A 72,089-nucleotide genomic window follows, 5' to 3' on the forward strand; every position below is an offset into this window, starting at 1 on the left:
CAAAGTAGTGGGCACCCGAGGCAGACAGCAGGGGTCTATATACGATTGAATACATAACCTGTTTCAATCCAGCATCATCTTAATGGCTAGCCTCTCAACCATTACTTCTAGCAAAATGCCAGGGGCCATTCCAACTGGGCTGTGGCTCTCAACAGTGTGGCATGTATTAGGATGCATGGGTATGGTGGTGGGCCCTGTGTAGTCCACTGCCTTTATTTGTGTGTGTGGTGGGTACCCAGGATTGAATGGGGGTGGTGGTGGAGTGGGGGGCTTAACCACTGAGCAACATTCCCAGTCGTTTTTTATATTTTATTTAGAGACAGGGTCTCACTGAGTCAATTAGGACCTTGCTAAACTGCTGAGGCTGGCGTTAAACTCGAAATCCGGGGGTTTCTTCAAGTCTTTGTGTATTCACCATTGAACTTCAGCATTCTCCCAGTCACCCACCTTGACTAAACTTTGTGGAGAAGTATGTGAGTGCTGGGTGTGGTGGTGCATGCCTGTAATCCCAGACTCAGGAAGGTGAGGCAGGAGGATCACAAGCTCAAGGTCAACCTCAACAACTCACTGAGGTCCTAAGTAGTTTAGGGAGGTCCTATTAAAAAAAAAAAAAAGTTTGAGGATTTAGCTTGTAGTAAGGTGGGCTTGGGTTTAGTACTGTCTGGTACTAAAAAAATGTGTTAGTGCTGGTACTCTCTGGTACTAAAAAAATGTGTTAGTTCTGGGTGCCTCTAAATCTGCTTTTTTAAATTTTCTTAAAATTTTTTTAGTTGTTGATAGACCTTATTTATTTATATGTGGTGCTGAGAATCGAACCCAGTGCCTCACACATGCCAGGCAAGTGCACTACCGCTGAGCCACAGCCACAGCCCCTGAATCTACTATCTTTTAAACCTCAAGCCTAAGTGATGTCTTAAATAATAGCAGTAATGTTTGAGTTTTTTTTTTTTTTTGTTTTGTTTTGTTTTTTGTTAAAATCTTACATTAAATAAAAAATTGCTTTGTTGGGCTGGGGATATTGTTCAGTGGAAAGCAAGCACTTGCCTAGCATAAACAAGGCCTGGGTTCAACTCCCAGTACTGCATAAACAAACAAAAATTGCTTTCTACAGAAGAGTAACACTTGACCAAAATAACACTTAGACTTCTAGTCAAGTAAAGCAATGAGCCAAAATATAACCAGACTCTGATGCCTGAGAATAACTGAGTCACTGGAGGAAAAAACCCAATGAGATAAAAAAAAAAAAAAAAAAAGCTCTTGCCTCTCATGATGTATCTTTGTGAGGGAGAGACTGGTGAGAAATTACTCCATTTTGATGGACAGTTGTGTTGGCAAAGCACTTTAATCAGCTGCACCAGGAGGGCATAAGTTATAGAACTTGTCTCATGAGGGTCATTAAGAAAATTAAATGAGTGAATGTTTTTAAAGAATTCAGAACAGTTTCTGGCATGCAGCATTTTATGAATATTTATTTGTCAAGTAAAAATAATGGGTAGAATTACAAGCATATCCTGAGAAATGTGGAAATGCACAATGCTGAGCTATGGTTTATAAAAGAGCCATTAACATTTTATCTAGAGGTGTAGAATGTTCTGTCTTCAGATCTGTGGTGGAAACTGAGATACAGGGAGGTCTCACTCCCTCTTTTCTTCATTATCACCCAAAATAGATTTAATTTCCTTTTTAAAAGATCTGGTGTTGTTTGGTATATTTATTAGGGAAGATTCAAATAAGTTGCTCAGGAAACACTAGCAACCTACCATACTTTATTGAATTCACAGTTCATGAGGAAATAGACATTTTAGCATTCAAATAACTCATAAGAATAGGCATAACTATTTGGCATTTGACTTCTTCAGGACAAGGACTGTATCTAGGTCATTTCTGGTACCTGCACAGAGAATGTTCAATCAAGGATGAATAGTATAGAATGCCACTTCAAATTACTGCACCTTCAGGTTTCCCAGGATGTAGGGACTTTGTTGCTTGTAATGCAGTCCTCTCTTCCTGGAAGTACTCCCATTTTTACTTAATCCTGAATCCACTGTTAAATATGTATTTATTGACTATGTGGTATCTTACCATCACTATAATGTTCAAGGAGTGTCAAAGAGATTAGGAAGTTGGCTTCTACAGTGAGTAAGTGATTAGACTAGTTGATTAGTCTCCTCTTTCTCTCAATATCTGATTTCCTTTTTGAAAACAGGGACACTCTAGATACTTTTTTTGGAGACAGGATCTCGGTAAGTTGCTTATGGCTTTGCTAAATTGCCAAGGCTGGCCTCGAATTTTCAATTCTCCCACTTCAGCCTCCTGAGTTGGATGCTCCACCATACCTGGCCCAAAATCTGTGTTTTAAAGAATGCAATCTGCAAGTTAACAGTCCTACAAGCATGTATTAAGTCATAACTTCAGGCAAGCTGTGGAAACAAAGATGAAAAAGACTCACTTCCCAGCCCTAACATTTCTTACATATCTTCTAGTTTAAAAGGGAAGACAGAAACATACATTGGAGAAGATAGCGTTTTCAACAAACGGTGCTGGGAAAACTGAAAATCCATATGTAGAACAATGAAACTAAATCCCTCTCTCACCCTGTACCAAAATCAATTCAAAGTGGATCAAAGACCTAGGAAACACTGCAACTGCTAGAAGAAGCAGAGTCAACACTCCACTAGTGCAGGCACCAACTTCCTTAATACTCCCTAAAGCGCAAGAACTTAAACCCAGAATCAATAGAAGGTTTATTAAAAAGCTTCTGCACAGCAATGGAAACAATTAAGAGCATGAAAAGAGAGCATACAGAATACAAGAAAGTCTTTCCAGCAACTACTATTCCAACAAGGGGTTGATATCCAGAATATACAAAGAACTAAAAAACAAAAAACCAAACCAAAACAAACAAAAAAACCCCCACACAACAAAAAACCAAAACAAAACCCAAATAACCCAATCGAAATAGGAAAATACACTAAACATACATTTCACAAAAGAAGAAATGCAAATGACCAACAAATATATGAAAAAATGTTCAACATACTTAGCAATCAGGGTAGTACAAATCAAAGCTACAGTGAAATTTCATCTCATTCCAGTTATAATGGCAATCATTATGAATACAAATATCAAATGCTGGTGAGGATGTGGGAAGAAACACACATTCATGCATTGTTTGTGGGGCTGCAAATTAGTACAACCACTCTGTAAAGCAGTATGGAGATTCCTCAAAAGACTAGGAATGGAGTCACCACATGACCCAGCTATCTACTCCTTGGTATTTACCTGAAAGAACTAAAATCAGCATACTAAAGTGATACATGCATATCAATGTTTACAGCAGTACAATTCACAATAGCTAAGTTATGGAACCAGCCTAGGTGTCTGTCAACACCTGAATGGATAAAAAAAAGTTTGTATATACATAATGGAGTTTTACTCAGCCAAAAAGAAGAACAGAATTATGTCATTAGCTGGTAAATGGATGGAATCAGAGAATATTATTGCTAGGTGAAATAAGGCAGACTCAGAAAGTCAAGGGTTGAATGTTTTCTCTCACACATGGAAGCAAGAAAAAAATAAGGATTTTTAAAGAAAGGGTGTGTCATGAAAATAGATGGGAGAAGAATGGCATAGAGAAAGGGGGAAGTAGGGGGATGTGAAAGGAGAGTGACTATGGAATGAAACTGACAAAATTATGCTATGTGCATGTATGAATACATTAATTCTACTTTTATGTATAAATATAATACATCAATAAAAAAATAAGTAAATAAATTAAAGACCAATAGAGTAGAGTAAGGGGACTGGGGAAGGGAGAAGATGAGAGAAGGGGTAAACACTGGAGACTGAAATGAAGCAAACAGTGTTATATGCACTTATGAATATGTCAAAATGAACTTTACTATTATGTGTAAGTCTCATGCACTAACACAAACATTTTTTAAAAAACAGCATTATAAGGGCACATAGACCAAAACTGTATTAAATCAGCATTTCTAATGATCTCTGTAACAGGCAGGGTAATGACATTATGGAAGTCATTCTGTTTTCTACTCAAGAGTTATCCAGAACCACTAGAAATTCCGTAGCAACAAAGGACAGGAAAGACTACACCAAGGCTGCTGGTAATCATCAGAAGCAATGTAATTCCCTTAGGAATGTGTCTCCAAGCAGTGAAAGTGCAAAGAACCTCACAGGGAATCTTCCAATCAGCTTCCATGGAAGCTACTTTGAATATTATACATACAAAATGAGTGACTGATGGTAACTTTCCAGGGAGCTGTTGTGAACTGAAGGTCTGCCATATGCCCATGCTGCTGGCTGGCTGCATACAGAGAACAATGACCTCATCTTCTTTATTGCCTTCCAAATTTTACATGAAGGTATGTCATAGGTACATTCCAACCTGGAACCATACGTAGAAGGACATTTTGGAAATACAATTCTTATTCTTATTCCTAGGAAGGGGTGAGAGGGATGCTGAGTTGACAACATGTACTTATACAGCTTGCACAGAGGAAACTGTTGTTTTTTTCCTCTCCATTGGTTTCTCTAATTGTATATACAGTCCTTCTAATATCTTCTTTTTTTTTCTAATATCTTCTTGAATGAATAAATAACAGAATAAACTAGGAAAAAATGAATGCAACTCAGTATTGTATTCAATTTATTGTGGAATAGCCAGCTCTTTAACTGAGGGTGAATACTCAAACTTCACCCAAATTACTCATTTCTTAAAATTAGAATTTTTTTCTTAATTAAATCTGCTTATCTAAAGAAAACCTTCACACCAATCTATGTAAGACGGAAGACAGCCACAAATTTGGCATTCTCAAAGTAGCACATATGAGTACTAAAGGTAATACTGCAAACTAACTTATTTCTTTTAACTCTTCATTAAGTAATTCCAAGCAGTACAGCAAAACATTAAAATTCCCAGTGCTCATTCTAAGAATTAGGCATTCTTCTTTGATTTTTTCTTCTCTGCTTCTTCCTTTTCCTTTTCTATTTCAGTTACTTGTAACTCAATTTCTTTAGCACTAAACATCTGAAAAGAGAAAAAAAAAATAACAGCAAATTTCAATTATGCCAATGTCTAAATATTTACAACATGAAGCAATCCCATTTTCATAATCTTATATTTTGCTTATAATTTTGCATTTTATACCTTCAAGTGTACAACAAAATGGTTCAAAAGGTTTAAAAGCCACATATGTGTAATAATTATTGTAAAGATATTAAGATAAATTTAATTATCTTAATAATAAAAAAAAGAGAATCTGGAATTTGAAAAAAAAAATAAGCAACCTAATGAGAAGAAATATTGTCAAAGATGTTAAGAAAACAAAGTGATTTTAGCAATTAATTTGCCACCAGATTTTGCAATATAAGGAAGTTTAAATTCATAAAGTTTATTTATCTGGTCAAAAATTGAAGAGGGTTTAAAAATCAGGTCTCCATGACTCTGATTTCAATTCCAGAATTCTTTTTATTTCACAATAAGATATGTGGCAGAAAGTCTATATTTGTCAATAATCTGTAAAACATATTACCTGGACATATTATATTTTATATATTTTAAATGTAATTTTCCATGATTTGAGTGCCTTTGTACTCTCAGCTAGAGAGTTCGCTGGCAAACTAGACTGAACAGAGTTTACCTAATGAACCCTATTCCAAATGCTATTTTAGCCAATAAGTCTTCTATCAAAATACTCTGAACAGTTTATTTTGTGGCTCAATGGTTTTAATCCATAATGGCTGGAAAAGGCATATAGATAATGTCAGATTTGCCACAAAAGATGTATGGAAATATTATTATGCTAGGGACTAAAATGTAAGCCTGACAGAGGTTCAAGGAGCTCCAGGTGAAATGTAGAAAAATAGATCAAAACCAGCAGACAGAGGCTGAGGACACAGCTCAGTGGTACAGCCTGTGCTTAGTGCACACAAGGCTCTGGGTGCAATCCCCAGCATGGCAAAAACACGAAACCGAAACAAACCCCCAAACCAACCCCCAAACCAGTACACAATCAGAAGAGGGTAGGAGTTTCCTTGATATAAGGAAGGATAACATTTATGTTGGAAACCTGGAGCGCCAACAATTATATAAAAGTAGTAGCTGAATGACACTGATACATTCAGGAGATCTAAAAGACAGGAAGAGTAACTGCTTTCTTTCTTTTTTTTTTTTTTTAATTTTTTTTTAAAGAGAGAGTGTTTGAGAGAGAGAGAGAGAGAGAGAAATTTTTAATATTTATTTTTTGTTTTCGGCAGACACAACAGCTTTGTTTGTATGTGGTGCTGAGGATCAAACCCGGGCCGCATGCATGCCAGGTGAGCGCACTACCGCTTGAGCCACATCCCCAGCCCCTAGTAACTGCTTTCTTAAGCAATGAATTTACAGAGGGTACATGTTCTCTAATGGCTAGGGGGCTGGCTCAGTAAGCCTTCCTTACAGAAACACAGTAAATGGTGGAGGTAGAGATCAAGTACCTCTAAGTCTTCAAAAAGAGCCCGGGACTCATAACTGCTTGCAATGAGTATGTATAAATTAGTGCATTAGTTTACAGAAGCTAATACTATACAAAACAGAAGTCATCATGGTGTCAAAGGGTATGAAAGGATATCTGACACAATGAAGATTCATAGTTTCAACATTTTTAACTTCTCAAACTACTGATATTTTTTCTTCTTTGGTTAATAACATACCTTCAAAGGTTGATTTCTTCTTATTATAGCCAGTTCAATGTTTTTTCCACCAGACTGGACAACCTAATGTAGAACAAGTATATATCAGAACTACTTCAGCTGGCTCGGGGTCTAGTTCAATGGTACAATTGTGTGCCTAACATGGGCAAGTCTCTGAGCTTGATCCCCAGCACTAAAACACACACACACACACACACATAATCATTCAGTAAATGTGTTTAGTAAATTAAAATGGATGAGGAAAAGTAGCTAGTTTCTGAATGTGATCACTTACTTCTAGCAAAGCTCTTATTGCTAATTTAATAGCTTCGTTGTCATTTGCTATTGCATCTTCTGTGTAATTCTTTTCTAGAAATTCTCGGACAGTTTTAGCACTTCGGCCTATTGCATTTGCCTTTAAAAATAAAAAAAATAATAATTAATATCATTACAATATAAATGAATTTACGATTTTGAAGTTAGGATTTTGAAGTTTTTTATTTCTTAGTAAAAATTATGGTCTTGATAACTTAGTAAACATCTCACAAACTCATTTGGTTATTATATGAATAATCCATAATGGTGACATTACTTTTATTTGCAAATATACCAATGTTTTGTCCTGATAAATGCTTTATATTAGTTCAATGGCTCCTAAGTCCTTCATAAAATCTTTTTCAGTCATTAGAAAACACTGAAAAAGTTGGAACTCCAAAAGGTATGAAGAAAGGAGGTATAACTTTTCAATAGGATGCAAAAGGAAGAGAGAAAAAAGACATCAATGTCAATGTGAAAAAGAAAACTATTAACATGAATAGAACCAAACAGCATTTTCTTAGGCTAAATATGTACTTTGAATAAGGTGTACTGGTCACTTACTCTTTATTTCTTTGACTCTATAAGCAAGAAGGGCTTCTATCCCATTCCCTATTCTTTAGAAATTTCCCTCAGATGAAGGAAAGAGGTAAACTGATTTCCCTAGTTGCATGGCTATCGGTAGCAAATAGTGTGTTCTTTTAATTCAGATTAAATACCCAGATCAGTATGGATGAGGATGATGATAATTCATATTAACAGAGCACTTAAGAGCTAGAAATCATGCTGTTTTAAGTGGATTGTCTCATCATAAAAATGATTATGAACTCCAATTCTTGGATGACAAAAATGGAGGCTTGGAAAGGCTAAAATAGATTTCTGAGCCTCAGCACTATTAGTATTTTGGCCAGATAATTTGTTGTGGGCTGTCCTGTGAGTTGTAGGATATTTAGCAGTCTTTACTAATTGGATGCCAGAGGCACTCTGTTATATATATGCAATGTCTCCCAACGTATCATATGTCCCCAATGCAGTAATGTCCAGAGGTGGGGATTTTGGGAAGTGACTGGATCACAAGGGCTCTAACCCCATCAGTGGATGAATCTATTGATGGCTGGATGGTAGGTGGGATTTGGTTGAAGTAAGCAGGTCATAGTGGGGGGTGGGGGATGGAAGGATTATCTTTTCCCAGTTTCTTCCTTTCTCTGCTTTCTGGCTGCCATGAGTTGAGCAGCATCCTCTGCCATGATATTTGTCTTACCTTAAACCCAGAGCAATGCAACTAGCCAACCTCTTCTAAGTTTGTTTGTTTTTTTTTTTTGGTACCAACACAACATTCGATCCTAAGGGCACTTAACCACTGAGCCATATCCCCAGCCCTTTAAAAAAAATTTTTATTTTTTTTGAGACAGGTTTTGCTAAATTACTCTGGCCTCACTAAATTGCTGAAGCTGGCTTGAACTTGTGGTCCTCCTGCCTCAGCCTCCTGAGCTGCTGGGATTATAGGTATGCACCACAGTGCCCAGATCTTAGTTTTTCTTATCAGATATTTTGGTCAGAGGTGAAAAACTGACTCATTCACTCCCCCACACCCCATAGAAGTTGTGACAAGCAAATGTCTTGGGACATTCTCAAATCTCTTTTTTATTTTGCTTCTAGGGATTGAACCAGGTGTTTACCACTGAGCTATGTCCCCAGTGTTTTTTATTTTTTGAGACAGGGTCTTGCTAAATTTCTGAGGCTGGCCTCAAACTTGAGGTCCTCATGCTTCAGCTTCCTGAGTAGCTGGGATTTTAGGTGTATGTCACCTCACCTGGCTCAAGTAGCTTTTAAACAATCCCTGTTAACTATTGGCTCCAGTAATCTTGCCCTAAATCACATAGAACTGGGTTTTGAAACCAAGTGGTCTGAATCAACAAGTCAAGCATTTACCTCTATACATGTCTTGCCTTACGCCCCTTTGTTATGATGATCTATAGTGGGGAAAGAATCAGCAGAAAGCCCCATCATTTTACTGGTGTTAAATGGGGGAATGTCTCAGTATAATTCTTACAACAGCTCTACTGTGATCACAGGAAAGGAATCTCAAAGCAGATTTTAGGAAGTGGTCATGAAAATATATCTTTTTACTACATGAGATTACACTGCTCTGGCTAGTAGAAGATTTTTCTAGTTCACTTTTTTCTACATTATTATATTTCAGAGGATTAAAATAAGCAGCTGTAAATTTTTACATAAAATTTTGCAGCCCTGAAACTTTTCTAAGCTCACAGAGAAAGCCTGTGATTTTGGATTGTACTTGCTTCTAGGTCTTTCTATTTATTTTTGATTCTTGCAGTTCTGAGGCTTGAACCCAGGGGTGCTCTACCACTCATATATGACCCCAGTCCTTTTCATTTTGTATTTTGAGACAGGGTATTTCTAGTTTGTGATTCTCCTGCCTCAGCACTGAGTCGCTGCTGATGCAGCTGTGTGCTCTGCACCCAGGTGCTTATAGTATTTTGTTGTTTTGTTTTTTTTGCAGCTGGTTGCTGCCCAGCAAGGAGGCACTTTAATAGTGGTTTATCCAAAAATATCACTGGGGGCTGGGGATGTGGCTCAGCGGTAGAGCGCTCGCCTAACACATGTGAGGTGCTGGGTTCAATCCTCAGCACCACATAAAAATAAAGGCATTGTGTCCAACTACAACCAAAAATATATATACATTTTTAAAAAATCACTGGGTCCTTAAGGTCACCCTGTAATTCCTGGTGGCTTTTTTGTCTACCTTCTCCAAATGCTGATGTTAAAATTCTTTAACACTTAACAGGGCAGAGAAGCTTACATCTATAATCTAAACTACTTAGGAGGCTGAGATAAGAAGACTGCAAGTTGATGGCCAGCCTGGGTAACTTAGTGAGATTTGGCCTCAAAATAAAATATAAAAAATACTAGGGATGTATCTCAGTGGTAGATGCTTCTGGGTTCAATCCCTAGTACTACGTAACAACAATAACAAAACGAACTTTAACTCTTACCTTCCAGACTGGTTTCCTAAGATCTAGCCTGTTTCTAACACTCATATCCTCTGCCCCCATCACCTACTCTAGACTATTTCAACAAAGGCTCTGATAGTTTTGCAACGTTTTTCCTTCCTATCTGCATAGCACATGATTTTTTTAATCAAATACTAACAGTGTCAAAAAAATTTTTTTTTGAGAAGAGAGAGAGAGAGAGAGAGAGAGAGAATTTTTGATATTTATTTTTCAGTTTTTGGCGGACACAACATCTTTGTTTGAATGTGGTGCTGAGGATCAAACCCGGGCCGCACGCATGCCAGGCGAGCATGCTACCACTTGAGCCACATCCCCAGCCCAACAGTGTCAAATTTAATATTCATTTTTCCTTTGTGACAGACCTCTAGATAATGTGACTGCAGAAAAATGTCATTGTCTAGTATGTGCTAATGAATAGGTAAAAAGTACAAGTATAATGGAGCTTCTGGAAATCTTTGCTGGTTGGAATTCAGACAGGTTGGCTGGAGGTCTAGCAGCCACACTGAGGGCATGGGGAAAAGAGTCAAAAAAAAAAAAAAAATGAGCAAATGCCAGCATCTTCAAACATTCTTATTATGTGAGAAAAATCAAATCCTTATGTGTTAAGTGTTGTCAGGTCTTTGTTGTTAGTTAATACCTCATTAGGGGCTGGGGTTGTGGCCCAGCGGTAGAGCACTTGCTTAGCATGTGCGAGGCCCTGGGTTCAATCCTCAACACCACATAAAAATAAATAAAAAAAAGGGTATGGTGTCCAACTACAACTAAAAAATAAATATTAGAAAAATTTTTTAAAAATAAATACCTCATTAATAACCCACTGAGCCTGATCCTGTGATATACTACCTCAAACTCCTTCAGAAATAAAAACGTTTTTCTTCTTCTTCTTCTTCTTTTTTTTTTTTTTTGTACTGGGGATTGAACTCAGAGGCACTCAACAACTGAGCCACATCCCCAGCCCTGCTTTTGTTGAGGCTGGCTTTGAACTCATGATCCTCCTGCCTCAGCCTCTCAAGCCACTGGGATTACAGGCATGTGCCACCACACCCTGTAATTTTATTCTTGCAGCTACTGAAAACACCACCAGAAGCTCACAGCCCTTAACCCTATTTGGAAAGTTCCTAGATTAACATGAGCTGCCTTGTGTAAGGTTATGGCTCTTTCAGAGGCAGCCCTAACCAACGACTCCAACCTGGAACAACTCTGAAGAGCCACCACAGATCCAGAGCTTTCAATGGGGTCATTTGAAGTCTGTACTGAGACTGTGCCATAGGTGGCCCAACTCTTCCTTCAACCCTTCAACAGATGCTCATCCCAACAGTGCTGCAGTCTGGCTGGGCACAAAATAACCGAGCCACCACCAAAGCCTTGTAGATTCAAACAGCAACTCTTTATTCCCGAACTCTCACCGGCACTCTACACGCACGTTCTGGGAAAATACACTCCCTCCACCAGGCTCTGCGTACCAATACTCTCAGAACCCCAGTACCAATACTCTCAGAACCCCAGGAGAACTCAACGGGAACTCAAGGAGCAGGCGCCTGAGGCAACAGGATCCAGCAGGATCCACCCTAAACCCGGAGCCACCCTAATCCCTGAGCAGGGTCACCTTTCAAACCAAAATGCCATGCGTCATTCCTACTTGGCTATGGCTCTCAGCATCTCCCCCCTTCTGATTAATTAAACAACAAGCAATGTGGCTTAGGGACCCTGCCTGTTAGGTTGTCCAATTCAACATATGGTCCTTACCCATTCATCGGATGAGCTGACCTCGAGGCGAGAGCCTCCTGTCTTAGGTTGGTACCATTGCAATTGGATCATACCCGTCACTGACTACCGGTCCAGCATACAGCCATACTTGTGGATAGGCCTATGCACCAGTGGGAGGGTGAGGTTCTTTGCCTCACCTCTGTTGGCCCCCAAATTTGGCCTTTGCACCAGTGGGGGGGTGAGGTTCTTTACCTCACCTCTGTTGGCCCCCAAATTTTAGACCATCACTAGCAGAAGGGAGGAGGATACAGAAATGCCACGACACCAAGCCAATTGACGGCTCCTATGGAAAAATTGTATCACAGGTGACACCATCAGCAAAGATACGCCAGCACTACCACAATTCGCTGCACCAACAGATAGTTCACAATGCATACAAGTGATACATAGTCCAGGCAAGTTCTGCAAGCAGCTCAAAGTGGAGGAATCTATCAATATGTACATTTCCTCCCAAAGTAAATCAACTCCTTGATTGAGCATTACTTGTTGAGTTATTATTCACTGATGCATCAGTTTATACAGTTTACTGTGATAGCTATCATAGAAGCTGTAGTTTGGTTTTATCTTTGTCTTCACCGGCACTGGGATGAAGATAGGAATTCTGGCAATGATGCTAAAAATAAATTATGTAACATTTCAACAGGTACTAAGAAAACAACTTTCTGAACAATTTACATTATCCTGAACAGAATTATTAAATATAATGAAAAGGAAAGGTGAAAGTAAACAAACAGATCTGTTAACCTTCTTTTGTGTTCACATATTAAAACAATCTTTAACAGCTGTTTACCCAATTAAATTAAACCATTTAAATCACGTGAATTAAAAAAAAATATTTGGATCCATTTTATCATGAGCGCTCATCATATATGATATATGGACATACATACATTCAAACATATAACACAAAACACAAGTGTGCACACATAATATAATACATACAACACATAACATTATAGTAAAGGCCTTATAACTTTTTACAGGTGAAATCTCCATTGCAATGTTTAAAAACTCTATAGTCAAAAAATAGAACTGATCAGCAAAACATTAACCTAGGTCTGTATGAGCTCAAAAAACAAAATAGAACTTCATGATATGGCAAAGGGCAATAATAAAATAGATATTGAAAAAAGCATCCTGGTTCTGTTGCAGATGTAAGAATAGCCAAACTGGAGTTTTGGATATCAGTTGTTATGGATTTGAGCCAAATCATCTTCTTTTTGGTCTGTAGAAATCGCTTTAGTTAATCTTTCTGGAATCCAAATCGGCTGCTGTTCTCCCTGTGGAAACACATAAACAGACCCCCGACTCCAGACAATCACTGGGTCAGGACCTTGGTTAATCTCTCTGGAATCCAAATCGGCTGCTGTTCTCCCTGTGGAAACACACAAACAGACCCCCGACTCCAGACAATTACTGGGTCAGGACCTTTCCATTGTCCTGTTAGAATATCCTTCCAAAGTACCTTGGGCTTATGTACATTTTTTGGACACATATGCCTTTCCGCAGCACTAAGTCCTGATGAATCCAAATTTAAAAAGTTTAGAGTAAAAAGGGTTATTTTAAGTTTATCTTTGGGGGATATATACCCCTTAAAGATCCTTTTAAATTTAAGTCTTTCAAAAGCATTCTGCCTTAGTTTTTAGAATTATTTTAGTCCTTTTAATTTTTTGATGTGGTTTTAAACCAATTTCCTTCTAGTTTAATGTTTTCTAAATTGGCTCTTGTCTATAAATTTTAACACCCTCATCTGAGACTTCTAATTTCTGCACCACCAGAAATTAAAGTTGATGGGCTTTTTGAAAAAATTACTAATAATCTCCTTGTTCTTCTATTTTATCCAATATTTGACTTTAAACTTCTCTCTTCTACCTTTTTCTATCTTGAATGTCTGTATCTAATAGTTGTCTTAGCTTTTTGTATTTTTTATCTAAAATACCTTTATTTGACATTTTTAACCATTTTTTATCTTGTTTCTATCTTCTAGTTTTCTTCTAAGGTTTTTATATTTACCCTTAGTTGCTTTTTTTCCTCCTAGTTTTTTTTCCCCTATTTTGTGGGTTTAAAATTTTTGTCTTCCTACATCTTTTTTATCTTCCTACATCTTTTCTATCTTTTTTTCACCTTCCTGTACTTCTGTCTTCAAAGTTTTTCACTTCAAATTTCTAATATTCTTTCTCCAAATTGCTTTTATCCTATTATCTTCCCATTTTCATGTTTTTTTTTTAAGTAATGCTTTTAAGATTAACTAGGCTTTGAATGACGCAATCTTTCCTCCGTCATGAAGGCATCTTAACCACCTTCAATTTAACCTTTTAAAGCCTTTTGCAACTTACTTAGACATTTTACAACTTTTTACTTTACCACACAAAGATTATCTCATCTAAAAACATTTCTTTTTTTCTTCAGCTTTCATATTAAAACATATTTCCATATCTTGAATCTTTTTATATCTCTTTTTTAGCTGTTAACCCTTTTTATAAATTCACATTCTGAAACAACCCTTATAAAATTTTTGAATTTAGACAAATTACTCCACTTTAATAAGATGAAATACTTTCATGTTTTTTTATGGTACTATAATACTGTAATTGAAACCCAACTGAAACTTCTTATACTCTTTGTATATAAATTACACCTGATAGAATCTTAACTCTTAGTAACCTTGTTTCAGCAAAGACACAGACACAAAGCAATATTAAACTTTTGTTTTTTTTTCATTTACCAATTTATGAAAACACACATAATGTTTAAATATATTACCTTATGTAACTTAATAAGAGTACTTGATTTTATATTTAGTGGTTGATATTTTAACACTTTAGCTTTGTAAATTAATCAGATGTCTGTAAAAACCAAGATCTTAGACAAGTGTAGTAAACAGAACTAGCCATCTCTTTCTTGTTGAAGAAAAATCCTTCTACAGGATACCATGATAGTCCCATTGTGATATATTTAACAACTTCTCTTTAAAAAGCCATGGGCTACATTTTTGTATTGTATCAACATATGCCCTAAATGTTGTTGATCTTACTGGGGTGCCTCCTTCCTCTAATAATTTCTCTTCCTCAGGGGTAAACAACTTTAAACTTTGAGCCAACCATTTTTCCCAGTTTGCCTGAGAAAGTTCTAGGTATAGGCAGCTTGAAACAAAAACAAAATAAATCAAAACAAGAACACATTGTTTTTTGAAATGGTCACCCATTCTCTCGCCTTCCCTCAGGGGCGAACAATTTCACTTACCTCTAAGCTTCAGACGTCCCCCTTACGGGGCCTCCAAATGCCGCAATCTGGCTGGGCACAAAATAACCAAGCCACCACCAAAGCCTTGTAGATTTAAACAGCAACTCTTTATTCCCGAACTCTCACCAGCACTCTACACGCACGTTCTGGGAAAATACACTCCCTCCACCAGGCTCTGCGTACCAATATTCTCAGAACCCCTCGAGAATTCAATGGGAACTCAAGGAGCAGGCGCCTGAGGCAGCAGGATCCACCCTAAACCCGGAGCCACCCTATTCCAGCAGGATCCACCCTAAACCCGGAGCCACCCTAATCCCTGAGCAGGGTCACCTTTCAAACCAAAATGCCATGCGTCATTCCTACTTGGCTATGGATCTCAGCACAACAGCACTTCCTAAGAAATTTCCTAAAAATAACTGCCTCTTTTTGGAGCTGGTTTTTAAGTGGAACTTAATTTGTAATAATCTTTCAAAGTCTAGAAATTACTTTTCTGTCCTGTTCTTTACTGCCTGTGTTCTCTGCCAGTGATCATGGTTCTCATGAAACACACATTGAGGAAGTCAAGGCCAGGTCCTCCTTGAGGTTGTGTGACTTCAGGAAGACTGAGGCCTCAGTTGACGGAGGTCAGGCCACATTCTTACCTGAAGACTTTCTGACTCCTACAGTGAATCTCGAACATATTCTCCCATATAAGAAAAATAGATATGGTAATAAATAAGGAACTTTGCCCATAATAAATCAAGTTAATCATAATTTCCATTATCTTTTGAAAGCAAAACAGGCTGTTTTCAACACAGTGAATTTAATGGTTATATTAAACATTCTTTGAAGTATTTTCTGCCCTGAGATTCTGTCCTTACGGCAACATTTTCCAAAGTGGATTTCACAGAGTACTAGAGTAGAGAAAGAGGATCTATGAAGAGAGTTCTAAATTTAAGGAATTTTGGACACTACTATTTTACCTGCATTTAAAAAATTTATAGATACTTTCAGATGACCCAAACGTATTTCAATAATGAAAATTATTGAAAAATTTTAAAGAAACATCTCCTCAAATTATCTAGCTAGAGTGTTTGTTTACTTTATTTAATGCATCAAAAGAAAAATACTTTGAGCATTGGTGGTTATACTGATGAGCAAAGCTGCCTTGCAAAAGAAAAACACTTTAAGGCTGAGGCAGGAATATCTTAAGTTCAAAGTCAACCTCAGCAATGGCAAGGCATTAAGCAACTTAGTGAGACCCTGTCTCAAAATAAAATAAGAAATACTATTCATAAATAAGCAACACATTAATTTTACTCATATTTTTAAGTGCTATGGTTCATACCCAGAACAGCAAAACATGTCCCTTTATAAATCATTAATATTCTTAGTCACAGGGGGTCTTAAGTCTATGGATGTGTGTCTAGTTAAAGTGGTACAGAATCATTTTGTTTGTTTGTTTTTTGGTACGAGGGATTGAACCCAAGGGCACTTTACCACCTAGCTATATCACCAGCCTTTTCTTTTCTTTAACTTTGAGACAGGGTTTCACTAAGTTGCTGAGGCTGGTTTTGAATTTACAATCTTCTTGCTTCAATCTCCAGAGTCACTGGGATTATATGTGTGGGACACTGTACCCAGCCATGCTAGATTTCAGAACTACTAAGCAAAAACCTATTAATTCCCTCAATTAAATGTCTATATTATTTTGAAAAAATATCAATAAAACAGGACTACAGAAAAAAGGCACGTAGAAGTAGAATTTCATGCTCTGAAGGCTGTAAGTGTTTTAACCATAAAACATGAGTAGTGATTACTGTAAAACAAACCTTAAATGCTTAAGACATAACTTTCCCTCATAAGTTTTTAGTTAATAGAGAAAATAAAATAAGCAAAAAAGGAAAGCATTACTTGCTGGGCACACTGGCACACGCCTGTAATCCCAGTGGCTCGTAGGCTGAGGCAGGAATATCTCAAGTTCAAAGTCAACCTCAGCAATGGCAAGGCACTAAGCAACTTAGTGAGACCCTGTCTCTAAATAAAATACAATATAGGACTGGGGATGTGGTTCAGCGGTAGAGTACCCCTGAGTTCAATCCCTGGTACCAAAAAAAAAAAAAAAAGCATTACTTTTTTTTTTTTTATAAGAATTACAAATGCTTCAGAAGTTCAAAAGAGCCAGTCACAGTGGTGCTGTAATTACAGCAACTCAGGAAGGTAAATCACAAGGATCACAAGTTAGAGACCAGCCTCAGCAATTTAGTGAGGCCCTAAGCAAATTAGAAAGAACCTGTCTCCTCCCTCCCCCCAAAAAAGGGGCTGGGATGCCATGGATTCAAGGATCTGACTACTGTTGATGGGGCAGAGGAATATGTCAGGACCATGTTAGTAGCAAACAACCTTGAAATAGGAGGTAATGTCTCCCTGCAGAAAGAGGAGACTTGATAACTACCTACTATAAAAGTGGTAGCTTCCCCAAGTTTAGGGTTTCTTGGCTACTAGGATAACCCATTGGTCCATCTGGGTTCCTCTGTTTTGCTTATGGCATTTTGAAGAGCATGGAGAATTGGCACAGTCATTAAGTTCATGCTGCTTGTTATGATGAGCTTGAGAGATGTAGTGTGATTGACCAAGGCTTGGCTCTTCTTTTTTTTTTTTTTCTTTAGTGAAAGATAAAAGAGTATTTTTAGGTTGACTTCTTAATTTGTTGTTTTTAGATATACATGGCATTATAGCATATTTTGACATTTATACATACATGGAGTATAACTTCCCATTCTTGCGGCTGTGTATGATACGGAGCTACACTTGACATGTATTCATATATGAACATAAGAAATTTATCAATTCATTCTACTTTCTTTCCTACTCCCATCTACCCTGGCTTCCCTTCATTTCCCTTTGTCTAATCCAATGAACTTATACTCTTCCCCAGGGCACCCTGTGTATTATAATCTGCATATTGGAGAACATTTGCCCTTTGGGTTTTTGGGATTGGCTTATTTCACTTAGCATGATAGTCTCCAGATCCATTCATTTACCAGCAAATGCCATCATTTCATTCTTTTTTATGGCTAAGTAATATTTCACTGTGTATACACAGCACATTTTGTTTATCAACCCATCTGTTGGAGGGCACATAGGTGGTTCCTTAGCTTAGCTATTGTGAATTGACCTGGTATAAACATTGATGTAGTTGTGTCACTATAGTATTCTGATTTTAAACCCTTTGGGTATATATTGAGGAAATTTTCTGAGGAATCTCCATATTACTTTCCAGACTGGGTGCACTAATTTGTAGACCTACCAGCAATGTATGAGTGTGTATTTTCCTCCACATCCTAACATTTATTATTACTTATATTCTTGATAATTGCCATTCTGACTGGAGTGAGATGAAATCTCAGGGTAGTTTTAAAATGCACTTCTCTAATTGCTAGAGATGTTGGGCATTTTTTCATATATTTGTTGACTGATAGTATTTCTTCTTTTGCGATGTGCCTGGTCAGTTCCTTTGCCCATTTATTAAATTAGGTTATTTATTGTTTTGGTGGTTTTTGAGTACTTTACATATCCTGGAAATTAATGCTCTATCTGAGGTGCAGGTGGCAAAGATTTTCTCCCATTCTATAGGCTCTCTCTTCACGTTCTTGATTGTTTCCTTTGCTGTGAAAAATCTTTTTAGTTTGATACCATCCCATTTATAGATTCTCAATTTTACTTCTTTGGCTTTAGGAGTCTTGTTGAGGAATTCAGTTCCTAAGCCGACACGACGTAGAGAGAGTTGGGTCTACTTTTTCTTCTAGTAGGCACATGGTCCCTGGTCCTTGATTTACTTTGAGTTGAGTTTTGATCAGGGTGAGAGACGGGGTTTAATTTCATTTTGCTACATACGGATTTCCAGTTTTCCCAGCACCATTTGTTGAACAGGCTATCCTTTTCTCCAATGTATGTTAATGGCACCTTTGTTTAGTATGAGGTAATTGTATTTATGTGGGTTTTTCTCTGTCTCCTATTCTGTACCATTGGTCTTCATGTCTGCTTTTGGTGCCAATATCATGCCATTTTTTGTTACTATACCTCTGTAGTATAGTTTAAAGTCTGGTATCGTGATGCCTCCTGTTTTTCTACTAAGGATTGCTTTGGCTATTCTGGGCCTCTTATTTTTCCAAATTAATTTCATGGGTGCTTTTTCTATTTTCATGAAGAACATCACTGGAACCTTAATAGGAATTGTATTAAGTCTGTATAGTGTTTTTGGTAGTAAATCCATTTTGACAATATTAATTCTGCTTATCTAAGAACATGGGAGATCTTTTCATCTTCTAAGGTTTTCTTCAATTTCTTTCTTTAGTGTTCTGTAGTTTTCATTGTAAAGGTCTTTCACCTCTTTTTAGATCAATTCCCAAATACTTATTTTTGAAGCAAGTGTGAATGGGATAGTTTTCCTATCTTTCATTGGTTTATCACTGATGTATAAGAATGCAATGATTTGTGGGTGTTAATTTTATATCCTGCTACTTTGCTGAATTCATTTGTGAGTCCTAAAAGTCTCCTGATGGAGTTTTTGGGTCTTCTAAATATAGAATATGTCCTCAGCTAATAGGGGTAGTATGAATTCTTCGTTTCCTATTCATATTCCTTTAATTTCTTTCTTCTAATTGCTCTGGCAAGAGTTTCCAGGACTATGTTGAATAGAAATGGTGAAAGACGCCAATCCTATCTTGTTCCAGTTTTTAGAGAAAATGCTTCCAATTTTTCTCCATTTAGAATGATGCTAGCCTTGGGTTTAGTATATATAGCTTTTACAATGTTGTGGTATGCTCCTACTGTCCCTAGTTTTTCTAGTGATTTGAACATGAATGGATGCTGTATTTTGTCAAAAGCTGCATCTAATTAAGATAATCATGTGATTCTTGTCTTTAGGCTATTGAAGTGACGAATTATGTTTATTTATTTCCGGATATTGAACCAACCTAGCATCCCTGGGGTGAACTCCACTTGATCATGGTGTTCTATCTTTTAAATATATTTTTATATGCAATTTGCCAGTATTTTACTAAGAATTTTTGCATCTATATTCATCAAGGATATTGCTCTGAAGTTTTCTTTCCTTGATGTGTTTTTGTCTGGTTTTTGGTATCAGGGTAATACTAGCTTCATAAAATGAGTTTGGAAGGGTTCCCTTTTCTATTTCATGGAATAATTTGAGGAGGATTGGTGTTAGTTCTTCTTTAAAGGTCTGGTAGAACTTGGCTGAGAATCTGATCCTGGGCTTTTTTTTCCTAGTAGGTTTTTTTGTGTTGTTCTTATGAGTTACTTTGGTAGGCTTTTGATGGTGTCTTCAACTTCACTGCTTGAAATTTATCTGTCTAAATTTTCTATGTCCTCCTGACTCAATTTGGGCAGGTCATATGTTTCTAGAAATTTGTCATTGTCTTCAAGATTTTCCATTCCATTAGAGAATAAATTTTCCAAATAAGTTCCAATTATCATCTGTGTTTCACTAGTGTCCGTTATGATATTTCCTTTTTCATAGTGCATTTTAGTAATTTGAGTTTTCTCTTTGTTAGCTTGTCTAAGTGTTTTTATCAATTTTCTTGATTTTTTTAGAGGACCAACTTTTTGTATCATAACTTTTTTGAATATTTATTTGTTTCAATTTCATTAACATCAGCACTGATTTTAATTACTTCCTGTCTTCTACTGTTTTTGGTGTTGATTTGTTCTTCTTTTTATAGGCTTTGAGATGTAATGTTAGGTTACTTATTTGGTGAATTTCTGTCCTTTTAATGAGCTTACTGCAATGAACTTTCCTCTCAGAACAGCCTTCATAGCATCCCAGAGATTTTGGTATATTGTATTACCATTCTCATTTACCTCTAAGTATTTTTTTTTTATCTTTGATTTCTAATTTCATTCCATTATGATATGATAAAATGCAAGGTATTATCTCTGTGTTTTCATAGTTGCTGAGAGTTGCTTTGTGGGATAAGATATGGTCCATTTTAGAGAAGGATCTGTATGCTGCTGAGAAGAAAGTGTATTCAGTCCTTAATGGATGAAAAATTATACATATGTCTGTGACATCTAAATTATTAGTTGCATTTTTTAGTTCTATAATCTATCCAGTGATGATAGAAGCATGTTAAAGTCACCCAGTATTATTTTATTGTGGTCCATTTGATTCTTGAAATGGAAAGGGGTTTGTCTGATGTACATAGATGTTCCATTGTTTGGGGCATAAATACTTGCAATTGTTATGTCTTGTTTACGTATAATTCCTTTAAACAGTTATGAAATGTCCTTTTTATCCCTTCTAATTTGTCTTGAAGTCCATTTTACCTGATATGAGGATGGAAACCCCTGCTGTTTACATGATCCATGTAAGTGATATGTTTTTCTCCATCCTTTTACCTTCAGTCTGTGGATGTCTCTGCCTATGAGGTGAGTCTCTTGGAGATAGCATGTTGCTGGGTCTTGGTTTTTTAATCCAATCTACTAGTATATGTCTTTTGATTGACGAGTTTAGGCCATTTATATGCAATGCTATTATTGAGAAATATTTTTATTCCCTGTCATTTTGAGTCATTTCTGGTTTTAATTTGTATTAGTTTCTCCTTTGATTCACTATTCTTTTAGTGAAGTTCCTCCCTTTGCTGGTTTTCACTTTTACTTTTCATTTTTCTTCATGAAATATTTTACTGAATATGTTTTATAGTGCAGGCTTTCTTGCTGTGAATTCTTTTACCCTTTGTTTATCATGGAAGATTTTTACTTCATGGTCAGTTTTAAAGCCTAATTTTGCTGGGTATAGTATTCTTAGCTGACATCCATTTTCTTTCAGAGTTTGGTATTTATTATTCTACAGCCTCTGAACTTTGAATGTCTCCCTTGAGAAATCAGCTGATATCTGGACTAGTTTTCTTCTAAATATGACCTGTATGACCTGCTATTTTTCTCTGGCAGCCTTTAAAATCCTATCTTTATTCTGTGTGTCAGGCATTGTACTTTTGCATATTTGGGGTTCTATAGCTTCTGTATTTGATTTTTCCATTTCATTCTTTAGGTTTGGGAATTTTTCTGATACTATTTCATTGAAAAGATTGTGCATTCCTTTGGTTTGCATCTCTGAGCCTTCATCTATCCTGATAAATCTTAAATTTGGTCTTTCAAGTTATCCCATATTTCTTGGGAAGTTTTGTTCATCAACTTTTTTTTTATTTTTTAGTTTTAGGTGTACACAATATCTTTATTTTTTATTTTTATGTAGTGCTAAGGATTGAATACAGTGCCTCATGCACGCTAGGTGAGTGTGTCACCACTGAGCCACAACCCCAGCCCTTGGTTCACTGTCTTTAACATCTTTTCTCCATGGTCAACTTTATTTTCAAGATTATATATTTTGTCTTCTTTGCCTGAAACTCTTGTCTCCCAAATGATCTAGTCTGTTGGTGATGCTTTCCACTGAATTTTTAATTTGGTTTATTGACTCCTTCATTTCAGGATTTCTGATTTTTTTGTTCAGAATCTCTCTTTATTGAAGTAATCTTTCACTTCCTGTATTTTCTCTAATTTCACTCCTTACATTGTCCTTATCTTGCAGATCAGTTTAACTATGTACATTCTAAACTCCTCTGATGTTTATTCCATTGTGTGTCGAAGGATTCTGTTGTTGAAGCATCTTAGTTTGCTTTTTCATTTTGTTTGTGTGTCTATGCATATAACAGTATGGATCTGAGGCTGTAGAGTTTCTACCCTGTGGACTTAATAGTGTCCCCAAAGATTTCCAGTACCTCACCATTTAGGGGGAGACAAATAATAACAACAATCAATGCAAACAATATAAGCATTAAATCAAATAATTCTTGCCATGACATCTACATCAATTGTCACAATAAATAGAAATGAGGTGATCAGTTACTGCTTACTGCTGGTAGCAGGCCCGCCCTGGCCCCTGGGGACTCAACCCCCAGTTCTTTGTTATGCATGTCAATGTGGCCAGCTCACAAGGCCATGACGCGGGCTTGCAGTTCCCTGTTTATCTGCCTCGCACGTATGTGTCTCTCGGGAATATCTTGACCTGTTCGAGCCTCCTGATAGGGGACGGTGACGTGACGGTAACCCAAGGACGCAGTTATTACTCTTCCCTCCTCACTTTTGAGTAATTTCCCGCAGCTGTTAAAAAGATATATAAGGGGAACAAATCTGGCAATAAAGTGCGCACACGCTCCCTCCTGGATGAAGAACCTTGGTGTCCTGTGTATTTTTAACCCCGCCGTCCCTCGCCGGACTCGGCTCCGTTAGCCGGACGCGGCAGCTTACAATAAAAATAGTAAATCTGCAGAAATGGCTTTGCAATTTCAAACGGTGGACAGGGAGAGAACAGAAGTGATGCATAATCTAATGATTACTAGGGAGTCGGGAGAGAAGATTGAAGTAAAAAATAAAGGAAGAGTGAAAGAGAATAATAGTGATTGAATATTAGAAGAGAGAAAGGGAAACAGATAAGTGAGAAGAAAAATACATATAAAGTAAAAATTTTTAAATAAAAAGAAACCAAAACAAAACTGAAATATACTTATCAAACATCCTAGTCCTCAACAAATTGATCCATGAAAAATAATTAGCTTCAAAAATACTAGAAATGAGAAAAAAAACAAATATAAATATATATAAATATCTATGAACCATTAAGGTTACAGTAAACAGAGAAAAGAAAAAAGAAATCTCAATGAAAAGTTAAAGAATTGTTTCCATGGAGTTCAAAAGATTCTCAGCTTCCTTTCTCAGCAGTGTTAGGTGGGGTCATCTGGATTATGATGCTTGTTCCACCCTCAGGGCGGGATCACTGCAGTTAGTATGGTAATCCCATAGGTAGAACTCCTGGAGGGAAGTTTAGGTTTAGGTATGTTCCAGGTTCTTCACTGAATGCCAACTGGTCTGGAGAGTTTAAACCAGTGTTCTTCCAGGGCCTAGCAATTGTCAGTCCACGCTGGAAGACTGCATCCCAAGGATCTCCTTTGGGTTCCATTTGTGTGGTGGAGAAGCCAATTCTTAGTTCACTATGGTACCTGTGGACCACATGTTTCCTGGTCTTTGAGTTCTATCTCCAAACTCAATTTCTCCTGCCACTGCCCTTTCCAATTCCTGGCCTGGCACCTCTCTCCCAGCCAGCCCTGCAAGCAGCTGGATTAGAGCAGGAGGGGAAGAGCTGGGTAAGTTTCCATGACTAGTAGTTCCCTGTGTAAACCTCTCTCCATATTTGATTTTCTCCTGGTGACTTAGGCACACTGTGTCGTGCAGTGTGGGTTTGCCAGGAGTTGGCTCACATAGCTGTCAGCCCCTGCTCTGAGGCTGCAAAATGGTTCCTTCCTCTGTCCGCTGCAAGTAGCTGGGGGAGATGCAGCTTCTTTCACACACTAGGATATTGTGCAGTACACCTTTCAGTTTAGTCGGGTAGCGTCTTTGATCTCTAAACTCTCTGTACCCACACACACCTCAGTCACCCACTAAAAATGCAGGTTTCTTTAATTCCCTTATCCCTGGCTTGTGGAGGGACCACTCTGGCTGATGCTTCTGGCCATGGCAGTGGCTGTGGTGCTGGGGATTTCTTCCTTATCTTATTATATCCGATCTCCTGAGTCCCCAGTCTCCTTTGAATGTCCAGTATTAGATTCCAGTAAAGTCCCACCCTTCCTTTTTTTGTTCACCCATTTTGCTGAGAAGCTGCCTATCTGCTTTCTTGGTTTCTAGGAAAGTGATGTTCTCTATTCTACCATATCGAAATCTCTCTGGATTGAACTTATTAAATAAAAATAGTCTAATTTATGGTTTCCCAATTGATCTCTAAGAAAGATTATTTCCATACATAGCTTAATTTTATGTTCAGGAACCTTTCTCTAAAAGATATGTATCAATGTATTACAGATATATACACCAGTGCTAAAATACAGGGGTCAGAAATTACAGCCTCTGGGCCAATTCACTGTTTTTATAATAAAGTTTCATTGGTACATGGTCACACACACTCCTTTACATATTGACAATTTCTCATTTTATGCTATTACAACATTTTATGCTTAGTAATTAGAGAAGGGACTATATATCCTATAAGCCTAAACTACTTACCACTTGGCTTTTTAAGAAAGTTAGCTCATTCCTTACTATAAATCAGTAGTTTATACTCCTAAAAATTACAGAGACCTCCAAAATGTTTTTGTTTATTTTACCTATTGATATTTACCAAATTAGTGTTAAAAAGTGTGCATATTCAGAGCTGGCCATGGTGGTACTTGCCTGTAATTCCAGTGACCTAGAAGACTGCAAGACCAGCCTCAGCAACTTAGTAAGACCCTGTCTCAAAATTTAAGTGTTGGAAGCTGCGATCAAGTCAAGATGGCGCCTGGCAGTTTGCCAGGAGGAGTGGTTTGTGAGGCAACGCCACCAAGCCATTAAGATGGTGGGGACTCCTTATTGGCTGATTGCTGTATCTGTAGGGGAGCAATGCTATGATTGGATGATGCTGATTGAGTCAAGCTGTATGTAATCAGTTAGATATATATACCTCTGCTGTTCCGCAATAAAGCAGTTCCCGCTTCAACCTTCACAAGTTGCTTGTCACCTCTCGATTATTTTGCCCAGCTAGACTGCGGCATAAAAGTGCTGGGGATATAGCTCAGTCATAAAGTGGCCTTGGGTTCAAATCATAGTACCAAAAGAAAAGTATGAATATTCCACTCAGAAGGTTGTTTGTTTTGGGTACACTGGGGTTTGAACCCAGGGGCACTCTACCACTGAGCTACATCCCTAACACTTTTCATTTTTTATTTTGAAAATGAAAAGTGAGAACAGGGTCTTACTAAGTTCCTGAGAGTTTCACCAAGTTTCTGAGGCTGGCTTTGAACTTGAGACTCTCCTGTCTCAGCCTCCTGAGTGTCTGGAATTACAGGTGTGCACCACCATGCCCCACCCTGGGGGTGCACCGAGACCTGAAGCCAGAGAACATCATGGTGGAAGCCAGACGCAACATCAAACTCATTGACTTTGTCCTCAGAGCCAGGTTCATAGCTGGGCAGAAGCTGAACAATTTATGGAGTACTCTCACATACCTTGCCCCTGAAATTATCCTAAAGCAGGAGTATGTGAGAGTTTCCCAGTGGACATCTGGAGCCTAGGTGCCCTTCTGTATTTTATACTGACAGAGAGCCACCCATTTAGGGGAACCAATGCTCAGGAGATGATGATGCAGGTTATCATGTCCCTAGCTCTGTTTCCATCAAAGCACAAAGACTCATTTGTAAAATATTCACCACGAAACATAAGAAGTGGCCCACACTCAAGAAAATCTCACAGCATCCATGGCTAAAGCAGGATGAGCAGTGTGTTCCCCATCATTCTAGCGAGGAACTCCCCAAAGACCCAGACCCCATGATCATGATCATCCTGTTTGACATGGGTTTTGATCCATACTAAACCTGCGTGCCTCTGGCCAAAAGGGAATGTGGCAGTGATGGCCACATACCTGATACTGAACCACAGCAAGGCCAGGGGGTAGGGTGATGGTTCCAGGGAAAGCCTGTGCCTCCCAAGGATCTTTCAGATGTCCCTGTCCTCCCAAAGGGGAGTGCAGCTTAGCCTGCCCTTTGTATCTTTCCCTTTCCCTATGAGTATCAGCTGCCTGAGGAGGCCCAACAGCTAGAGCACAAGTGTGAGCCTGTCTACCATTCCTCCCATTTCCTGCCTGCAAAGGCCCCCATCTCTCAGCAGTTCCTCCCAGTCTGATTCTGCTTCCACATGCCCAATCCCTCTGCCACCTTCATTAGGCAGTCCAGAATAGACAGCAGCAGTTCTTCTTAGGATACATCCACAGAGCAAGACCATGGCGACAGAAATGGTTGGAAGTGGGTGAAGAGGAGGATCATTGCCTGTGTCTGACAAACGTGCTGCTGCATGATATGCATCAGCAGTAAGTGGCTCCAATGACATAGAAAAGAAACACATTACATCCATAAGCAGCAGCATCCTTCCAAGGAAGGGGAGAGCTGATCCAGACACCACCAGTGGACAGCTCATCTCTCTTCTGCCCCCACCTGTGGAAGACCTCAGAGACTTTTCTGCCTGGGACACTTTGCCCTGCCCCTCTGTTCTTTCTCCCATTTATTCTGACCTGTTTCTTAAATTGGTTTTAAAAATTGGATCAGAACATTTTTGTTCCAAAGATTAAAATGTAAGCTGATGAAAATAAAGGTGGGGCCTCAAGCTGACGGCAGGATCCCACCAGCTGTCCTCTCCAAGGCCTGGACCTCTATGCCTCTCTCTGCAGTGTAGATAGATAACTTTCTGGCCTTGAGCCAGAATACATGGGACTCACATGCCTTAAGCAGTATACAGCATTCTTCTCCATGAAGTAGTGAAGACAGTTTCACTCCCCCGACCTGGTGTGGAGGGAGTCTCTCCCCTTGAGCCAGTGTAAACATGACTTTTAGTTGGTGACCTTGGCCAGGAGGAATTCCTCCCTGAAGGTGTGAACAAGGTAGGTGGCAACTGTTGGTGGCAATTGAGAATGCGCAACCTCAGTGTTCTATGGCATCATCTTCACGATACTGTGTTCAGAGAAGGAAGAGATGGGCCAGTGGGCAGCATGGGCCTGCCTGAGGGGGTCAGGGCAGAGATGAAGAGACTCAGTGCCAAGATGAAGAAGGAAGAGTTGTAGAAAGCATTGCTAGTGCCAGGAAGGACAGACGTGAGGACGGTACACCTGGGCATGTGTGTGCCCAGCTTTGACATGACAAGGTCCTCTGTCACTGCCCCATTCAAAGCATTCTTGATGAGGGGGTGGTAATTTCTTAAAAGTTAATTGCAATTTGGAATCTGCAACCACATGAGTGAATTTTTTTGTACTTTTGTTACATTAAAGTATCTTGGCTTATTATTTTTAAATAAGTTAATATTTAAACAGGTTCACTACATTATGCAGATCTTTTAAATGTTGGCCCTTTTGATTTCTAATATCAAATAATTATGCTTGTTAATTTCACCATCAGTCTCATCAAAGAAGTTTGTATGAACTGAGGAACTGCCAAGCTTATAATTGTGGCACATGCATGTTTTCCAAAATTTGCATGAAAACTTGAATTTTAACATTAGCAACAAATACTATCAGTTGTTTCTTTAAAGTAAAAAGATTCGAGTTTGCTCATTATTGAGAACATGGCTTCCAGAGCTCCATATCTCAATAATTACTGTTGTTGTCTTTTTTTTCTACCAAGTAAAAATGAAGTTCAAAAAGAATGCAAAGGGGGGGCTATTTCATCTTACAATTCAGAACAAACACATAATTGCCTTTCCTCAAGGCAGTGGTCCATAGACCCTGCAGCAGACAGGCCTTCTATGTACTTCCATTTCATTAGAATTTTTATATATATATATTTGTAGTTGGACACAATACCTTTATTTCTTTTTATGTGGTGCTGAGGTTTGAACCCAGTATTTCTCATGTGCTAGGTGAGCGCTCAATTGCTGAGCCACAACCCCAGCCTCCCCGATCATTAGACAGAATTTTAGAAAGATGTATATGTGGGTCAAGATTTAACAGAATTAACTAATAACTTTTACTGTTTTCATCAAACACAACTTATATAAAAGTTGAATTTATTCATTTAACACAAATTCATGGTGGTAAAGAATAAAAATGAGTACTAGCACAGATGGATGCTAAACTATCAGAAATTTTATTGCTTTTATACCATAAGGCACATGTCCACACATGAAAAAGTGAAATACTAAAATGTGGTATATATACACAATGGAATATTACTCAGCCATAAAGACGAATGAAATAGGTATTTGCTGGTAAATGTATGGAACTGGAAACTCTCATGCTAAGTGAAATAAGCCAATCCCAAAAACCAAAGGCCGAATCTTCTCTCTTATATGTGGACGCTAACACACAATAAAGGGGAAAGAGGAAAGAATATAAGTTCATTGGATTAGACAAAGGGGAATGAAGGGAAGGGAATAGGAAAGGTAGTAGAATTCAGACATAACTTTCCTATGTTCTTTTTTTTTTATATCTCTGTTTGTATGTTGACACCCAATTAGATTCTTCATACATGTACTTTGGATAATGATGTCCACCACATTCTATCCTATGTTCTTATATGAATACATGAGCACTGTAACTCCATATCATATATAACTGAAAGAATGGGGAGTTATACTCCACTCTATATAAAATATGTCAAGATATACTCTACTGTCATGCATATCTAAAAATAAAAAATTTAAAAAAGTGAAATACAATCTTGGTATTATTATGAAAATTGGATTTTTCCTCCTTCATGGGTCATTGAGATGTTTTCTTTTGCACACAAAGCCACTGAGCATCTTCCCTACGGACACCTTGGAAATTACATGGGCGATATACCTGGTTCTAAACACAAAGTGGTTAGAAGAAAAAAACAATGTTTTGAGCTAATGGCATGACCACAGTGATGAGGTTTCCAGGAGGGTCCAAGCGGTCAATCTTGACTTTTATGTAAGTTGTAAGGAACCAGTGAGAACATCACAGGGATGGGAAAGGGGAGCTAACTACCATAATTCTTGGCAAGTACTAGTTGGGGGGTCTCAAGCTGCCTACGTCAACATCAGGGACAGGAGCTAAATAGCCAGGGGTACCTGCAGGTCACGGTGAGATCATTCCTGGTAAAAGGGTTCTTTGACAGACAATACTGGATAGTCCTTGATGAAGAACTTGTACAGGCTGGACAGCTATCAAGTGTGATGATATCAAGTGTCATCAGAAGACTTGAAGTCCAACTCATACTTCCCAGACCTGAAGAACTCAGAGACAGCTATATCCATGCTAATTACCATCTAAACAGTATAATAGGTTTTTATTGATTTGATTTTTTCAGTAGCTCCAGGATTTCTTAATTTTCAGGATGTTAGATGCAAACATGCACTTGACCCCACTTTGTAGCATCTTTACCATCTCTCCTCTTCTTCTTCTTCTTCTTTTTTTTTTAACATATTTTTAGTTGTAGATGGACACAATACCTTTATTTTATTTATGTGGTGCCAAGGATGGAAGCCAGTGTCTCACACATGCTAGGCAAGTGCTCTACTATTGAGCCACAACACCAGCCCCACCATCTGTCTTTTTGATGACATTTTTCAGGTTATGAATGGTAGTCCTCTACTCCAATATGCATGGATGAAGTTGGCTGCACTAACAGGGAGGATCATCAACTCCTGCCTGAGTTCTGCCACCATGAAAGCCAGCAAAAATCATACTAAAAGCTGGAACTGGTAGGAGGAATTCAGAACTGGCAGTCTTATTTTGGAGTTGCCAGTAAAGTCTGTGATACGGCAATACAGTGTACCTCCTTCTCAGTGGTGACAGTTTGAGAGAGCCCCAGAATGGGACTCACACGAACTTGGATTTATTTTCTATTTCACCCATTTTGATCACCATCTATTTATCAATTTTCTGTCCCATGACACTCGATTTATTGCTAACCAGGGAAGGTGCAATACTATTGATGTGCTCAGCAGCCTTTTAGACACCCTTCTCCATAGAACAAGACTTATCAAGATCCTGGTGCTACAGCCTCCACAAATACCAGTTGAGACACTACTGGGTACAGCGGCTCTAAAAAGACTTTTTTTTTTTTTAAAGATTCTTATTTCTATTCTATTTTATTTCACTTGTGTCCATTTCACTGAAATAGTTCCAATAGTTCCAGAATTGAAATTTTAGGGTTTAATAGGCTCAAGTGTCTAAGGACCTATAAAGGGCTTCTTAGATGGCTTTGTAACTGGCTGTGGAAGCTCCGTCTTAAACATGGATTTATTGTTACTCTCTCATGTCTGCATATACTTCTCTCTTTAATATAACCATTGTCCTTGCTCAATCCCACCCTCCCATTTTTGCCTTATTTCAGTATGCATTCTGTGTTGTGGATCCAGAATCCTGAGTCATTGTTTATTCCTTGTACACATTTTGTTGTCTCTGTCTTTGGTTTGGTTTGGTTATGTATCTGTAGTGCTACCCAAGGAATAGGCTCCAGAGTCTGTACTTTGATCTCCCACCCTTTACATCTGTCTTCCCCTCTCTGCTTGCCTGTCAGGTGGACTTCAAAAGAAATTTTTGTTGCAAAGACTGGAATATTGTGTTCAGTGTTCAGAGTTCAAAGGCAGCTTTACTTTTCCGAGGTTCTGGAGTTGGTTTCAGAGGTCTTAGTCCAGAAAAGGCTGGCTGCATTCTGCTGGGCTTGAGGTGAGGCTGAACATCGTGGTGGAAGAGTGTGGTGGAGGGAAGCAGCTCACATCATGGTGATCTAGAAGCCTAAAACTACTGTCTTAAGGTGAAAAGAACAGCTTCAACGTGGGATTTTCATAAGAGTTAAAGATCTCCCTGGGATGGATTTTTGAAATAGACATGATGAATTTCTGACCACCAGCTCTTGTTGCCCAGGAAAGAATCAGCAGAGGGTGCTGTGCTGCAGATGAAGTAAGCATTAATCTAGTGAGGTCTCTGAAAATGATTTTTTTTTTTTTTCACCTTATGGACCAGGGATTTGCAGATGGAATTTTGAGAGTTGCCACTTTAGAATTTTCTTCCTTTTGAGTTCAAATGTACATTTAAAAACTTATAATGAAAGCCATGCATGGTGGTACATGCCTAAAATCTCAATGACTCGGGAGACTGAGACAGGTGGATCACAAGTTCAAGACCAGCCTCAGTAATTTAGCAAAGCCCCGAGTAACTTAGAGAGACCCTATCTCAAGATAAAAATAAAAAGGGCTGGACATGTATCTCAGTGGTAAAATGCCTCTGGGTTCATTTGCACTATCAAAAACAACAACAACAAACCTCATAATATAATGACTATTCTATTCTAGCATTGGAGGTTTTTATAAAAGGATGGTTTTTAATTTGACAAATCCAGGAACCTGTTACAACAATTTTAAAGAAGTTTCTTCTAAGTCCCAAACACAAATAGTCAATGACCTCACTTACATTGAATCTAAAATAATCAAACTCATAGAAACAATAGAATAGTAGTTACTAGAAGCTGGTGGAGGGAAGGAAATTGGAACTTTCTAGTTGAAGAGTACAAACTTTTAGTCAGGATAAATAAGTTCTGGATATCTACTGTATAGCATGGTGGTTATAGTTAATAATAATATACTGGGGACTTAAAAACTGCTTATAGAGAATAGATTCTAGGTATGGTGATAGGTGTGTTATCAAAACATCACATTTTCACCAATACATAAAATTTTCATTTGTCATTTTTTTTAAAAAAATTAGGAGGCCTAGAATGCAGCTCACTGGCAGAGTGCTTACCTAGCACATGGGAGGCCCTGGGTTCAAGAAACAAAAATTTAAAGTTGACTTGCCAACATGACTAACTGATTTTGCTGAACTCTTCCATCATGGAAGGAGTAGCAGCATTATCTCACTGGAAGAGGAACTTACAGTTTACCCTTACATATGCCAAATGTACATTTACTGAATGCTTTTCAGTATTATACATCATGGTATCCTACAAAATATTGCTTCTAAGCAATGAATTAACTGTGAAGAAGCAGGGAAACTGACATATGCTCAGGGCATTCACTGGTTCTTATTATATTTTTTATCACCTTGAAGGAGCCAGTCAGATAGAAATGTGAAGACTCAGTTACAGTAGCAGTTATATGACAACATCTGTCAAGGCTAGGATTCTGCTCTATATGAACCTATAGAAGGAGTTATTATCATTGTAAGGATGCTGTTTTAGTTAGCTTTTTTTTTTTGCTGCTGTAACCAAAAGACCTGACAAAAACAATTAGAAGAGGAAAAGTTTATTTGCGGGCTCATGGTTTCAGAGGTCTCAATCTACAGATGACCAACTAACTCTTGTTGCTCTGGGTCCAAAGTGAGGCAAAATATCATAGTGGAAGAGTGGTAGAGGAAACAGCTCAGGAAATGACAGTTAGGAAGCAGAGAGATAGAAACTCCCCTCTACATGAACAAAATATATATCCCAAAGGTAGGGCCCCAATGACTAATATCCTCCAGACACACCTTACCTGCCTACAGTTACCACCCAGTTGATCCCTATCACAGGATTAATGCACTGATTAGGTTAAGGCTTTCATAACCAATCATTTCACCTCAAAGCTTTCTTGCATTGTCTCATACACGAGCTTTTGGAGGACACCTAAATCTAAATCATAACAGATACTATGATTTATTCTGATTATTAAAATTAAAAATGACTACTATACAATGGGACCAGGGAGAAGATATTAGAACTCAAAGAGATTTTCTGAAGGTTTCTCTTAGCACTTCCCCATAAAGTGAAAAAGTTAATGGAAGGCTCTATAACCCACTAAGGCAAGATCACTAATGGACCAGAACCTTCAGAATTAAAAGTTGTGAGCTGGGTTCAATGGTGCATACCTATAATCTGAGCCATTCAGGAGCCTTAGGTAGGATCAAAAGTTCCGATGCTAGTCCCAGCAACTTAATGAGACCCTGTCTCAAAAAAGAAAGAAAAAAAAAAGGTAGGGTTTCCTGGGTTTCGACCCCCAGTAACAAGGAAGGAAGGAAGGAAAGCTGTGTCATGTGCCAGGTAATGAGCCCACAACAAACTAAAGTACTGGCATCAGCTACTTCTATTCTCATTTCTATAACAGGTCATGAAGCCAGTTTATTTTTATAACTTCCCATTTCTATTACCTATTATACATGTTCTTCTTTCTGTACCTTGTAAGACTAAAATCTAGCACTGCAAAGTGTTGTAATGCCAGTCAGTGCCATGGCTGCTCCCAATAGTCCACTGCACCATTTTGTTACGCTACCTGAAATAATATGTCATCATAAAAACAAACAAATGGAACACAGAAAAACAAAACAAACCAAAAAACCTGATCTTAGATAAAATGCTATACTCCCTCAGAAGTAGAAATCAAATCAGTTTTTATTCTATCTTTCAAAAATGGATATCAGAATTTATATAATGTGTACAGAGTGTCAACTGGCTAAGGGCGGTTACATGTTATAGTGGAAAGAATTAAATGTTTATTCCAATATTGCTTCAGTATTTACTGAGTTTTAATTTTAATGTTGCTATTAAGTAGGGATGTGAACCTAAATCAATCTCTTAATCCCTGAATCTCAATTACCAAATTCATAAAATAAAAAAATTTTCAAATGTTTTGTTATAGATGAGTTTTTTAAGTTGCATAATACTTCAACCAAAGCCTTATAAAAAACCATAGTATAAGAATATAAGAAGTGAGTAAAATAACAATAGTGAGGCACATGTGTGTGCATATTCACAACTGTTCACATGTTCTTAACTCTATCATGTGGCCTGAAGACACCACAGCAGAGCACAGTTCAGATCAATGAAATGATCAATAAAATGTAGAATGATTATAAGAATTCCAGGGCTGGGGTTGTGGCTCAGCGGTACAGCAATTGCCTAGAACGTGCGAGGCCCTGAGTTTGAGCCTCAGCACCACATATAAATAAATAAAAGTATTGTGTCCAACTACAACTAAAAATAAATAATAAAAAGAATTCCATAATTTTCCCAAGAGAAAATTAAAATACTTCTTTGTAAGTCCCCAGAAAGCAATTTAAAATGAAAACTTCATGTATACTTGGAAATTGCTGTTATAATATTGAAATAAATAGTAAATGTAATGATAAATGCAAACAGAAGATGGCAGGCTTTAAATTATTTAAAGATGGGAATATAATAACTTCTTTTGTTTAGGTCACTGATTTGGAAGGCACAGAAACCTAGTAGATGTTAAAAAGTTCTGATATTTGCACCAGGTAAATCCATACCTTCTGATTACCAATTAGATTACACAAGCAAATTAAAAGATTGCATCTGGCACAGGTATTCTGGTATTTGTTGGAAGATTACAATCCACTGTTTTAGTGATCTGGTTAAATGGATTTATTTTTGTGGTACTGAGGATTGAAATCAGAGCTACATCCTCAGCCATTTTTATTTTGAGATGGGGTATCTCTAAATTGCTTAGGGATTCATTAAGTTGCTAAGTGTGGCCGCAAACTTGGAATATTCCTGTAGTAGCCATCTGAGCCTCTGGAATTACAGGTGTGTGTCACTGCACCCAGCTGGTTAACTGGTTTATAAAACAGTATCTTACACATATGGTGAGAGAAAAACAATTTCTTAATACATGCATAAAGACCATAGCAATATTTCCCACTTAATTTATTTGGCAATAGTAAACTAAATTCAGCAGGAAATTATTTAAAACCTATGTACTTAAACTTTTGATAAAGTCACATTTCTGAACTATCATCTTATTCTATGAGAATATATAAAAATTCATTTCTAGAAACTGCTACTAGTTTTTCTGGGCTTTTGTATTGGATTTGAGTGTACCATAAAACAAAGCAGTTTGGTACAAATACAAGAATAACAATTTATCCAAGAAACAAATTATAGTCCACAAATTATGTAGAGATTATTGCTGTATACTAACAAATAAGTATATATCACAGTTTAGGGTGCTCTGACTGACCTAGAATAGAGAACACATTAAGCATTTCAGTATGGAGTTTAAGCGCCCATCTAGTTCTTCACTAAAAGCAAAAACACTATTTTACTCAAACAAGCATCTATATGAAGCAATACTAATTTGGAAAAAAAATGAATGCTCAATACAAACTAGACAGTATTTCTCTTATTTGGCCATTTAGGTTTGTCAGGTCTGTCACATCTTTTCAAAAGTAAGGAAAAGGATCCATTAATAAACACCAAGGCATTTCATTATCCAAAAATTATAATTTCAGACCAGCTGACTATATTTATAAAGGTTTTGACAGTACAAACATTTGTTTTATAATTTTAATTTGTTATATATGACAAGATTCATTAAATTTACATTACACATATAGAGCACAATTTTTCATATCTCTGGCCAGTGCAAACATTTTAATGCAACATAATTTTGTCATGTCCCTGAAAGCTATTAAGCATTTATTTATTTATTTATTTTTAAAAAATATTTTATTAGTTCTTGGTGGCCCTTTATTTATTTTCATGTGGTGCTGAGAATCGAACCTAGTGCCTCACACATGCTAGGCAAGTGCTCTACCACTGAGCCACAACCCCCGCCTGCTATTAAGCATTTAAAAGTGAAAACATTTATTCAATTTCTCAAAAAATATTAACAAATTGAAGACTCACTTTCCATGCATGGTAAGTACCAGAGGGATCTGTCTGATATAATCTTGGGATACCATCATCATCAAAACCTACAATTAAGGCAGAGATTCCGAAAGGTCTTCGTCCATTGCTCTGGGTATATTTCTGAAAAATAAAATTTATTTTTAGAATAACACTATTTTAATTATTACATACAAATTCTAATAATTAATAGAGAATTGCTATCAAAATGATCTCCTTTCCTAATTCTTATTCTACACATTTTTAGAATTCTTTCTGGACTAATCTCAATTCATAACAAATTTTGAAAGAAATTAATGTATACAATCTGTAAAATAAAACCAACTCTACCAACTCTATATAACTGTATAAAATTCTGTGTCTGTGTTTAATTATGTGGCTTGAAACAGCTTAATAATAGCTTTCTTCCTGGTCTTGTCTATTTATTGTTTCTATTTTCCTTTCGGGTTTTTTTTTTTTTTTTTTGCACGGGGAGGTTCTCAGGACTTACATTTTCTCAAAATGTTTTCCTATTGTGTTGTGTACATTTTGGTAACAAACTAGACTGTAACCTCTTTAATAGTAGAGAACAGTGTTCATGCCATACCCATCTTGGTTCTCAGCAAAACTGACTTCAATGAGTTGTATACTTTTGAAGCACATCCTTGGTTTACCTTGAGGAACACTATAATTGCTACTATTATCATCCAGTATCCTTATTTGATACTATTATTAACAAATATATTCTGTTCACTTATACTAGTTATCTTTACTTAAAAACCCAAGTGAGATATTTCTTTCAGTCCCAAGACAAGGGACCCTTTGTTTCTCTTGAATAAAAAGCATGTTGTTTTTTTTCTCTCACAGACAAAGTGGCACTGGGAACCAATTATATTTCTTATTACTTCAGTACCAGGGAACTTCCTGGATTTGTGCTCCAAGGATGGAATTCACACTGAGACTGGTGCTCCTACATGTCATACAAAAAAGCAGCCATGATAGAAAGCTAAGGACTAAAAATTTGGGCAACTTTGTATAACCGTATAAAATTCTGTGTCTGTGTTTAATTATGTGGTTTGAAACAGCTTAACAGTAGCTTTCTTCCTGGTCTTGTCTATATATTGTGTCTATTTTCCTTTTTTTTTTTGCAGGGGGAGGTACTTGGGACTGAATTCAGGGGGACTCAACCACTGAGCCACATCCCCCCAACCCTATTTTGTATTTTGGAGACAGGGTCTCACTGAGTTGCTTAGCACAACACCTTTGCTGAGGTTGGCTTTGAACTTGTAATCCTCCTGTCTCAGCCACCCAAGCTGCTGGGATTATAGGCATGTGCCATGGCATCCGGCTTTGTATTTATTTTCTTACTTTTCAATTTTATTATATGAATTTTAAAAAAGCCACTTCAGAATTCAATGTTAATAGTTAAACTATGAACCTCTTTGAAAATAAAGTTTATGTGTTAATTCCTCTGTACTTCCTAATGTGCCTAGTGTACCTCTAGGCATGAAGTAGTTGCTCTGTAAATATACCTTAGAGGAGAAGACTTTTTACTTTTTTTTTGCTTAATCAACTTTTTTTTTTTTTTTTTTTTTTTTTGTGGTCCTGGGGATTGAACCCAGGGCCTTGTGCATGTGGGACAAGCACTCTACCAACTGAGCTATATCCCCTTCATCAATTTTTTTAAATAAAAAAATTATATATGCACAGGGTTAAAATAATATAAAAGTACAAAAGGTGCTCATGAGATCTATCTTCTGCCCCAGACCTTACCAGTCCCAATCCCACTGTTACAAATTTACAATTCTTTTCATAAAAATTCTATGCACAGCCTCTGCTGCCATATACAAAATACACGTAAAACAAGAGAAAAATAATACTTGTATACATCATGATTACATTTATCATTAAACCACGTATCTATGTATGGGTTCCAGAAGAAGTCATATCTAAACTTGATCAGCTGTGTTTAGATTCATAGGTGAAAAAAATGGGCATTTCTTCGGAAAAAAAAAATTAAAGAATGCTAGTATCTGTATCTCCAGAAGTGTAGAAATTGCCTTAAAAGATTATAGATTTATGCTCTTTTAAGTTTTATATAATTTCCAGAATTGAAATTGACTGGGATATCTAGTGATTAAGTCAATGCATTTTTATCTGAATAAGAGTGTGACTGTGAAGTAATTGTGAGAAAGAATAAAGTATCTAGTAGATTGATAGATCAAATGCTTGGGGTAGCTGTACTGTTTCTATGACAGAACCTAAAATAATGGATTATTACTAGATTAGATATTTTAACTGATTTGAAGAAACCTAATAGAATATTAGCTTACCTGCTTTAAAGTTGCTATGAAGCGAGTTATATATTCTACAGTGACTGGGTCTTCAACTGTAAGCTTATGGCTCTGGCACTCCACCCGGGCTCTGTTTATTACTACTCTAGCATCAGCAGTCAATCCTATAAAAATAGTCAAAATTTTACAAAAATACTTTTTTTCATAATACATATTTTCCTTCTCCAATCAAACCTTTCTTTATAACATCTTTTTTTCTCAATACATGACCTTTATAAAGGAATTATGATATAAGGTGTCACTTAAACATTCTGATTTATTCCCTTTTCAAACTTAATTTGATGCATTCTTTTTTGTAAAGAAAATAGTTTTCAAGATTAATGGTTTAGGGGCTAAGGATGTAGCTCAAAAAAAAAAAAAAAAAAAAAAAAAAAAAGACCCAGACATGGTGGCACACACAATAATCCCAGCGACTTGGGCTCAGCTCCTGTTAAGGCAGGAGGATCACGAGTCAAAGCCAGCCACAGCAAAAGCAAGTTGTTAAGCAAGTCAGTGAGACTCTGTCTCTAAATTAAATACAAAATAGGGCTGGGGATGTGGCTTAGTGGTTGAGTGCCCCCGAGTTCAATCCCCAGTAAAAAGAATGATTTAAACACTAATAATAAGCTAGATTTAATCTCCTGAAAATAAGAGTTTTACTTTATATTGTGAAACATACTTCCACTGAATTAAAACTGCATTTAATAAAACCATATTTTTTTGGCCCAAGATCAAGATTTAAAAATCAAGATGTTGAAACAGAAAAAAAGAAACTTTTTTTCAATGCTGGGGAAAAATACAGGGCCTATAACATGCTGTGCAAGTATTCTACCACTGAGCTACACCCCGACTCTAAATTTTTTATTTTGAGACAGTCTTGCCTCATTGTCTGAGCTTGTCTTGAACTTGCAGTCCTCTTGCCTCAGCCTCCAGAGTAGCCGGGATTATAGGTGTGCACCACTGTACCCAGCCAGAAAAAGAAAACATATGACTTTGCTTTTACAGTATCAAAATGTCTTGTGATTAGTTCTTAATACTTCCATAAGGAAACAGATGTGTTCTATCAAAGGAATAACAAACTGACTACAAACTTCAACTGATAAAATGGTCACAAACATTTGTATTAAAGATTTATTTAGCATTTGACTTTTATTTGGCCATTTTCTTTCCCCACTCTCTTAATACTAACTAGATTGCCAAAAAACCAAAAAACAAAAAACACAGTTTTAGGGCTGGGGATGTGGCTCAAGCGGTAGCGCGCTCACATGGCATGCGTGCGGCCCGGGTTCGATCCTCAGCACCACATACAAACAAAGATGTTGTGTCCGCCAAGAAGTAAAAAATAAATAAATTAAAAAAAAAAAAAAAGAAATCATTGAGGATATAGACTATCAAAAAAAAAACAAACAAAAAAACACAGTTTTATAAAATCTTTCTCACATAACTATCCATCTTTCATGGATTCCCTTCAACAGAGTTTCAAAACCTATTTCTAGAAACCTGAAAGAATCTGAAGACAGATAATATTAGCTAACAATGAAGAAACTGTTCTGAACCTCTGTTTGCAATCCCCCTAACACTCATGTAGGGTGTGAATCATCATCACATACACAGTTAAAGAAAAGAAACCAATTCTCTTCTCTTTGCAAAAGTTATCTAAGATAAAGAAACAGCAAGAGATTGATTAGTTTACCCTACAGATGAAAACTTCAGTCAATTTGCTTGGCATGGTGGCACATACATGTAATCACAGGCACTAGGAAGACTAAGCAGAAGGACTAAAAGTTCAAGGCCAGCCTGGGCAACTCAGCAAGGATCTGTCTTAATTAGTCAATTAATTTAAAGCAATGGGGATGTAGTTCAATGGTAGAACACTTGCCTAGCATACGGGAAACCCTAGGTATAATAGTCGATACTGCAAAAAATTTAAAACAAACAAAAATCTTCAATTAGAAATATAATCAGATATGTAATTTTGTATTGAATCAAATATATGATATGTCAAGATCATTGTATTGTCTTGAGCAACTAATAAAAAAATTTAAAAAAATAAAAAGAAATATAATCAGATATGGTATGCCAAAGTATTTTCTCTTTACAATGTGAAATGTGATACAAAACTAAGTGACATAAAGAAGTAGTAATATAACTGATTCAAGGAAAAAATAATCAGTGATAAATTTGCCAAACTTTATAAATAATATAGTTTTATATGTCTGTTTTGAATATAAGTAGCAATTATATCCATCATTTGGTTAGGCAAAAGAGAACAAATTCTATTTGGGGAAAGCATTTAAAATCATAATTTCATTTTGTTTAAAAGCAAGCCATATATAGAACAAATGAGCTCTCAATTTATTTTAAATTTATACCACATTATCTTGAAAATACTATCATCATATAAAATTTATACAATGGAACTCCATATGATATATAATTTAAAAAGATTCTTTCATTCTTCTGAAGGTTTGTTTCCTAAACATTTAAAGCACAGTATAACAATATCAACAAAATGTCATTTTTTTCAAAGTGAAACTATATTTTTTTTACATATGCTCACTATAAACTAGGAAACAAAAGCTACCATTCCAAAATTCATAAATATAATTATATTATACATGTTCTTCTGTAACTTGCCATTTTATATTATACTTGCTTTATATTATACATGTATATTCATATAAATATAAAATGGATACTTTCTTAAGCTAGTACATATTTTGCCACATCCTTTCTTGTTATTTATTTATTTAGGTACCAGGGATTGAACTTGAGGGTGCTTAACCACTGAACCATATCCCCAGCCCTTTTTATGTTTTATTTTGAGACAGGGTCTTGCTAAGTTGCTTAGGGCCTAGCTAGGTTGCTGAGGCTGGCTTTGACCTCATGATCCTCCTGCCTCAGCCTCCTGAGCCACGGGGATTACAGGCTTGTGCCACTGTACCTGACCTTTTTATATATTAACCATATATGGTACTACTAGTAGTAATAATAATATCTGTTCAACACATGTCAGACATCTTTTTTTTTTTTCTTTTTTTGGTACTGGGGATGAATTCAGGGACACTTTGTCACTGAGCCACATCCCGAGATCTTTTCATTTGTTAGAGACAGGGTCTCACTATGTTGCTTAGGGCCTCACTAAGTTGCTGAGGCAGGCCTGGAACTTGTAATTCTCCTACCTAGCCTCCTGAGTCGCTGGAATTACCACTGTGTGCCCAGACACTATTTCAATGAATCATATGTATTACTCCCTTAATTCTTGTAACAAATCAATGAAGTACTCAAATGGATGAGTAAAGTGAGGAAAGGGGCATTCAAGTACTCTGTCCATAGTACAGGTATAGTAGATAAAGAAGTCTGGCTTTGAACTCAGTGGGAATAAGGACTTCAGAGAGAGAGAGAGAGAGAGAGAGAGAGAATGTGTGTGTGTGTGTGTGTGTGTGTTTTGGTACCAGGGATTGAACCCAGGGGTGCTTAACCAGTGAGCAACATCTCTAGCCCACGTTACTTTTTATTCTGAGACAGGGTCTCACTAAGTTGATGAGGCTGTCTTTGAACTTGTGATCTTCCAGCTTCAGCCTCCAAACTGCTGCGATTACAGGTGTGCTCCAGCATGCCCATTTGTATTGAGGTCTTTTTAAAAAAGTATTTATTTATTTTTTTAGTCGTAGTTGGACACAAAATCTTTATTTATTTTTATGTGGTGCTGAGGATCGAACCCAGGGCCTCACATGTGCTAGGCGAGCATTCTATCGCTGAGCCACAATCCCAGCCCTGTATTGAGTTTTTAAATCAAGAAATATGAGACCTCCAGCTTTGTTCTTTTCTAAGATTGGGCAATTCAGGGCCATTTGAGATTTCGTCAATTTCAAACAGATTTTATTAAAAATATCATTGGGATTTTGATAGGAATGCCACTGAAGCTGTATACTGCCTTGGATAGTACTGGCATGTTCATAATAAATTAAGTCTTCCAATTCATAAATGAGGGGCATTTACTTCTTTGTATCTTCTTTAATTTCTTTCAGCAACATTTCATATTTTTCAGCATAGAAGTCTTTTACCTCCTCAGTTTAATTTTTTCTAAATAGTATCTTATTCTTTTTGATGTTACTGTAAATGAATTCTGTGTATGTGTGTGAATACAGATTGAAACTAGGAATATTCTGCCTCTTAGTACCATCCCCTGTCAGAATTTTGAGACAGTTCCATCTGTCTCAAAATATTTTAAATAAAGAACTAGTAAAGGGTGCTTACTAGTTCTTTATTGGAGACAGTCTCCCTAAGTTGTTACAAGTTGAACTTGTGATCTTTCTGCCTCAGCTTCCTAAGTAAGTAGGATTAAAGGCATGCACCTCTGTGCCTGGCATGACAAAATTTTTAAAAGTTACTATTCAAATTTCTTCTTTTTTTTCTTTGCTGTACTGGGAATTGAACCCATGGCCTTGAGCATGCTAGGATTAATACTCTACGAGAGCATGCACCTGATTTTTTGAGTTTTGATTTTGTGCCCTGCAACTTTGTTCAATTCATTATTTATAACAATATTTTTGTGTGGAATTGATAGAGTTTCTACATATAAGATCACAATGTCTGTAATCTTTTATAATTTGGATGCCTTTCCTTTCTTTTTCATGCCCAACTACTCTGAATAGAACATTCATTACTATATTGAATAGGAGCAGAGAAGAGGCACCCTTGTCTTATTCTTGATTCTGGAAGAAAAGCTTTTCAGTGTTTTACCAATAAGATATGTGGGTTGTTCATATATGATCTTAATTATGTTGAAGTAATTTCCTTTTATTCTGTAGTTATTGAGTGTTTTTTAAAACTTTTTTGTAGTTGTAGATGGACAGCATGCCTTTATTATTACACGTTATTAATATGTGTATTTTTTTATGTGGTGCTGAGGATCGAACCCAGTGCCTCCCATGTGCAAGGCAAGTAATCTGCCACTGAGCTACAGCCCCAGCCCCTATTGAGTGTCTTTTGAGGAGTATAATTTTGAATTTTGTCAAATGCATTTTTCTGTACCAAATGATAAGATCATGTATTTTTTCCTTGAATATTCTTTTCCTGTTAACGTGATGTATTTTATTGATTAGTTTTCTTATGCCAAACCATCCTTACACTCCAAAAATAAATTCCACTTGGTCATGAGGTATGATCCTTTTAATATGTTGAATTCAGTTTGCTAGTATTTTATTGATATTTTCATATCACTGTTCATCAGCAATATTGTTTCTATAATTTTATCTTCTTGTAGTATCTTTGCTTTTGGCATCTTGATAATATTAGTCTCATAAAATTAATTTAGAGGTGTTCTCTTTAATTTTTTGGACAAGTTTGAAAATGATTTATTAATTCCTCTTTAAAATGTTTGGTAGAATTTACCAGTGAAGTCATTAGATCCTGGACTATTCTTTGTTGGGAATCTTTGGTAACTGATTCAATTTCTTTGTTATGCCTATTGAGATTTTAAGTTTCATATTGAGTACTTAAAGGGATCTGTGTGTTTGAAGAAATTTTGTTGGTATACAATAGTACTCTCTTAAAATCCTCTATTTCTCTAAAATTGGCAGTAAAATTCCCCTTTTTTTCTTATTTTGATTGAATAATCTCTTTTTTTTAGTCAATGTAGTAGAGTTGTCAATTTTGTTCACCTTTTCAAAGAACCAATTTTTGGTGTTATTAATATTCTATTATTTTTCTATTCTCTTATTTCACTCTGTGCTGATCTCTATTATTATCTCCTTTTCTAGCTTTGGAATTAGTTTGTCTCATCTTGTTTTTAACATATAGGTTGTTGAGTTAGGTCTCTGTTTTTCAATATAAGTGTTTGCATCTATATTTCCTTTGTAACACTGCTTTAACTCTATTTCCTAAGTAAGGCTGCTGTGTGTTCAGTTATTTATTTCTCTCAAGATACCTGCTAATTTCCCTTGGGCTTTTTTTTTTTTCTCCCACTCCATGGACAATTTAGGAGTTTTCTGCTTACTTTCCATTTATTTGTAAAGTTTTAGGTTTTATTCTTCTGCTACTTATTTCTAGTTTCATTCCATTTTGATCAGAAAAGATACTTCGTATGATTTTTATCTTTTATATTTATTGACTTGATTCCAAAAGGAAATAGGATAAGAGCTACATTTTGCTGAATAAGATTTTTAAACTTCAATATAAAATTCCAGCTTAAAATACACTTAAAGGGGCCCAGGTTGTGGCTCAGTGGTAGAGAGCTTACCAAGCTTGCTGAGGCACTGGGTTCGATTCCTGGCACCACATAAAAATAAAATAAAGGTATTGTGTCCACCTACAACTAAAAAATATTTTTAAAATACACACTTAGAAAATGAGCAAAAACAAAAAAGATAATGTCTTATCCACTGTACAAAGGGAAATAAATAAGCACATGAAAAATATGTTCAACATTATTAACCACGAGGGAAATACAAATTAAAACCACAATTAAATTTTACTACATGCTTATAGGAATTTCTAAAATTAAAAAAAAAAAAAAACTGGGCTGGGCATGGTGGTGCACACCTGTAAATCCCAGTGGCTCAGGAGGCTGATGCAGGAGGATTTCGAGTTCAAAGCCAGCCTCAACAACTTAGCAAGGCCCTAAGCAACTGAGCAAGACCCTGTCTCTAAATAAAATATAAAAAGAAAAGGGGATATGGCTCAGGGTTAAGCACTCCTGGGTTCAATCCCCAGTACCAATAAAAAAATAAATTTAAAAAAATTAAAATTAAAAAACAATTAATGGGCTGGGGATGTGGCTCAAGTGGTAGCGCGCTCGCCTGGCATGTGTGCAGCACGGGTTTGATCCTCAGCACCACATACAAACAAAGATGTTGTATCCGCCGAAAACTAAAAAATAAATATTAAAAAAAACTTCTCTCTCTCTCTCTCACTCTCTCTTTAAAAAAAAATTAACAACACCAAATGCCGTTGAGGATGTAGAAAAAATGAACCATTCATACAATGCTAGTGGGAATATAAGAGTATAGTTACTTTGAAATAAAATTTGGAAGTGTTTTATAAGAATAAGCATGCATTATCATACAATCTAGCAATGATACTCACACAAAAACTATACACAAATGTTCAAAATACTTTATTTGTAATAGGCAAAACCTGGAAGTACTCCAAATGTCCTTCAGTGGCTAAGCTGTTAACAAACTGCAATACATTCATACCATAGGATACTACTCAGAAATAAAAGAGGAAAGTATAATTGATATATACAATAACTTGCTTGGATGAATTGTAAGAAAATTATGCTGAATGAAAAAAGACCACTGAAAAAGCTATATACATCATATGATTTTATTCATATGACATTCTGAAAATGACAAAATTTGAAAATAGAAAGTAGACTTGTGGGGGCCGGGGCTATGGCTCAGTGGTAGCACACTTGCCTAGCATGTGTAAGGCACTGGGTTCCATTCTCAGCACCACACATAAATAAATAAAATCAGGACTATCAACAACTAAAAAAAATAAATTGAATTTAAAAAACATAGATTAGTGGCTTCCAGAGGTCAAAGATGGGGAGAAGGAATACCATAGGTAGTATTTTGTGATAGAAGAGTTTGTGTATCTTAACAGTGGTGGTAACTACATGAACCTATACTTGTGGTAAGTATAACTACAAATATGCACATACACATGCAAATGAATGCATATAAAACTGGTGAAATCTGTAAAAACTCTTTAAATATACAAATAAGAATTTATGGGTTTTGAAGGTATGACCATTGAGAGAGACTGGGTAAAGTTAAAGTGAACTTTCCTGAGATTTTTGGAAACTCTTTGGGAATCTATAAGTATTTCAAAATAAAAAGTTGATAGTTAGAAGGTGCAGTGTCACACACCCGTAATCCTAGTGGCTTGGGAGACTGAGGCAGGAGGATCACAAGTTCAGAGCCAGCCACAAGCAACTTAGAGAGACCCTGTCTCAAACTAAAATAATAAAAAGGGGGGCTGAGGCTGGGCTCAGTGGTAGCGCACTTGCCTGGCATGTGTGACACTGGGTTTGACTCTGAGCACCATATATAAAGAAACACAATAAAGATTTATCAACAACTAAAAAAAATAAAATAAAATTTTTTAAAAAATGAATAAGGCCAGAGATGTGACTCAAGGATTGAGCACCTCTGGGTCCAATCTCCAGTATCCGCCCCACCCCCCAAAAAAGTTTATAGTAGCTAGGTATATAGTTTAATGTTAGAGTGCTTACCTACCATGCATAAAGTCCCGAGTTTAATCCCTAGCACTACAAGAACAAAACAAAGCGCGTGTGCGCGTGCGCACACATACACATACACACACAACACACACACACACACACACACAGCTTAAAAGGAGAACTGCTCCCTAAAGTTCTAAGGAGTTAAAATACTTCTTCTAACATTTATGCTTTATTATCAAAGCATTATCATAAATCTCAGTTTATAAAGTCATAATTTTCTTTTACAAATGTTATATTGTTTGTTTTCAATAAGATATAAAGTATAACTATATATACTGCATATATACAGCAAATTGCAGTAGTAGGGTCAACTGTGTTGCCCCACTGCACTAGAATACTATGCATCATTATTGTTGGTCCATAAGTACCTGCAAAAGCCATGCAGACGTGATCATCAAGAGCACAAATTTTCCTCACAGTTCTTTCATCTTGAAGTTTAGCAACAGATTTTTTTTCTACTCCAAGCACAACTATATTGGTGCCTCTAATTCCAACCTGTTGAGTCATTAAAAAAACAGTTAATTTGAAACTTAAGACTGACAAGTTATTCTAATAAATGACTTTTCTTTAAGTATTCAATAAAATGAGAAAAGCAGACTTCTAGGAAAAGAGTTGCATAGATACTAGCTTATGGGAGGCCCATTCCCTAAACTCAAAGCAAAGAAGATAGATAGGTAGAAATTGCAAAGAAAACACCACCACTGAGAAACTACATGAACACCCTAATCATACACAACGCAATTGAAAAAGTACTATCTAATTACAGTACAATTTTAACTAAAAGAAGATGGTAATCCATGTAAATTCCTTATAGAGTGGCAGTACCAGAACTGATAATGAAAGTAGTAAAAAAAACAAAACCTGAAGTATACAAAATTCTGCAAAAGCTCTCTCATGTATCTCACAATTTGGAGGGATAGAAATTGGAGGTTGTTGTAGCTCCACTCCAAATACACATGTTGAAATCCTGATCCCCAAAGTGATAATATTAGGAATTCGGGCCTCCGGGAGATAATTAGTTCATAAGAGTGGAGTGCTCACAAATTGGATTAGTGCCTTATAAAAAGATCCAAGGAAGCTCATTTGCTTCTTCTACCGTGTGAGGACAAAGCAAGTAGGGACCATCTGTGATGTAGGAAAGAGGTCCTCATTGGACACCAAATTGGCCTTGATATTAGACATCTCAGTCTCTGGAATTATGAGAAATAAACTTCTTAGTTTATAAACTAATCAGTTTATGGTACGTAAAGCCAAATGTGATGACATTAAAAATGCTTTATATAACAATGCAAAGAGGTGTTCTCTGAATCAGCATTTTTGAAGTATAAGTACACAACAGATTAAATAGAAAGACAGACTGAGATTAAATCTTTCAGTTAAGTAAAACATAGACAATTTATCAAGGCATTTGCTTTTATTGTTCCCTCATTTCATTTAAATCTGTCAGTTTATCCAAGAGACCTTCCCTAACCATCCTAAGATGAGCAATGCTCTCTGCATATCCCATCCTCATCGAATGGACAAATGTTTAACTTTATATACTATAGGTACTCTTCTCATGGACATTATAACAATTTAACATACGTTATGACTCAAAAACATCCCAGTATATTCCCCAGATTAAAACAAATCAAATGAAATTTATTGATCATAAGTTATTTTTATAACTCTCACCTAAATAATTTAACTCCCAAGGCAGATTATTTAGAAAATGCTGATAATAAATATATTAATATTAAAGTCTTTGGGATATGGCCCAAATTATGCCCAGGAGAAAATTCATTATCTTACGTTTCTAATTAAATAAGAAAAAAATTAAAAATTAAGTAATAAAGCATTCAAAAAGTACAAAAAGAAATTCAAATATTTAAGCTTAGCTAAAAAGGAAAAATAAAGAAGCAAAAATGAATGTTTAAGGAGAAAACAATAAAATTGATAAATAATACCAAGAGTTTTTTTTAAACAAAAGAAATCTCTCTATTAATCTAACCATGAGGACAGAATAAAAGAAATGTATTCAGGGGCTGGGGGTGTAGCTCAGTGGTAGAATATTTGCCTCGAACGGGTAAGGCTGCCTCACACGGTAAGGCACTGGGGGTTTAGTCCTCAGCACCACATAAAAATACATCAATCAATCAATAAAAGGTTAAAAAAACTATTTTAAAATGTATTCAAATGTGAAAAAGTAGCAATTTAAAAATTATAGCTCTAATTTAATAAACTTGAAAATCTGAAAAGGATGACAGGGAAAAAATAAATTGACTCCAGAAAAGACATGGCTGGGGTTGTGGCTCAGTGGTAGAGTGAGGCCCTGGGTTTGATTCTCAGCACCACATAAAAATAAATAAAATAAAGGTATTGTGTCCAACTACAATTAAGAAATAATTTTTTTGAGAGAGAGAGAGAGACAGAGAGAGAGAGAGAGAGAGAGAGAAAGAGAGAGAGAGAGAATCTTTTAATATTTACTTTTTGGGGGACAAAAACATCTTTATTTTTATGTGGTGCTGAGGATTGAACCCAGCGCCCCGTGCATGCCAGGCAAGTGCGCTACCGCTTGAGCCACATCCCCAGCCCAGGGATTTAGGAAAAAAAAAATACAGACACCTTAGTCTTGCTAATAAATATGGATAATATTCAGAAAAAAGTATTGTTCTTCAAAAATAAGTATGAGATTTGGAGGACTCAATGGTGAATTCTTTTAATTTTCTGTTCTAAGTAATTCCTAAGCTATTTAAATTATTCTATGTTAAAGTTAAAACTATAGTAATACAATTATATTAAATATAGAAACAAATGTAAATAAGAAAACTTACAAAGGTATCTGATAAAATTCAACATCCATACCTAATTTACTAACAACATAAAAACAGAAGACTATATTCCACATGATTAAATTTGTCACAAACTAGAAACCAGATTAATTTTTCTGATTCATCTCAGAAAATGAATCTCTATCTGCTCAACTGTTTAAACAAATGCCCAGTTGCTATGTGTAGTAGTCAGTTTTTTGTTATTTTAATAAAATATCTGAGATAATTAACCTATGAACAGAAAAGGTTTACTCTGATTCATGGTTTTAGAGATTCCAGTCCAAGTTCAGGTGGACTCATCATTTTGGGTTTCTGATGGGGGTGCTAGATGGTAATGGTGGGAAGCAAATAGGGAGCAAACTACTCACATCGTGAGCCAGGAAGCAAAAGAGAAAAGGAAGAGGAAAGAGATCAGGATCCCATGATCTCCTTCAAAGGCACAATTCCAGTGACCTAAGTACCTCCTACAATGTTCTACCTCCTAAAAATTCCACCATCGCCCAAAAGAGACCAAAAGTAAACACATGGGTAGGGGGGTGACATTCAATATTCAACTATTAGCACCATCCTTTATCACTCTCTGTCCCTCCCGATCCTTTTTCACAATTACCAAGCGTCCAAGAGTCTGTCCATTTTACCTACAGAAACTATCTACTACTTTCTATCATCAATGCAGTAAAAGCAACTACCATTTTCATCATCAGGCTACTGCAACAGCCTAACAAGATTTCTCAGTTTTTACTCTCGTTTCCCGACTATCTGAATCCACACAGTCCCCACTGGACCTTCATGCAGTTTCCATAAAGCAGCCAAGGTGGGCATTTTAAAACATCAACAGAGTCAGATTATGTTCCTATTGACTTCCCTTCCACAATCTGCCAAGGCGCTTAGTTATCTGACCCCTGCATGTGTCTCCAACAGCATGTCATATTCTTCCTTATTCATCAAGTGCCAGCCAAACTAGTGTGTTTTCTTCCTCCATGTCTTCATGTGTTACATTCCTTCTACCTGGAACACTTATCTCTCAACTTAAATTTTAGCTCAAAAAGTCCTTCTCTTAAAAAAAGTTCTTTTCTTCTAATCAACAAATTTATAATTATTTGCTTATTATAGTTATCTTTCTAAACATTAATTCTGCAAAGGCAAGGAAACCATGAGCTGAATCTAGAAAGTGCAACATTCTACAAATCAATTAGCCCAGTCTCTTTAAGTCAAGGCATAAGAATAGGGGAAGATGTTGTTCAATAATAAAACAGAAATATTTAACAGCTAAGTGCTATAAAAAGATATTTTGTGAGCAATTAGAAAAATCAGAACACAGGCTATTATAATATATTAAACAGTTATCATTAATTTCACTCATAGTGAGAATGGTTTTAAGAAACATCTTTATATTTTAGAGAAATATACTGAAATGTAATGATTATCTAGGATTTGTTTTTAAATACTTCACCCAAAAATAAATTTCATTCTGAAGCTGACACCTACATAAAAATTAATTCAAAGTGGATCGCAGATTTAAATATAAGATGTAAAATAATAAAATTTTAGAAAAAAATAGAAAAACTTTGGGATCTAAAGCTAGGCAATAATTCTTAGATTTGATACCAAAAACATGAACTACACAAAGAAGAAATTATAAATCTTCTTTGAAGTTACAATTTATCCATGAAGTTCTATGAAAAAATGATGAAAATATATGCAACAGACTGGGAGAAAATATTTGCAAAACACATATCTGAAAAGGACTAGTATCTAGAATATGTAAAGAACTGTCAAATATCAATAGTACAAAAATAAGCCATTCATTAGAAAATGCTCAAAAGATGCATTTCAACAAAGAAGACAGATGGCAAATAAGTACATGAGAATATGTTCAACCATCTATCATTAACCATTAATGTCCAACTTAGTTAATTTAATTAAAACCACAGATACGAGCCACTACACACTTATCAAGATGATTAAACCAAAAAACAGTAACACCACCAAATGCTGGCAAGGATGTAGGGAAACTAGATAACTCATACATTGCTAGTAGGAGTGTAAAACTATGTAGTTACTGTAGGAAACCATTTGGCAGTTTCTTATAAACTACCCAAGCAATTACACATAACATGCACACTGAGGCACTTATACCAGAGAAACAAAAACTTGTTTTCATGCTTTGGCTTCCTTTCTAGGGATTGTTCTATCACTAGGAAAGGATCAATGCCATCAATGTGCTGCTTTCCTCTTTACTCCCTCTTCCCAGGCCACACTATTTGGGGGTTTGTCATTTTCCATATATAATATTAAATGTGTAAGAGATTTAAGGCTATCCTTTGATTTTTCTTAACCAATTCACACCTGTGATTATTGTTACCATACACTCTGGATTCTAAATCGCACTTTAAAAGTTAAGCTCAGTTAAATGTAAACCTTTGGAGAACACTTTGCCAAGTTGGTGTTCTCCAAACTAAAAGTTATGTGTAGCAAAAGTCTTGGGTTTGTATGGAAATAACAAGTTTTGTTGGTATTTATTCATGTATTTGATGTTTTAGAGTTGGATAAAATAAACTATTGCCAATAAGTTATAGATATAATTTTTGTGTTATTCTTCACACTGGAATTAGATTTCAAATTTTTTTGGAAGGTATTAAGGAGTGTTGAGAGCCACAGCCTAAGGGGCCCCAGCAAACTTCCAGCTGCCAGCTGATAATTGGCTCACAGAGGCCCCAGCAAACTTCTAGCTGCCAACTGATTGGCTCCTCTGCGGTGATGCTCATTGGGCTGTTTCCCTGCCCTTTCAGACCACGGAGCTGCTCATTGGGGGACTTTTTTTTGGCTCTGCCCACCGCCACCCAGCCAATCAGCCTCAAGAGCAGGAGGAGTGGGGGAGGTTGAGAGGCTTGTGGGAAGCCGGTGGTGGCAGTTGGGCTTTGAAGGTTTTTCCTGAGGAGCTGTGTGTTTTGGTGTGTGTGTTCTAAAAATAAAGTTTGTTTCTTTTGACAAGTGGCTCCTGAATTGTGCCCCGCCAGACTGCAGCAAAGGAGAGTCTGATTTAAAGGTGATATTGTAAAACATGGAAGCATTCTTCCATTCTTTCCATAAAAAGAAAGTTAAAAGCTCTTCTTTCTTTGATGTATCAGACATAATATTGTATTGTGTTATTTGTGAAGAGCCCCTCCCTACCTGAGATAGGGCTCTGGCTCCCACCTTACAACATGTTAGAATGGCTCCAAAATAGGCTAGACTTCAGCTCATTTAAAAGTTTTGTTTAAAAGATTGATTTCTGTTGTAAAGATTACAGTGATCTCAAATAGGGGATATAATATATAACTAAGTAAAGGTTCAAGATTTTCAAAATTTATTTTCACACAAAGCCTGCATAAATAAAACTATAAAATGTTTTCATACTATGAGATACTATTTATATAACATTTCTTTTTTTTTCTTTGTGTGTGTGTGTGTGTGTATGTGTGTGTTAGTTACTGGGAATTGAACCCAGTGGGTCTCTACCATTGATCTACATCACCAATGCTTCTTTATTTTTCATTCTGAAACAAGATCTCACTACATTACCCAGACTGGCCTTGAAATTTCGATCCTCCTAACTCAGCCTCCAAAGTTTCTGGGATTACAGGTGTGTGCCACTGTGATCTGCCTACGTAATATTTCTGAAATGGCAAAATTTTAGATATGGTGGACAGATGAATGCTGCCAGGGGTTAAGACATGATGAGAAGGATATGATGACTAGATATACAAATGTACATATACAATAAGATCTGATACAACTTTATATACACATTAGTACAAAGAAAACTGAAGAAATCTGAATAAAATCGGTGGTGTATCAATTACAATAACCTGGCTGTGTTTTTATTTTTAAGTTGTAGATGGACACAATACCTTTATTTTATTTATGTATTTTTAGGTGGTGCTGAGAATTGAACCTAGTGCCTCACATGTGTGAGACAATGAGTCATGGCTCTACCACTGAGCCATGACCCCAGCCACTGTGTTATTTTTACTATAGTTTTGCAAAATGTTATCATTGGCAGAAAATGGGTAAAGCATGCAAAGTCTTTCTCTATGTATTGTTCCTTAAAACTACATGTGAATTTATAAGTACTGCAATAAATATTTCAATTTTAACAAACTCCAGGGCTGGGAGCTAGGAGGTGGAATGCTTGCCTAGCATGCACAAAGCCCTAGGTTCAATCCTAGGCACACCAAAAAAAAAATAACAACAACAAAAATCCCACAAAATTCCAATAGAAAGAGAAATGAGTTTAACTGGAAGCAAACTGGTAAAATGTCGATAACTTTAACTATTGAAGCTGGGTGATGGACATAGAGCAGAAATTCATTTTTCTATTATGTCTTTTAAAAAAATATTTTATTTTAGTTGTAGCTGGACACAATACTTTTATTTTATTTTTATGTGGTGCTGAGGATTGAACCCAGCGCCCCACATGTGCTAGGCAAGCGCTCTACTGCTGAGCCACAACCCCAGCCCTCTATTATGTCTTTATGTATTTAAAATAATCCATAATAAAAGGTTAAAAATAAACTTCAAAACAAGTAAACCTCAACTTTCTCTATTAGCCCTTTCTCACCAACATTTAAACATATTCTAGTCTCTCTTAAACATAATCTTAAAAATTCACTCCACTTTAATCCAGCTTTTTTCCCCCCTCAACCCCGCCAAAGTCACATATTGTCATCTTCTCTCAGCTCACAGCAACCTGATTTCTATCTCCTATCTCCTCTGAGAGTTCAGACACAAGTCATTAAGGTCCTTCAAGGCACAGGCTATCCTCCCAAAGGAAGATGAATAGTACTCAAGAATTTTCATTTATTCAAACTTAACATAAGTGTTAAGAATGGGAGAGAAATGATACACTTCAAAATTATAATCTCCAGGAAAGATAAATTTCCTCAATTCTAAACAGGTATATTTCACTGCCTCACAGTCTCTGTGTGTCAGGAATCTGAACATCTTTTAGCCAGAGGGCTCTGGAACTCACAAGGCTGCAATCAAGTTGTGCCCCAGGACTGCGTTTATCTCATGGCTCCATTGGAAGAGGAACCATTTCCAAGCTCACACATATCATTGCTGGCAAGATCTAGTTTCTCCTACACTGCTAGATTAAGAGTCTTGGTACCACACTGAATTTTGAGCAGATGTTTCTCTCAGGTCCACTGCCATGTAGTTCCCTTGGTAGGGCAACTAACAACATAAGAAGCTGGGTTCTACGACAGTGAGCTAGTAAGAGAGCAAGTAATGGCAAGCAAAAGTGAATCATCTCTTCATAATCTAATCTCTGAAATGACATTTCATCAATTTTGCATATTTCATTCCTTCAAAGTCACTCATTACAGGGGCTGGGGTTAAGCTTAGTGGTAGAGCACTTGCCTAGAATGCTTGAAACCCTGGGTTAAATCCTGGAACCACACACATAAATAAATGAATGAATGAATGAATGGGGATTTAGTGGTAGAACACTTGCAAGGGGTTCATTCCCAGGACTGAAAAAAATTAAATCATAAGATTCATCCCACACCCAAGGAGGGGCATGAAAAACCAGGAAGTAGGGATCAGTGGAGGCCATTCTGGAAGTGCTCAGACATATCTCAATTTCAGGAAGACCAAAAATATTATATTCCTGCTCAAACTTGGTGCTTCACATTATTTAACAAAAAGACAACACTATTAACTTAGTGGTCAACCCCCCAAACAAACAGAAGCAGCATCTTTGACTCTTCCGTCTCCAATACCTCTTTTTACCCCCTCCCACCACTAGCAAACACCATCCAAATAATCATCACATCCAATACTGCTGACATCTCTTTGGAATCTGCTTTATTTCCATTTCTGCATCAACCCTAGCAAAAACTAGTAACATCTTTCATCTACACTATCTCCATAGTATCCTATTTCCCTGCTTCTAGTTATAATTTCATCCAATCTACAGATCACAATGTAGTATGAGAAATCTTTGGAAAATGAAATGAAAGAGGAGAGAGTGTATGCACACAAGCACACAAGAGAGTAAAATGAAAACCTCAATGTGCCATTCTTCTACTTAAAACTTTACAGGTAGGGACCATTTCTCACTAAGCAAATCAAGACAGGACAAACTTGGACAAGAGGATCTATGAATTATAATATTTATTCTTTGCATGTTGTCCTTTAGCACTTCTAAATAGAGATTTTCTCTCTATAGAAGCAAACATGGCCACCAGCATCTTGAACGCATATCCCAACAGCTCTCCCACAGAATAAAAGTTACCATTATCTCTAGTCAGAATTAACTCCCGAAGGTGGACTTACAGCACTGAGTCATGTGCTCATGACTGTGGCCAGGAGGAAAGAAATTATGATGACTCTACCTGGCTTATGTGAGTACCTATGAGGTTGGATAAGTGTACTCATGCTACTAGAAGGATAGAATAGCAATAATCTAGAAAGTTACAGTAGTCACATCAAACCCTTTTAGGCCTCTTATCTCTCAGGATCAAATATATTCTACTAAAACAGTTTTAAAAGTATTCCATGATCTGGCTCTGGTTTCTAGCTTCTTGTCTTCATATATTTCCATTACTTCACAATGTTAAGTGTCCTCCAGTTCACAGAACACAGATGTCTTCTGCTACTGGTCCTCCCACATGCTATTTCCTTTGTCTAAAATATTCTTCACTTTTTTCCTTTTTTAAATATCACTATCTCAATGGGGCTTCCTTTATACCTAGAATTCCCATAATTATATTCAATATATCCAATATGATATTCTCTATTACTATATTCATTATTTATTCATTTTCTCAATCATCTAACCTTCCTACTAAATAGCAAATTCTATAATAAAATACTGGGGTTCAACACCCAGTTTAGCATGTTAAATGTCTTAAAGAAATATCTTAAAGAAATAAGTAAATGTGCTTAAAGAATCATAGACAAAATTGAACTGAAGGAAAAAGAGAAAAACCAAAAGAACAGTAAATAATGATGTCTTCAATTTATTAAGTACTTTCTGTGAACTAGGCACTATGCAAGATGCTTAACATGTATTACCCCAACTCTCACATCAACCCTAGGAAACAGGCATTATTCTGATGTCTATTTCCTACTAAAGACATTGAACCTCAGAGAAATTAATTGCCTTAAGCAACACACATCTATTTCCATATTCATGATAATGACAGCTTATTGATATACAAATATTTACTGAACAGAGTGACTTTGAAACTAGAAAAATGTAAGTATGAATATGGACTCCTTCAACTTCTGACTGGTACTTTCAGCAAACTATGAGAGCTTCCAAATCATGTTTCTCACAAATGTAAAAAGGTGGTTAAATGCTGTCCTTAATACCAGATGTGGTACATAAAATGCCTGTTACAAAATACTGCTTCAATGTTAGTTCCTTCCTAGTACTTATACTGTGCAGCAGAATATAAAACAGAAATTACACCATTTAGAACCTCAAAGATCTTACTATCCGGTTGATGAGATTATTTTATTAAATATTCTTGAAATTAAATAGAATCTGATGTGAAACAGTAAACATGTACAACACCCAGCAGTACAGATTATAAAGTCAGAAAAAGAAAATGATCCACAATGAGTGTGTGAATTAGAAAAAGCTTTCATGAAGGAAGAGAAATGTGTGGAGACTCTTAAAGTATAAGTAAGGGCTGAGAAGGTAGCTCAGCAAGAGGATGTGTGCTTAGTATGTGCAAGGCCCCTGGGTTCAATGCCCAACACTGCAAACAACCACCATCACAAAGTTAAAGGGATATGTAAGATGTACAACAGTAGACAGAAAGGTGTTTTCCCCTCTTCCTCCTCACAGGGGAAGAAGCCTATATTAATGAAATCAAGGAACTGCTCTTCAATTAATGAAGGCAGATTTAAAACAAACAAACAACAACAACAAAAAAAACCTAGGCATGGTGGCACAAGTTTTAATCCCAGCTGCTCAGGAGGGTGAGGTAGGAGGATGACAAATTTAGGGTCAGCCTAGACATCTTAGTAAGATCCTGCTTCAAAAATAAAAAATAAGATGTATCTCAGTGGTAGAGCACTCCTGGGTTCAATTCTCAACACTAGGGGGGAAGAAAAGAAGAGACAGAGAGAAGGTGGATAAGGATTATGGAAAACTTTGATGGCAGAATTGTGGAGCTGAGATTCATAAAAGAAAGAAATATGAAGCCAATTAAGAATTGGGGGTCAGGGAAAGGACAGACTGAGGATTGATAATAAATCTTGTATTTTTTTCCACAGAAATATCGTGGTTCACTTTTTTCCCTAAGAAGGAAGGTAGTACTTCTCCAAAATAATATTCAACATATTTTGCATTTAAAGAAAAGGAAACTAAAACCAAAAAAAAAAAAAAAAAATCCAACAGCTTTCTCACCCCACTTCATGCTGTCAGGTAACCATCTAGAGAGGAGAACCCAAGCCCTCTAAGTATGGCCTATATAAGTTTTGTATTACTAAACAATATCACATGTACATACTGGCCAAAATTGGCCAATCCTGGTTTATTTGTAATTCTTCATATTAACTGTTGTTTATAGACATACTAATTTACAACCTCTTTTAATAAACAAGTGCCGGTATAAACTTTACCCTATGCAAAAGGTCATAGCACCCTCAAGGAAACACAATGAATAACTTCATACAAAGATGCAAATTATAATTTCAGAATCCTGAGACAAAATTCTCATCCTTCCAATGTATCTTTAAAAATGCCCACTATAGGTATTTTTATATCCTTACCCTTTTACAGCTCATTACAAAGGAACTATCAATCAGTTCTATAGCATTCTTAAAACATTTTAAATGAGCCAATGTGGTTTCTTATTACACCCCAGTCTTCTCCCATTATACCCTTTATTTTAGGCTCTAAAACTTGGGCATTATTTTCTAACCATATGCTACATGTCATGCTGGGGATTATATAACTTTTGTTTTTATCAAAATGGTACCCTTTTGGTTTAAGCTACATCAGGCTTTTCTTAAATTTACAATTCTAAAAAAATTACTTATAAAACAGAAGCTAAACTAGTGGGCCTAATTAAATAGAAAAATACTTTAAAATGATTCTGCTTTCTAATGTTATTTTTGCCCCATCATATTTGATAGATTTATAATGAAAGTGAATTATTTCCTTCCATTATCAAGTGGGTAAGAAAAGTGAGAGTAAAGACACTTGTAGACTCAGAAATGCTGTGTATTCTCATAGCTACTGTCTAATTTCCAAAACATACAACAAACATGCTCATGAAATTTTAGATATTTTTTAAAAATCAGATCCTTTTAAATTCATAGGCTAGATCTTGAAAGTTTGGGGATAATAGATCTTTGGTCACCAGGGCACTTTTGTCCTTTTTAATTTTTATAAATCACTAAGCTTACTGAATGTAGTTAAAATTTGGCAGCAATATTACTGCTACCTTGAGTATTTGAAAGTTTTTCAGTAATGTGGTACCTAAGTCTAACAAAGTATAATCTCTCATGAAACTTCCATTATCACTTAAAAATAACAACAAAGGTGGCAAAAAGTGGAGATTCTTGGGATTTTGAGCCTCTAAAAGGCCACCAAATATTGGGGTGGAAATTTTGGTACAATTATTTTTCATGGATGTATCTGGACTACCATTTTTAGCTGTTTCCTCACGAATAAGAGTTTAATATTATGTAGGTTTAAACCATACAAAAGGAAAATTTTAATATGGGTGAGGGAAGGTACTGTGGATTAAACCCAGAGGTGCTTTATTACTTAGCTACATTCCTGGTCTAAGTGCCTTGCCTAGCATCTGGGTGGCCATTTTAAGGTTTTCCCGTCCTAGGGTTTTTCAGAGAAAGGCTCACCACTCCCTCAAACCAATCCAACCCTGCAGCGCCTGCATTCTTTCCCCAGCCAAGGGCATATCACCACTCCCTCCTACCAATCCCACTCTTAATCGTCCACATCAGGACCCTCCCTATCCGGCTCTGCATTCCTGAGCCACCCCCATAAATCTCCAACCCCAAGCCCGCCTGGCCTCCCGCGGGCTATGGACTGATGCCCTTTGTCACCTCTGACAAACTCTCCTGTGTATCTCCACCTGGTCTCCGTCTTTCATTTCTCGCTGGCCCATCCGGGTTCCCCGCTTTCCTGTCTCCTAGCTCTTTTTAATTTTCAGACATGATCCCTGCCTAGGACTTCTCTGAATTACTGAAGCTCGCCTTGAACTTGGGATCCTCCTGCCTCAGCCTCCTTAGTGGCTGGGATTGCAAGCGCCCACCACAGGGTCTGGACCCCTTTTTAATTTTTATGATGATTTAAACAACGGCTTCCCCCATAAAGGTACCGTTAGGTTTCCCATGATTCTGTGAATTCCTGAGGCAGTGGGCTATGCGCATTCAGGTTAGCTGTGCTAGCCTTATTTACGGTCAGACACAGAATTAATACACGTTGGGGTCCAGGTTATCAAACACAACTAGTCTTTGGTCTATAACTATCTTTAAGCAAAAATCAATGAAATCTACCAGATTTTACTCCGCCCAAATCTCAGAAGTAGCATCTCCTTAAATAAAAAAATTTTTAAAAAATTAAAAAAAAAAAAAAACACTTTCCACAAGTGCCGGACTCTCCCCAACACTCAAGCACTAAACTGGGGCAGTGCCGGGCGGCCTGCCAAGACCCAGGGGAATGAAAGTCGGGAAGTCGCTGCTCACCGCAGTGGATCCCTTCTTCACTGCTTCCTGGGCATATTCCACTTGGAAAAGGTGTCCGTCTGGGGAGAAGACGGTGATCGCCCGGTCATACCGAGACGCCATCACATTAAAAGTAAGATTCCCGCGGAGCCTAAGACGCTACCAGAGGTACACGAGGCTGGGAACCGCTCGCACCACCACGTGCCGGCTCCCGGAAGTGCTCACGCACGCCCCGGGCCTGGACTGGCCTCCCAGAAGTCTTTGTGCCCACGCCTTTGGCTCCCTCCCAGAAGTCCTCGCGCCCGACGGTCTAGGTGACCCCAGCCTCTTCCTTTCCCTTCTTGTCTCATAAATCTCCCAGATTGCCACCAGTGTAAACCTGGGCGTGGTGACTGCTCACTGATTTATAAAAATGATATGCAAGATTAAGGGCTTAAAGATAAGATCTTCAAAGGTCAGATATTTTTGTATGCACTTATTTACAGAAAGAATGAGACGTACAATTTCAGCCGCTTGCCTTTGGTTTTAAATTCTAAAGTCCCCTACCACCCCCTTTTTCTTTCTCTGGTTATCTTTGGTCACTTGAACCCAAGAAATTATAATTTTCAAAATAGTGTTTATTGTTTTGTTTTGTTTTGTTTTGCCTTGTGAGCAAATAGATCCTGTGAGCAAATGGTCCATTAACTAGAGGAAATTGTCCATCAAACTAATACTAAAGACAGTAATTAAGAAAATACTCTTTTCATTGAAGAAAAATTTAAAAATCCAAAGATGTGACTTGAATGATTTATGGAAGTTTAGCTATATCTGTATTATGTTGTAAAACATTACTACCTGTGAAACAACTCTGTCTTTATCAATAATATGAGAGTATTAAAAAAATTCTTCAGCAATGTGGTCCAAAGGTCGAACATTAAATGTGCATTATAAAAATGACTCCAGGAGGTGCTAATGACTAAGTAAATTTGGCTATTATTACTTACCCTGTATTGTTTATTAGATGCTGTTTTACAATGGACAGGATCTTAAAGTTGGTGAAATCAACTTGGACTTAAGAAAAAGAGCTAGGCATGGTGGTGCATGTCTGTAATGCCAGCAACTTGGGAGGCTGAAGCAGGAGTATCTTAAGTTCAAGCCAGCCTCAGCAACTTAGCAAGATCCTGTCTCAAAAAGGGCTGGGGATGTGGCTGAGTGGTTAAGTACCCCTAGTTTCAATCCTGGTACTGAAAAGAAAAAAGAAAGAAAGAAAAATTATCCACAAAAGAGGAAACTCATTTTTCTTAATTCCAAAAAGCTAGAATTGAGTTGACTCTTGAGAGCAATTTGTATTCATTCCCCTTCTGGTCCCTTTTTTTCCATTGGAAAATAAGTTAATTCATTTTGGGGAATGGGCAGACATCCAATCTCAGAACTTCTGGAATTGCTTCTTGGTGCCAGCAGCCTTGATGACCTTGAGCACATTGCAGTGCACTATCTTGTTCAGGGGCCCGCACTTGACCAATGTGATAATATCACCAATCTGGACATACCTGAAGCAGGGGGATAGGTGCACAGACATGTTCTTGTGGTGCTTCTCCCAGTAATTGAACTTGCACATGTAATGGAAATAGTCCCAGAGGATAACAGTGGTGCCTGCATCTTCATCTTGGTGACCACACCGAGACAGAATCTGCCCTTGGATGAAAATGTTACCAGTAAAGGGACATTCTTATTAATGTAGATGTCCTCAATGGCCTCCTTGGGTGTTCTGAAGTGCAGGCTAATATTATTGTGGTATTTAGTGGCGTCTCCTTGCCAGTTTTTCCCAGAAAGACCCTCTTCTTGTTTTGAAAGATGGTTATCTGCTTTTTTTTTTAAGAGAGAGAGAGAGAGAGAGAGAATTTTTAATATTTATTTTTTAGTTTTCGGCAGACACAACATCTTTGTTTGTATGTGGTGCTGAGGATCGAACCCAGGCCGCACGCATGCCAGGCGAGCGCGCTACCGCTTGAGCCACATCCCCAGCCCCGGTTAGCTGCTTTTGACAGGCACACTGAGTCTAAATGTCTGCCACCTTCTCGGCTACCTGAAAAAAGAACCCCTTTTCTTTAATGTGGGAAACTCTAGAAAAGTTTGGTTCTACTGAGAAAAACAAAAATTTCCAACAGAACAATTTATTTTGTGGTTACAAAACTGTTGTTTGCCAGAAGATGTTTTTTTGAGAAGTATTTCATTATTCTTGTTAAGTAACCCCCTTTTATGTTCTATATTGAAATAATAGAAAAAGAGTGGAGAGAAGTCTCCTCTACTCTTCACCTAGTTTGGTCCAATGGTAATACCTTACATACCTATAACACAATAAAATAACAAAGCTATGAAACTGACATTGATAGAACCCATAGAGGCTTTTCAGATTTCAGCAATTTTACATGTACTCCTATGTGTGTTTCCGTGTAACTTATCGTGTGCTAAAACCACTACCACCATTAAGATATAGAACTATTTCAAATCACAAAGATCCCTATGCTGTCCACTTAGAAAACGTATCTCTCTACCTCCACCATCCCTGACAACCACTAATCTGTTCTCCTTCTCTATAATTCTGTCATTTCAAAAAATGTATATAAATGGAATTCTACATTATGTAAAGGTTTGTGACTTTTTTTTAAATTGTGGACTCAGCCAGGTGCAATACGAAAAAAACAAAAACAACAAAAAAACTTATAGACTCACAGAAAGTTAAGGACATGTTACAGAGGGTCTTTGTACCATTCATTTAGTTCTCCCAGTTGGTGACATCTTATATGCTTATGGTATAATATGAAAATGAGAAAACTGACATTTGAATAGAGGATTTTTATAACTTTGATTGAAAGGAATTTTATGAATGTATAATGTATTATAGTGTACATTTTAGAAATATTGACAAAGATTAATTCACACATTCAGGCTTCATATTGAGACTACAATTTAACAGTTTTGTGGTTTGGGGTAGTGTTTAAGTCAACTTGTTTATTACTGTGACCAAAAGACCTGACAAGAACAATTAGAGGAGGAAAAGTTTATTTGGGGGCTCAAAATTAATTTTATAGAAGTATAGTTCTATTCCTTAGGGCTTGAGGCAAGGCAAAACATCATGGTGGAGGAGTGTGATGGAGGGAAACAGCTCAGGACATTGCACCATGAAGCAGAAAGAGAGTGAGACAGAGAGCTCCATTCTTTAGGGATAAAATATATACCCCAAAGACATGTTCCCAATGACCCACTTCTTCCAGCCACACCCTACTTGCCTACACGTACATTCTGGTTGATCCCTATCAGGTGATTAATTTACTGGTTGGATTAAGGCTCTCATAACCTGGGCATTCCACCTTTAAATCTTCTTGCATTGTCTCACACATGAGCTTTTGGGGGACACCTGATATTTAACCATAACAGGTAGATAAAATTTATTTTACTTAAACTCAGTTTCCTTACCTGTAAAATGGGGATAGTATCTAGTTCACAAAGTTGTTGTGAAGAATAAATGAAATAATACATTAGTCCCCAGGTCTATTTGATACAGAGTAAATGCTTACAAAATGGTAGCTATTGTTGTTTATCATTGAGTTAACCAAGAAGTTGATTACTCTATAAAAGAGAAATTTGGAAGTGTAAAGCTATAGCATGAACCCATTTATACTTTTAAAGAATATATGTATACAAATATATGATCGTAAATATATGGGGAAAAGTGAAAGGACATACACCAAGCTGACAAAAGTGGTTTTCTTTGCAGGAGGACAGAGATTGGAAAGAGAATAGAAAGACATGGTAAACAAAGAGAAGTCACCATTTTAAACTATTTATGTGTAACTATATTATGTTATTGTTTTTATAGATTTTTTTTAGAGAGAAGAGATAGATAGAGAATTTTAATATTTTATTTTTTAGTTATTGGCGGACACAACATCTTTGTTTGTATGTGGTGCTGAGGATCGAACCCGGGCCACACGCATGCCAGGCGAGCGCGCTACCGCTTAAGCCACATCCCCAGCCCTTATGTTATTTTTTACAACAAGCATAGTTTAGACTAACAAAAACAATGGTCAGAAACAATTTAATGCCTAGAGATTTTTAACGATGGTAATCTTAATGATTTGAGCCAAATCTTCTATTGAGAACAACTAGAAATATGGGACAAAATATGTTTTAAAATCCATGTTGCAGGGTGCAGTGATACATGCCTGTAATCCCAGTGACTGGAGAGGCTGAGGCAGGAGGATCCCAAGTTCAAAGCCAGCCTTAGCAATTTAGTGAGCCCATGAGTAATTTAGCGAGACCCCATCTCAAAGCAAAAAGTAAAATTCACTGGGGATGTGGCTCAGTGGTTAAGCACCTCTGAGTTCAATTCCTGGCACACACAAAAAACAAAATCTATATGCTATTCCTAAAGAGCTAACAAGGAATCAACATTTGTGGTGCTTATATTTAAAGGAGAAGGAAAACCCAGAGATATTTGCCTGTTCCTGATGCCTAGTTTAGAAGTTAAAGCAGATCTTTTTAAAAAAGTGTCCCTGGATTGAACCCAGGGGTGCTTAACCACATCCCCAGTGCTTTTTATTTTTTATTTTGAGACAGGATCTTGCTCAATTGCTGAGACTGACTTTGAACTCTTGCCTCAGCTTTCCAAGCTGTTGGGATTATAGGCTTGTTCCACTGCGCCAAGCTAAAGCAGATCTTTGATTAGACAAAAATTGGAGTTCAAAGCATGATGAGATGTTATGGAAAATATTTAAGCTTTTTTGTTGGAAACCATTATCCCACAAGAGTGAAGTCAAAATAGACCTATTCTACATTCTGACATGGCTACCACATATACCTTGCTTGCTCATATACCTTGTTCTGCTTTTTCTGCAACCACGTTTGACAAACTTTGTATGATTGAGATTGAGAAATTGAGAAGTCAAAATTGAAGAACACAGAAACACAAAGTAATATCCTTCAAAATGCCGGGTTTCTGTTCTCGCGACTAAAAGGATCAGGGGTCACTCCAGTTAAACTGGGCTAATTGGGCTGCATGAAATAACCACACAAGAGACACAAATATCTTTTTCTTTGGGTTCCCTGTGACAGCTCCTCTGACCTTAAGGGTCCCGCAGAAAGAGAGAGAGAGCACGCGCGAGAGCACGTGCTGACCCCTTTTATTGAGGAGAAGTTATTTAAATGAGGCAAGGGGTCAGGTTTCAGGGGGCTGAGTCTATCTTCAAGATGTCCACTATCAGCAGGTTGACTGACACCTGGGTAGGCCACACCCAAGGGCACAGTAAGAGAAGGGGACACACACAAGGCACTTCCATGGAAGATTCTATCCTAAACATTGCAAGGGGTTATATTACAAAGGAACAGGTGAGCACAGCTTCACCCATGGGGCTGTAGCAAGACACACTCATGCACGAGACACCAACCCTCGGACCCAAGAAGGGTGGGGAAAGCTCTGCCTAATTTCTGTGACTGAGTGCCTCAGCACCCAGCCGGGGAGTGTGACTCAGTCACTGTAAGGTTGGTCTCCCACATCAAAAGAAACAATGGAACAGGAGAAGCAAGCAGGCAAATTGTAATGAGACCTGTGCTGCCAACATGTCTTGTGTGAGCACTGCCTTCTTATTTTACTTCTTTTAGCTATTTAGCTTATAAGATGCAAAGAGGTTGGATCAAGTCTAAATAACTGTGCTGCCCCTTTCACATCAAAAAATTGAGAACTAAACCAGGTGTGGTGGTGCACACCTATAATCCAGTGGCTTGGGAAGCTGAGACAGGAGGATTGCGAGTTCAAAGCCAGCCTCAGCAAAAGCAAGGTACTAAGCAACTCAGCAAGACCCTGTCTCTAAATAAAATACAAAATAGGACTGGGATGTGGCTCAGTGGTCAAGTGCCCCTGAGTTCAATTCCCAGTACAAAAAAAAAAATTAAGAACTACTGACAGAGAAGGTCACGCCTGCTCCTCGAGTATGCCTATCTAGCTGGCAGGTAAAGAAAAGAACTTGAATGTTGGTGTAAGAAATGGGGTGGGATGATAATTGAAATCCGGAATAAAAACCAGACTGGTTCAAGGTGTCCTGAAGGGTGTAAAATGCAGTCTAATAGATTCCTTGTGGGTTTTTTGTTGTTGTTCAAAGATTTTAATTATTGGAATGTACAATTTTACAATATTCAAATAAAGTTTAAAGCTTAAAAAAACCTTTTTGCACAGAGACTAATAACTAAGCACACTAGAAATGCTTTATTACAGTGCTTCCAACACTTTGCCTTTTAAAAAATTACTGAAGACACCAGAGTGCTTTCTAAATGTGTGTTATGTCTATCAATATTTATCATATTAGAAATTAGAAATTATTAGTTCATGAAAAATAATAAATTTATTACATAATAATAATAACTAAGTTTTAAATTCACCTCAATCCCTGATTGAAATAAAGCAGTGGTTGTCATAAACTATTACATAGATCTTTGGAGCAATACCAAAAACTTTCAAGGGATTCACAATGTTAAAATTATAATAATATTAAGATAATATCTTGCTTTTCATTACATGAATATGTATATTGACAATGCAAAAACAAAAGTGGGTGAATCTACTGGTGTCTTAGCTGAATCAAGGAGGTAGCACCAAACTTACTCTAGTAAATGCTGTATTCTTTATTCCTAAGCACTCATGGGAGGAAAATAACCAATTTCATTTTAGAATCTGATTTAATAAGCATTAAGTTATTAATTATTTTGGTTTTGACTCTTGAATATCTATCTTTTTTAATATTTATTTTTTAGTTGTAGTTGGACACAATACCTTTATTTTATTTATTTTTATGTTGTGCTGAGGATCAAACCCAGGGTCTCGCATGTGCTAGGTGAGCACTCTACTGCTGAGCCACAATCCCAGCCCCAGAATACCTATCTTCTTACTCTTCATAATGACAAAGAGAGAAGTCCATATAAAGCACTTCTACTGTCTTTAAAATAAGATGGTTAGCTTGAAGCACCTGTGTAAATCTTTTAGTTGCTGGCTGAATCAGCCCCCTTTCTCACGGAACACCTTTTATGTTAGAAAGAATGACTGACAAACTATGTTTATTCAGAGTTACTTATTTAGACAGACATTTGAAGATGAACAAAGTGAGTCTGTCTCTTCAAGAAAAACAACATTTAATGATCTTATCTATTTCCAAAGATAAAAATTCAAGCTTTTAAGCAACAGTTGGGATTTTTGAAGACTTTCATCACTATGAACTTAACTGTTTCTCAATGATTAAAGACTACTGATAAGATTGATGGTGATGTGATTTTTTTTGATGTACTAGATTTGCAAGATATAAGATATTCATAACTTTGTGAGCCAGTATTTTCCAGAAACTAAAGTATGATGTACAGTTGTACATAAGTAAAAGCAATAGTCAAAGTTTTTTTTTTTTTTTTTTTTGTGTGTGTGTGCTTGTGTGATGATGATGGGGATCAAACCCAGGGCCTTAGCTCATGCTAGGCAAGCACTCTACTACTGAGCTACATCCCCAACCCTTAGAACTACTATTCAAGTAGACCAGTGGATTTTAATGCAAAAGAGTACTAAAAGTTCTTTAATAGGATTTTAGATTACATAATTCAACTGACGTCTAGGAAACTAAATAATTGTATACTTGCTTTGAAGGGATCTAAAAGGCCTATTTAAATAATTATCTTCTTTGTTCTACTATATATCTTTGTAAGGTTAGATTTTCTCCCTATATTTCAAGCAAAATAACATTGAAGTTTGAATATAGAAGCAAATATGAGAATAAAGCTGTTTTATTAAGCCAGACATTGAGAGATTTACAGGGCTGGGGATATAGCTCAGTGGTAGAGAGCTTGCCTAGTATATACAAGATCCTGGGCTAGTCTCCAACACACACACACACACGCACACACACACACACACGCACACACACACACACACACACACACAGACATAGGCAGAGAAGAGACTTGCAATGTCATTCTCATTTTTTTAAATTTGGAAAATGTAATTATCACAAAAATGTGTTAACTGTGTAAATATATAATGAGTTTATTACTTTTCAAGAACTAATAAAAGTAAAGCTTCTTTTAATTTCTAATATGATAAATATTAATAGACATAACCCACATTTAGAAAACACTCTGGGTTCTTCAGTAATTTTTTAAAAGGCAAAGTGTTGGAAGCACTAGAACAAAGCATTTCTAGTGTGCTTAGTGAGTAGTTGCCTACCAGAAGCAAAAGTAAATTCTGTGCATAGAAAGATAATGTAATGCAGAGCTGCATATAATTGTTGTATTGTTGCATTTTTATATGCAGTATTCTGTGCTCAATCAAAAATAATCATGCACACTTAAAGAAAAGATGGATCAAACAACAAAATAAACAATAGGCAATAGAAAGAGGCTCATATAATACATTAAAGTTATTAAATACATATTTTTTTGTACCAGGGATTGAACCCAAGGGCACCTAACCACTGAGCCACATCCCTATTTCTTTTAATTTTTAATTTTGAGAAAGGGTCTCACTAAATTGTTGAGGCGGCTTTGAATTTGTGATCTTCCCAAGTCTATGGAATTACCACCACACCTGGATCAAATACAAATTTTTGAAACAAATAAGATAATTATAATCAAGGGATTAAAAACTAGATTGAGGGGTTTGTTTATGTTTTTATTTTTGTTTTGGTAGTACTGGGGATTGCTCTACTTCTAAGCTAGATCCCCAAACCCTTTTCTTGGTCTTTTTCTCCCCCATTAAGCAGTCTATCTCTAAGGTACATTCCCAGTCCTTTTTCTTTTTGTTTTGAGACAGAGCCTTCCTAAACTGTTGAGTCTAGCTTCAAATGTGGGATCCTTCTGCCTCAGCCTCCTCAGAAGCTGGGATTACAGGCTTGTGTCACCAGGGCAAACCCCTTTTCAGCCTTTGAGACAGGGCCTCACTAAATTGCCCAATATGGCCTTGAATTTGTGACCATCCTGCCTAAGACACTTGAGTAGCTGGAACTACAGGTGTGTGCCACTATGCCTGTCCTGATTGAGATTTTTTTAACAGGAACTAGAACTATTAATAAATAGTCAATTGGAAATTGTAAAAACGAAAACTATATTAACTAAAATTAAGAGGTCAATGAATGAATTTAAGAGAAGATTGGAGACCTAGTTGAAGATAGAAGTGTGAATTATAAAATAGTATAAGAATAAAAATCTATATTAAAGCACAGAGAAAAGAATAGGGAGCACTGAAAAAAATATCCTGGATATGTTGAAAAATCTAATGTATATATAGTTGGGGTGCTAGAAGAGTAGGAAATAAAGGTCAGAATAATACATAAAGTTATTTGGTTTGGAACATTTAGAAAAACCATAATAAACCTGCTATAAACCAAAAATTTACAGCAAGAAAAATTTAAAGTTATCCAAAGAGGGGAAATTAGCATATTACCAATATGCAATAATTGACGTTCAACTGATTTATTTCTATAATGACATACAGGATTCTATTTTCAGCATGCTAAAAGAAAAAAATGCAAGCAAAATATTCTGTATCTAGTGAAAATTGTCCCTCAAAATTGAAGGTAAATGAAGGTATTTTTCATACAAAGAAAACCAGAAAACATTACTTAAATACTTTTTAAAGAAAATACTAAATAGTGTTCTTTAGACAGAAAAAAATGATCAAAGATGTAAGATTGGAGATGTAGGAAGAAATGAAGAGCATTAAGGTAAATACATGCCTAAATTAAAAAAATAATTGACTAAAATAATAATAATCCCTTATGAGTGTATTAAGATAAGAGTATTAAAATCAGTGACAAAATATAACTTGGGAAAGAGTGCAAATGAAATTAAGGTGTCCTCAATTGCCTTTCATTGTTGCACAGTGTTCAAAGAGTAAATATATGTTCATTTCACAGTACTGGGGATTGAACCCATGGGCACTCTGACACTGAGCTACATCCCCATCCCATTTTATTTTTTATTTTGAGACAGGGACTTGTATGTGTTAACATGCCTGTAATTCCAGCAACTCAGGAGACTGAGACAGGAGGATTGCAGGTTCAAAGCCAGCCTCAGCAACTTAGTGAGATCCTGTCTAAAATTAAAAATTAAAAAGGGCTGGGGATGTAAGTGTCCGTGGATTCAATCCTGTACCAAAAATAAAAAATAAAAAGATAGTGTCTGGCTAAATTGCCCAGTCTGGCCTCCAAGTTGTGATCCTTCTGCTTCAGACTCCCGAGTAACTGGTATTGCAGGCATATACCACAACGTTTGTAATATATTAATTATCAGGTGGTCCAGAAGACATGTTGTAATCTTTGCAAAAATCACTAAGAGAATAATGTAATATAATAATAATATAATAATAAAAGATATCACTAGAAAGAAGGGGTTGGGAGTGTAGCTCAGTGGTATAGCTTGTTCCTATCATGCAGAAGTTCTTGGGTTCACTCCCCAGTCCCCCAAAAAGATAGAAAAGAAAGAGAAAGGAATAATTACAGGCTGGAAAAATAGAAAGCAAATAGTATTTAGTAGATTTAAAGATAACTATATTAATACTTATATTCTCTATAATTATATAAACATTTTAATTATAAGAAATAGTTGTAGGGGGGCTGGGGATGTGGCTCAAGTGGTAGCGCGCTCGCCTGGTATGCGTGTGGCCCGGGTTTGATCCTCAACACCACATACAAACAAAGATGTTGTGTCCCCCGAAAACTAAAAAATAAATATTAAAATTCTCTCTCTCTCTCTGTCTCTCTCCCTCTCTCACACTCTCTCTCTTTAAAAAAAAAAAAAAAGAAATAGTTGTAGGGGCTGTGGCTGTGGCTCAGTGGTAGCATACTTGCCTGGCATATGGGAGGCACTGGGTTTGATTCTCAGCACCACATATAAATAAAGAAAATAAAGGTCTATCAGTAGCTAAAAAAAAAAACAGCATTTATTAAAAAAAAAAAACTTTTTAAATAAATAAATAAAGCATTTATTTAAAAAATAAAGCATTTATTAAAAAATAGTTTTAGAGTAGATAAAAATAAATGCACTTATGTACTGCTTAGAATAAATAATAAAAGGGTTTTAAAAAGTGAAAGTGAAGAAGATAAATCATGCAACATTTAACCAAAAACCCCCCAAAACAAAAAACTGCTAAAAAGTAGATCTTACCTCAAGATGCATAGCAAGGAGTTGGGCATAGTGGCGCATGACTGTAATCCCAGCAACTCTGGGGACTGAGGTTGGAGGATCACAAGTTAGAGGCCACCCTGGGCAATTTAGCAAGAACCTGTCTCAAAATTTATTTTATTTTTTATTATTTTATTTTATTTTTTAGTTCTCAGCGGACACAACATTTATGTTTGTATGTGGTGCTGAGAATCGAACCTGGGCTGCACGCAGGCCAGGCGAGCGCGCTACCGCTTGAGCCACATCCCCAGCCTGTGTCTCAAAATTTAAAAAAAGTTCTGGGGATATAGCTCAGTGGTTAAGTGCCCCTGGATTTAATCCTGAGTACTGAATAAAACTTTTTTTAAAAAAGTATAGCAAGAGATTCTGAGGAATATTTTATAATGACAAATCTAATCTGGAAGATCCAACAATTCTAAATTGTACCCAATACCAAGTATTATAGTTGGAAATTTCAATAGTTTTCTTGGTAATTGATAAAATAAGCAGACTAAAAAACAAACAAGCAAACAAACAAAAAACCAATAAATACTATTCAAACAACATGATGAATAAAATTG

The 72,089-nt window shown here is 36.6% G+C and overlaps 1 protein-coding gene across 4 annotated transcripts; it reads right to left on the bottom strand.

The window, feature by feature from the left end:
- Window positions 1-4,759: 4,759 nt before the first annotated feature.
- Psma8 (proteasome 20S subunit alpha 8) lies at window positions 4,760-60,462 on the bottom strand. Of its 4 annotated transcripts, none has more exons than XM_015482254.1 (7): window positions 60,361-60,462; window positions 47,203-47,329; window positions 38,578-38,702; window positions 36,266-36,388; window positions 6,986-7,105; window positions 6,712-6,774; window positions 4,760-5,047 (listed from the first exon to the last, which is right to left on the bottom strand). In XM_015482254.1, exons 1-7 carry the CDS (start codon window positions 60,460-60,462, stop codon window positions 4,955-4,957), a joined length of 753 nt encoding a protein of 250 aa, XP_015337740.1. In that variant the 3' UTR covers window positions 4,760-4,954. The 4 variants fall into 4 exon arrangements, with proteins under 4 accessions (XP_015337740.1, XP_048662566.1, XP_048662565.1 ...); XM_048806609.1 differs by having other exon boundaries at window positions 4,955-5,047; window positions 47,317-47,329; XM_048806608.1 differs by having other exon boundaries at window positions 4,955-5,047; window positions 38,578-38,720.
- Window positions 60,463-72,089: the final 11,627 nt, after the last annotated feature.

Source organism: Marmota marmota, unplaced genomic scaffold, assembly GCF_001458135.2.
Source record: "Marmota marmota marmota unplaced genomic scaffold, marMar, whole genome shotgun sequence".
Taxonomy (NCBI): Eukaryota; Metazoa; Chordata; class Mammalia; order Rodentia; family Sciuridae; genus Marmota; species Marmota marmota.

Excerpts from the sequence above, each read along its gene's own strand:
- Psma8 (XM_048806608.1), bottom strand. The coding sequence starts at position 60,462 with ATGGCGTCTCGGTATGACCGGGCGATCACCGTCTTCTCCCCAGACGGA. Across the intron at positions 47,330-60,360 it reads TGAAGAAGGGATCCACTGCG|GTTGGAATTAGAGGCACCAA; the intron begins GTGAGCAGCGAC and ends ATGACTCAACAG. Across the intron at positions 38,721-47,202 it reads CGTCTGCATGGCTTTTGCAG|TTTTGACTATTTTTATAGGA; the intron begins GTACTTATGGAC and ends ATTTTTGTAAAA.